Source organism: Saccostrea echinata, unplaced genomic scaffold (assembly GCF_033153115.1).
Source record: "Saccostrea echinata isolate AGI-Se365-2 ecotype Australia unplaced genomic scaffold, CSIRO_AGI_Sech_v1 ptg000012l, whole genome shotgun sequence".
NCBI classification, from domain to species: domain Eukaryota; kingdom Metazoa; phylum Mollusca; class Bivalvia; order Ostreida; family Ostreidae; genus Saccostrea; species Saccostrea echinata.
In genome coordinates, this window is record NW_026889761.1 from 1,420,121 (window position 1) to 1,492,209 (window position 72,089).

Consider the following 72,089-nt stretch of genomic DNA (forward strand, 5'->3'; position numbering starts at 1 on the left):
GATCATCATATAAATGTTTAAGGGCTAATTTCCTAAAACATTTTGGAAAGCATCAACTATTGAATTTGTCCTTCTCGAGGTAGTGAAATCTCCCTTCTAAGTAATCCATTGGCCATCTTCAACTTCGGCCATTCACGTAGTAAACACTTAGATGCTGAGCTCCATCCTTTGGTTACTTCCTTTGACGGTCTTGTCCCCTTTTGTACAAAAGGATTTATTAGTCCAATATCGTGGTCCTTACTCTGCTCCGTTGTTAAGGTAGCACTGCTTATAGAAGAAAAGGTTCGAACCTGAAGTTTCTCTTCCTCAGCTTGTGCATAAATGCTGCTACAAACAGTCTCGTCTAACCTTATTGCTGTCACAATGGCATCAATGTGTCAGGGAAAGAACTTCCTGTAAATTTGGTTATGTCAAGGGGCATCCAACTGAGTCCATCTGCGTCACTATTTTACATACCGGGATGGAATCGGAAATCTGATAACATGGAAACCCACCTTAATCTTGTAGCATCTAGCTTTGGGACGGTGAATATATATTGCAATGGGTTATAGTCATTGTACACTTGAAAATGCGTAGCATAGTAAAGGTGATCTCGAAATCGCTGTGTCACTGAACATTTGAGTAGAAATTCTAATATTCCCGAGTGAAGTTGGTAGTTTAATTCAGCTGGTGTCAGTGTCCTAGACGCATAAGCAACTACAGCCAACTTGTCATTACCTTGCTTCTGATAAAGAATAGCTCCCAAACAAATTTGTGATGCATATATATGGTTTGTTGAAATCAGGATAAGCCATCACTGGTGGATGAAGTAGAACATCAATGAGATCCTCCAAGATACCCTGGTGTTCCACTGTCCATGTAATCCGCACTGATGAACCCTTCTGTCCTGAATTTTAGGACTTTGTTTTCTTCTGCTTCTTCCCCAATAAAGGTGCGTCATAGTCATCTTTCAGCAAATCATAGATGGGTTTCGCTCTACGGGAGAAATTTGGGATATAACTCCTGTGATATCCGAAAAAGCTCATCACTTTCCGTCATCATCATCACATGTAAAGGCCTAACATTCCTCCCTCAATAATTCCTGGATTTTCTTTTTCTGATCTGTTGTAACGGAACATTTTGAAAGATCACCAGGTCGATCCCACTTTTCACTGCTTGAGTACTCACTTTATTCACTACTATCTGAACACTATTAGATCCTGTAGTCTCAAAGTGAATTGAGGAACAAACCCTTTCAACATGTCCTAAGGGTGTACCTTTTGGGAGGACATAGTCTATTTGGATGGATTAGACAACAACAACTTAATGTGTCTAGTATGCTTTGGCCTCACATCAATGAGCATTTCCTGTGATGTAATTCTATAGGCAACCAATTCTTGAGATGGAATGTAGACAACCTTAGTGCCATGCTGAAGTTATCTGCTCTTGAATGGTACTTTGACGATTACCGATGACTGCCTCAACTCGTCTCCTGTGTCTTTCAGTTCTCGGTAGAGGGCGTTGACCTTAGCCCCATCAGCAGCTGGTAGAGTACATTTTAATAAGTCAATTGCATCACTACTATGTACAGTTTGTAACAGGTCTTGTATAATATTATACCCCAGAAAAGGTTCATTCATACCAGGTACATCGGTGATCAGAAAAGGCACCTGAATTGCACTACCTTGTTCTAACAATTTCAAACTGACAGTAAGAATATCTTCAATAGGTATATATGAGCCAGAGGCAGATACTTATGAAAATTTTTCTTGCTGTAAACATTTTTGACATTCAGCAAAAAATTTTGAGTTCATATATTTGACAGCATTACAATTATTTTACGTGCAACCCAATGTGCTTTTTGACAATTTACACCACAATATGTGGCCACATGACAACTTGTGCAAACTTCGATACTTTCACTGGACAAGTGACAATGACAAGATAAACAACTCTTGGGACAATTCATTTGCCGGGTCGCAAACTGTCTCTCTAAGACGACCCGCTGCGGTTGCTCGATGGCTGAGGCTTCTTGTTTGGGCACTGTTGTCGACGGCGACCAGATCCACCACATGTCCAACAGTGGTTGCCGGTGGACTAGTAGTCAGGTCATCCAGGTCTGCTCCTTACATTTATTGGTTGAATCCTCACATCACTTTGGGAATGTCCCACTAGTTCCTTCAGTTTGTTCAAGCCGTAAGGATTTAATTTCACTCGAAGGTCATTTTTCACAGCCTCTTTCACAGAGTTGATCTCCAACGAAGTAGAGTTAACTTGAGACACAGAGTGTTTAGACTGGAATTTGTTTTGCCATCCACTCTCTTGTATGAGAATTTGATTCAACTCATGCATGAGATTTGCATCTGATATAGTCACATTGTCCGAGTGTTTCCTCATCTCATGGGGTGGTGTTTTATCTCGTATTCCAGTGTAAACTGTTCTTCTGAAGTGACCGCCAACCAGTTCTTGACTGTATTTGAGTTCATTGCTATCTTCTTGAGAAGCAAACAGAATACGATTCCTGAGATCCATCACACGCAAAAGGGGATCATTAGGGTTTTCCTTTGGATTTTGGGTTGCACTGGCAAGCTCACTGTATAACTCTTAAGCATTTTTTTCTACATAGTTTCCTCTTAGGATACTCCTTTGAGTAGCCAAATTTATGTCAGGTCGTCCATAAAGGTAACTACGAAGACTTGAGGATGGAACAACAGCCTTGATCACCCCATCAATGATGTCAACCTCCGAATATCCCTTTTGTTTACCAGTTTCAATTTGTCGAATTAGGCTTGTGTAAGATATCCCCGCCTTACAAACAATCTGACCACTGATTTCAAAGTCCTTATGTAGCTTTACAGCTGTGGGATTTTCTTATTTGACTTCTGGTTTCTTTTCGTTTTCCTCTTCAGAAACCCCGGAAGACTGTTTTCTGTTTTCATACCTACAGTTTTTTTCAAGTTCTTTCTGGGCTGCCTCTGCGAAAGTATATTTTACTGAGAGCAATGTGGTTCCAGACTGTGCGCCTTTCATCTCCTTCATAAAGAATTTATCTGCTTGCATCGCCACCACTAGTCGACCCTTGGAAGTATCAAAAGACTCCCCATATTCCTCCAGAATTCCTTTCATTGCTTTCAATGGCGCCATCATCAACTTTGATCTCACCTCCAGCATTTCCTCTATCTACTCTGCCATGATAAGATCCCGGACGAGCCCCCAAAATGTTACCCTGACCTGACAGAATCTATAAAAAAAAACCAGGAGAGGTGAAAAGATGAGAGAGTTTATTTGGTGGGTTTCAGCAATAATAAAAGTCTAACCTAGGAATACCCCACATTCCGGTTTTATACAAAACCAGAGTTATATCTTTTTTGATCATAAATTCTATAATAGATGTTACAAAAAATGGGGGTGACTGAAACCCAATATAAACTTCGTCACACATTTACCAAACATTAAGGCACGAACACTAGCATAACAAAGGAGAGTAGAATTTTAATCTGCAATTTGTGGAATTAACTGTGCTCCCGGGCAGAGTCAAAACGAAGAAACTGCCCACAAAATTTTGATTTTGATTTGGTTTCTAAACCCTTCTACGCATTGACAATTATAGATTTCAAACAATTCTGTATTGTTCAGTTTTCTTTCATTAGCAACTCTATATAACCAAATAGTGCACACTGGCATGTCTTATAGCTTGAATCTTTACAGATAATTGAGGAGAATGTATCACAGTGGTCCATGTTTATTGTTCAAATAGCAATAAATTAAAAAATCAAGCATTGTTTATAGGTCATTCAGAAACGACAAGATAGTGACGTCGATTTTTACAGGACATGGATAGAGTATAAAGACGGATTTGGGAATGCCACTAAAAACTATTGGATAGGTACATATATAATATATATATATATATATATATATATATATATAGAGAGAGAGAGAGAGAGAGAGAGAGAGAGAGAGAGAGAGAGATAACGAACAGTATTCAAGCTCAAAAATATATATTTAGGGAATGACGCAATCCACATCTTAACAAAGGATAAAAACCAAGAACTCCGAGTTGATCTCCAGAGACATAATGGAGAACAGGCCTATGCTGTTTATACCACATTTTACATCGGAGATGAAAACAATAAATATACACTTACAGTATCTGGATACAACGGAACAGCGGGTGAGTATTGTGATCCGCCAATGTAGTGTGATCAAGGTTTGCATATTGACAGTATATGAAGGATCAATGCATTGAGTGTAGAACGATGTACGTATTAAAGTACAGATAGACAGGGGGTATTATACCTTTCATTTTTTCAAATTTATATTCAAGTTCCTCAAAACATACTAGTTTTTTAATAGCTAACTTAAATCCTTCTCAAGCCATGGGGATCTTAGGCTCATAAACCCAATTTCTGTAGTGGTAGTAGGATGAGAGTCATTTATTTCTCTTGGATGAGACACCATCACAAGCTAACTCCCAGTGCAAGCCTTTACCCGTTTTTTGGTGATCTAAAACAATTTAATGAATGAAGGTTACTTATGCAAGCACACAGCACACTACAAACAGCTAGATGTGAACCAGCAACCGTTTGATTACTTGCCAAACGGCACTGGCCACTGAACCTTGGCACAGATCTCTTTCTTATCGTTACCATTTATTTTTCAATAAATTTAAAGAGGACCGACCCTCTGGGAAGAGAGATAACTTCCCAACTAAAAAAAATCCTTAATGTCCGATAGTTTATCTTACCAGAGTGTATGTAATGTAATGTAGTGTAAATGGTCAGTTCAAATAAACCATACATGTGATGCAAACGGCAACTTCTATTTTCTTTTGCCAATATTTTTTTATGTCATTAATAACATTTGACCTAAAATGTTTGCATCCAGTTTTCCTATTTTGCAAATTGATACAATTATATTCTTTATGAACAATTTTAAAAGTGCAGTAATGATTCATGTATGATTTTTTGTATACTGGTATATATTTTTAAACTAGAAAAAAGTCTATAAAGAATCTTCAAACGTGTTGTTGGTGCAAGTTATATTTCAATAGAATTCCAAGATATTTCCTTCAAATTTAAGTTCTGACATTCATTGTGATTTGGAATATACAGTTTTCATTATTATTGGAACAGTTACAAAGATTCAGTTTTTGTTTTTGTGACTTGGAATATTCCATTACATTGTGAAGAATGTTGGATTCATTACTTTAAATATGTTTTTGTTGTGTTTTCTTAACCCAATAACTTACCTGTAGCCGTCCAATAAGTTATTAAATATACTGTCCATTATTTTTGATAATGGACAGATTTTTTAACTTATTGGACGGTTACAGGTAACTAATTGGACTGACTTGGGCCGTTCAAGAAATAGAAGGTATTGAAAGAACAAAAAAATGAGGTCATACTAATGATTTACCAGTGAATACCCTATAATATCTGACAGAGTGACTTATCATAATTCGTTATTTTCACTTTTATATTTATGATGAAAGCTCTGTGATCACAGGGTCATGGGATCAAACCCCGACCGCGACTGAACTAAGTGGATAAAGCTAGGTAGCAAGTCTTCCTCTGCCACGAGCTCCCGAGGAACCGTGTCACGGCAGGCGTTAGCACGATAAAGATCCCTGTCTACTTAATGACTCTTAGTGCCGACTAAAGTGTAAGCCTATAAGACAGATAGTCGTTTTCAAAGAGTTTTATTTAACTGAGAGTGATAGGTTGTACAGATGATCGTATAGTGGCTCCTAGCGTCTCTTAGAACGTCGCTCCGAAGAGCCCCGTTCCGATGAGTGCGGCCCAGATGAGAGCGCTTGGTTAAGTTTGAATCTTATTTTTATAATGTACAATGCATAATACTCATTTACGTATGAAATAAACAAGTTAGATTTAAGTAAACAAGTTATGCAATAAATTGTGACAAAATCCTGGAGTTTTATAAAATAAATTGTAATTGAAACATGAACTTTAATAACCTTCAGTTCAACGTCCTAGTATTGTGCAAAAGTTAGTATAATGTTAAGATAACTTTTAGCAATGTTCCGTTACTGTTCCTGTATCGACTTTCAAAGATAGATAAACACCCTGGTAGCTAAAATTGTCCTTCATACGATTACCAGGCTTGTTTACTCTTACGGAAAAGTCTTACACTTTCATATCCCAATTGGATTATAGGGGGTCAATGCACTCTAACTAGTACATTTTAATTAGTTTATCTTTATTTTCTTGATTAGAATAATTGTCTCAAACCCTATAGGTTTACAAAAGTCTAAATTTGAAGCCATTAACTAGTGTTCGGTGACGTCTCTTCGAGACTGTAAAATTTGCGAATGGGACATAAAACAAGATTAAATTAATCAATCAATCATTATATATATGATATGTAATTTTATATTTAATACATTAAAACAGCAGTAACTTCAATAGTGCTTTATTTGTTATTATTTTTTACATTAAGCATCAAGCTGTAATGTTATCAATACTCTATTCTAGGTGACAGTTTGATTGATTGGCACAATGGTATGAAATTCTCCACCAAAGATCAGGATAACGATATGAGTAGCGTTAACTGTGCCACAAAATATCATGGAGCCTGGTGGTACAACGCCTGTTACCAATCAAACCTAAACGGACAGTATGCTACGTCTGCTGTGATTGGTGAAAAATACCCGGTATGGGTATACTTTAAAAATAGTCATGAAGCACTACAAAAGACTGTGATAATGATTAGACAGAAAAACTAGAGCCATTTTTGACATGCTTATAATGAATTTTATTTCTAAGCAGAAATATTCTTACATTTTCTGTGTGACTTACCTCTTGTACTAACTTATTTACTTTTTTCTAAGTAAGGAAACTTATACTCGTTACATATACGAGGGGTTATCAAAAAGTTCGTGGACTAGCGTCATAAAATTAAAACCGCTTTAGGTACATCAATGAAATTTTACACATTTAGTTAGCATCATCTTTTCTATCTTTAGAGTAAACCATATATCATAATTTTTATTTTTTAATAAATTGTTAGTGTTTTTGTAAGCAAAGGTATGTCCAGGAGGCGCAACCTCTAATAAGACGTTTTTTTCTACCTGAGTGTAACTAAGAAAAACTCTTTAGATATGTGTATCTGTCATCAAAAAATCTCGTTAATTCAGGCTTGTGGTATGAAACATCTGTTCAGTAAAATTTGCAATTTTTACCCCATTCTGTAATTTCTATGAAATTTTATCGTAAATTTTATATGGAGTGTCCAAACAATTATGGGCTTGAAAATAATGTCAAAAGGGGTGAGGGGTTTCTTTTTCAAACACTCTATAGAGTTTCGCTCCTGGAAAAACTGGTATTGACCTAAGGAATGTTTAAACTGGCTACAGAAAAATAAAATGCATCCAGAGTACTTGTTTTTTAATGCCCAAAAAGATTCAGAGAAATGAAATATGCACAGTTAGTGTCGATTTGTAGTCAGGGTGTCAAAAGTCAGTCACGTCGAAAATTGACGTTGATCATGTGTGGTAGAAATTGAACTCCAACAAGCTAAGTATTCTGGCATAATCAAGTGAGGATCTTTCCCCATATAAAGATCCATTAACAATATTATATGCATTGAAAACAGCTGCTCATGACATTGTAAATTCATATAAATAAGACGGGTTTAAGTCCTTACTTAACTCCAGGTAATCTCATCAAGATAAGTGTATGAGGTAGAGAGAGCGGACATTAAGAAACAATGACGTTAAGCGGACGTCATGACACTAAACGGCGACAGCGCCGGGTGATCACATAAAGTCTTTTTAATTTTAGAATAATTTTGCAAATTATCAACGTATCAAGCTAAAATTTTCAACATTTCTTAAACTTTTGTTGTTTTGTGTTCCACATAAATTTTGTAAGCAAAGACTACATATTATTAATTTTATCGCGTCAGTCCACGAACTTTTTGATAACCCCTCGTATATGCCATGATGAATTAAAGTTTAGACCATGTGAGCTGTCAATGACAAAAATAAAATGTAAAGATTAAACTTTTTAATGTGCCACTGATAAAATAATACGGTACAGAGTATACTGTGTAATTTGTAAGGTGATGCTGCAATGTAGTACACAATAATCTGTGTAATATTTCACTGATAAAAAGTTGCACAATATTATGTGTAATGTTTTGTAACAAGTCGAGCGGACCCTTGTCACAAAATAAAAACTCCTTTGTCAGGCATAACAGGTTTTTATTTAGGATAGCAACAATCAAGAACAATAACAACGAATGAGATGCTGACCATTCAGACAATAGGTGACCCGAAAAAGGGGGGGGGGGGTGAACTTGTCTTGCGACTACATTACACAGTTAATTTATTGTTGTAACTAGTATCTGCAAACAACTCCTTGTTCTCGAACTCAAAGTAAAACAACTTTGCGTAATTAATTGCGTAATATTAATTGTAAATTTAATAATTCAACAAGCGACGATCCGGACAGTCCCTAACTATTTGGGAAATCCAAATAAACTATCTTTGTACTAAACTATTAGGTATGGCTTATATTAAACTCTAATGCCACTTAACCTATGAAGAAATTATGCGTAAACTATTCAGAATATGTGTATACTCTCAAAATGAATTTATTTTCAGCTCAAGCTAATCCGAACAAATACTACCAAATCCGGACAAGCCATTCCGGACAAGAATAACCTAAGTGAACTTAACTACTGAACTACTCTGCACATCCGAGCAAACAATCCGGACAACTATTAAAATGTATAAAAGTGACATAAACTATCAAATAAACTTCTGAACTTGGAAAGGACTGACTCATAGAAATGTTCCGGTCATAAGTCCTAATTAATAACTCGAACTGTAAACAAATAAACTACTGGTCTACATGACTGGAATAATCTCTATACTCTTAAAACTGTCCTGTCCGGACGCGCAAGTCCTTATAAAAATTAGCATCATCCACTACAAGATTTATCATCTTGAATACCTTGGACTTTCTCTAGTTCTAACCAAACAACCCGAAGGGATGAAGAGTCGAGAGTGAGTGTCGAGATGCTGAAGCTGGGTCCTATATATAACCTTCTATGACCAATCAGCGTTTGTCCTTTTTGTCCGGAAAATTTATAACCAATCCAAACCCTGTACGGATCTATGGAAATTCCGAACAATTCCCGATATCCAGACAAGCTGAATTACAACTCTTAATAATCATTTAATGAACAATACAAGACCTTGTCCGGATTACTTTAATTATATGGACACTAAATAATGTAATTAGTTTAATAATGAAAATATCCAGGACTATGTAGTTTTACTATAAAAATCAAGATTCGAATCTAGGCGCCTTCTAAAGTAGTGCGCGCAGCGATATATGTAAATACGGAAGTATGACTTCACAACATATTGCGCCGATGAGATCGATAAAATAAGACAATAGTTCACCATCATAAGGTAAAAAATAGACAAAAATAGTGGTCAGCATCATATTACAATAATTAAAGATAAAAATAATGTACAACATGGTTGAAATAATGAAAAATCATGCAGCAGAATCACAAGTGACAATATGAGTTGTGAAGCGGTCAGTCAGACGAGGGAAACGCATGGTAAAGTACACAAGAAGTTCGCGAGCGCTAAAATGACGATTTCACATAGATGAAGGTAAAAGAATGCGCTGGTACTGAACATACATCAACAACTGGTAATTATAAACAGCTGCAGTTTAATTAAAACGATTGTTTTACCGTATTACGAAGAAATTTAGAAAATAAAATTTGTAAACAAATGATCGAAAATGGGGGAAGTTGTCAAAACACGAACGGTAATACTGCAGGTATTGTAAAACAAATCTGAGTTAAAATAAGGCATAATAAATGCTGTTTAAGCTTAATAAATCACTTTAGAATCATGTACTATGATTATAGTAAATTCCCATCCAGAATAAATTAATTGTAAACAATATAAAGAGTTAGCATATGAAGGTCTCACATATTACAGTTTCACTAATAAAAAGTAGCACAATGTTGTTGTGTAATGTTTCACGGATAAAAAGTAGTACAAATTAGATTGTTAAAATCATCAGAAAAAAAGGCAGTATAAATATTTTTGTAGTATAAAGACATAAAGGGGCACTTAACGCCTACATGTGCATCATATGCAGAAAAGGCGACATAACAAAAAAAAAAAACAAAAAAAAACTGATTTGTTTTCTATGATATAATGACGAACTCAGTCAATGACGGCCTCAGTTGTTTTCTATAACATGATGAGGGAGTGAGTCCTTTTTATAATATGATGATGGACTGAGTCATTTCTATATCATGATGATGGACTGAGTCATTTCTATCACATGATGACAGACTGAGTCATTTTTATGAGTCTTTTTCTATGACTTGATGACGGACTGAGTCCTTTCTGTGACATGATGATAGAGTGAGTCATGTCTATGACATGATTACGAACTGAGTCATTTCTATGAGATGATGACGGACTCATTCGCTTCTTTGACATGATGATGGACTGAGTCTTTATCAATGACATGATGATGGACTGAGTCTCTTTCAATGACATGATGATGGACTGAGTCTTTTCATTGACATGATGATGGACTGAGTCTTTTTCAATGATATGATGATGAACTAAGTCTTTTTCAATGACATGATGACGGACTGAGTAGTTTTCTACGATATATTGATGACTCGGGTGTTTTTTTATGACATGGTGATGTAAAGAGGAGATAGATAGTTAATGAGTTTACTTTTATAATAAATGAACAACTTTTCTTGCTCCGAAAACTGCCTCATTTTATATTTTTTTTTTAATGGCAAGGTGGAAAAATATCGGAGCTCGAATGAAGTCTCGTTCATCAGGACGATGACATGAATTTTAGACCATTTGTATAATGTTGGAAAAACCTTTGTCGATCTATAATTTTCTTTGTATCACATCACAAAGCTTTTTACTAGAAATAAGCGTGTATGAAGTATATTTAACCGATTATGTATTTCTGTCTGATAAGTTGTTGGAGAGATTTGTAATGTTACTTTTTAAAAGTTTTTTTTTTTAAGATGCATGATTCTTTCTATTTATTTGAAATAAAACAAATCATTATCCTAACCTCAGGCTATTTTAATTTATCACGGAAAAAACCATTTGCAGACCAGCTAGTGAATTATTTTTCCGCTGTTCTTCAATGTGGGCGAAATGATTCAACGCCATATTCATTAAAATTGCTTTTGTTATGAATTCACTTTGGAAATGGAAGATTTTAATTTGAAACCGATGTCAAGTGAAGTGCATGATTACGGCTTATCTATAATCCTCTACAGGTATTCAAGCAGTAATCCCCATTATTTATTTTCAGCTCTGAATATAAAACAAAGACACTTAGGGAAAAAAGTTCCTTTTCTTCGTAAGAGGAAGATATATATAGAGTCAAACCTGTTTTGAGAGGCCACCTTAGGGAAGTTTTGAAGTTGGTGACTTTAGACAGGTGGCCTTTTATTTCAAATAGCCAGTCAAACAATAAATGAAAAAAAATTTAACGTTATACTTGATTAATTAAAATTCAGAGAATAAAATTAATGAATTTCACTTACAGTTAGTATGCGTACTAATTCATGTATATTTATCATTTAATGATGTTATACTGGAATTGAAAAAAAAAAACAAACTCTTTCTATTGTAAGATATATATAATTTAGGTGGCTCACAAGGTATTTATGAGATATTTCTTCTCTTAGACCCCGCCCCCTCCTTGCACACACACATAATAGGATGTTTAAAAAAATAAAAGACGAATATTTCAGCCAGAATTTGTCACTCTCTCTCTTCAATCAATGATCAGCAAATAGTGTGTGGTTAATCCCCCCGAACTCAACAGTTCTGTTTAATCGGCAGTTTACTTATTTAGTGATGCTATTAAACTTTATTTTTAGCTTAACTTTTATAAAGCTATCAGAATTTTAAAAAGACACATAAATGACGTTGACCAAGGATGTGTATTACGTAGTTTGAAATCATTGCGCAGGTGTCATATGCAGTAGAGCGTATCTAATTCCTATCCATCGTCTCCTAAGGGTAAAATTAACGAGATAATCAAGCCAAACAGTGTATATTGTATATAAAAGAGTAGCAATAAGGGTTTCTACATAGAAAAAAAAATTAATAGGTTTGAAAATATCGGTAGTCAGGGGTAACGTATGATGTAAAACGGATTTCGACAACCTTGATCTTCTCAGAAAATATATCATTGGGTCGTATTCTAGCTAAGGGTTTTCATAGCAATTATTATGCCTTTGTTTTTTATTAAATTTGACTATGGAATGTTCCTTACATAAGGCTCCTGGCGAATGACTCGTCGACAGGGGATGCTTACTCCTCCTATGCACCAGATCCTACCTCTGAAATTTCTAGGGGTCCGTGTTTTTTGCTCTGTTTACATTTTTTTTTGTAGATTTACGAGATCGATCACGGCTCATCACCTTTTTCATTGTGATGGTAATTTGAATTGACCTTGATTTGTAAAATAAGGAAAAAATTGAACGGTTATTTATTTATTTTTTTTATTTGAAGGTCATTCTTATTTTTTTTTTACAGTCGTTAAACTATGTACATGTATTACTTTAAAAAGTATATATGTACTGTTTTTTTTTTTTTTTGTTTTTTTTTTCAAGAAAATTGAATGTAAAGCCTGAATAAAGAGACTTTTTTTTACATTCTATACTGTTTAACACTTAAGTACGGTTTTGATTACCTTCTTGCGGTGTAAGTTGACTTATTCGATTGATCGATGTAGTTTTACATCGATTTCAATATTATTTCATTTAAATGAGATTTCACTGCATGCATGCCGACAAAGGGCTTCAAATTAAGAATTTTTTCCGGCAGTCAGGGCAGTTGAGCATTTGGTGATCTTTTTCGTGCCAACACCTATCGTAATAAGGTGTCTCGATTTTATTGATTTCATTTAAAAGAACAATGGCTTTCATTTCAAAATGCCGAGTACATGTACTTGGTGAAGGAACAGTTGCTGTGTATTTTTTTTTTTATCGATAAGGTTTGTTGAGGCCAGAGATTGAAGCCACGTCCTTTCAATCACAGGGCAAGCACTCTACGTTGACTCAAGTTCATATACAATGTATCGAAATCAGAATTTTCTATAGAAGTGCATAAATTTTCTATTTGTAATGACTTCAATTTGCAGTTAGAAAGCTTTGTTCTGGAAATGGACCACATGTGAAGAGTGCATATACTTACTTTGATGAGAATTTCTGGAGTTCAGTAAAGACTTAAACCCGTCTTGTTTATATGACTTTACTATGCCATGAACAACTGATATCAATGCATAATATTGTAAATGGATCTATACATAGTGAAAGATCCTCACTTGATTATAAAATCATAATTTGCTTTTCGGAGTTCAATATAGCTATCAAACATGATCAACGTCACTTTTCGACGTGACACACTTTGAACACCCTGACTACAAATCGACGTCATTCATCTCTCTAATCTTTTTCGGTATTTAAAAACAAGTACTCTGGAGAATTTTATTTCTCTGTAGCCCGATTAAACATTCCCTAGGTCTATGCCGATTTTTCCAGGGGTGAAACTTTATAGAATGTTGGAAAAGGAAACCCCACCCCTTAATTGTTTAGACATTTCATATAAGATTCGAAAGCAAGTTTAATTAAGTTGCCTAGATGGCCGAGCGGTCTAGCGCGCTGTTCCTGTACGGCTAGGAGACTGATTCCGTAGGTCGAGAGTTCAACCCAGGGTTGGGGTGGAGGTGGGTATCCTGATAAAAGTTCATATTGTTAATATATATATATATATATATATATATATATATATATATATATATATATATATATATATATATATATATATATATATATATATATATATATTGTTTTTGTGTTTTGCTTTTTTTTTAAGGAAAACTTTTCTTTGTTTGAAATATCATCAATTCAAACCCCATTCTATTCTTAATTGAACATTTTCCACAAAGGCCATTAAAATCGAAAAAGATTTCTTTTTTTCAAATAGATGTCATTTTAAGCAAACATTCAATTATTATTTTGTTACCTTTGAAAATGGGAGCTTTGTCCTAGAAATGGACATCATGTGAAGTGTGTATTTCTGGTTTATCTGTAATCCTTATCTGTAATCCTTAAGAGTGTATTAATGCACTACTTGAAAATAAAATTTGGTCTTTATATATCTCCTCCCCTATGAATTTACAAAGTTGTAAGCTTAAGTCACTGGGGACATTAAATATATACTAACCGTTATTTTCTTTATGTTATGATTCGTGTAAAAATCAAAATGAAACCATACAGTTACAATCTAGGTAGGTAACACACACACAAACATAAAAAAAAATACTCACTTCAAGGGTCTGGGTCCGTAGATCCCAGTTTTAGGTCTGCAACATTTTATAAAATAATCATTTGTGTATTAGCGTATATGCATGATTTAAGAAAAAATCATGAGCGTTTTAAAATTCAATCAGAAAAGAAATCTTCGCTTTTTTGGACAATGAAAATCATATTTCACACCAATCAAAATTTCTGAAAAAATACTGAAAAGCTCTAGCTTTAAATGGTAGTCACTATAGGCAGGTTGCTGTTATTTTATTTTGATTCAGCAATCGATAAATCACAGATTTGAGGCTGTAATCTTTTTTCAAATAAGATAACCTACTTTAAAAAAAAGAAGCTGAAGTCTACTTGATATGTGTATAGAAAATAAGCTGAAAACTTTATTTCTATGCATGATACTGAAACAGTACGGTCAACAAAGAGCTGAAATCTACTTTACGTGTTATAGATAATGAGCTGTAAACTTTAATTCTAAGCATGACACTGAAACAGTACGGTCTATCTAGAGCTTAGTCTATTTTGCATGTTTATCCTACTCACTATATCTTTGGTTAAAATTAAATAAACATATAAATATTTTTTGTTACACATTTATTGTCGAAACTGAAGATTAGAATGACTATATATTTTCTATGATTTCTACAGAGTCTGAAACATCTGTTTCATATTTGTATGTTTTACTAGAAGAAGACGCTAATGGTTAAAAAAAAAAAAAAAAAAAAAAAAAAATAGGATAAACGTGATGACTTCAACTTTTCTACCGTTATGTAGTAATTTGCCATTATTATCTTCAAATGGAGTTTATATCTCCCAGCGCAGGTATGTTAAGGCAGTATCCAGGTCATATTTCGGCGAATTTAGACTTTTTTCGTAAAATGTAACATTGATAAATCGGAAAAACCATAGATAAAACATTTACTATTATTATCCATTGTATAGACGTCATTGAGTCTTCAGCTAAAAGAAGCACTTCACTACAACGTCATCACGTGAGGTCTATAAATAGAAAAATTGCCTCAATGAAAAAGTGAAAAGTTCAACACTACCCAAGAGATAATTCATTTCTTTTAGTGAAAATAATTATGCAAAAACATCACTGGGCCATGAAAAGTGCTGCTAGAATCCTACTCTCCTGACACAGAAAAAAATATTCCAACGTTTCGCATGAAACCTTATCAATATTTTTATATTTTATACATACGATCAAGGAATTTTTATCAATTCATGTTAACCACACGATTCTAGCAGCACTTTCCAAGTACTATAGAATACAAGCTTTCGATACAATCAAAAATTATATTTCAAAGTATGCGGCGTAGTGTTGAACTTGTGCATCTTTGTTGTTATAGAACGACAGAGGAACGGCTGATCGGGATTTCAAAGCACTGACTGTGTTCATTATAAGAAAACATGGTAAGAATATATCAGCGTACCTGATTCTTAATCTTTAATTCCTTATGAATCACACATAACATTCGCGGTATATGCCTTAAAACTCCCATTTCATATATTTGCTTACATGAATTCTCGTCACCTTCAATTTCACTCGGCAAATATTTGATCAATAGTTATGACGTCATGGGTTTGGTATTTAACCCCCGTGCTAAATAATTAGCTATTTATACCACCCAAAAACGACAAGATTTAGTTTATATTATGTTTTGAATGATTCCATTCTTTTCTTAGACCTGAAATTTAACTTTAAAGATAGATATTAAGAAATCATTATTTCTAAAGTTCACGTCATACAGCTTACTATGACGTCATATTGTAAAGGCAAGTAGGATATCTCTGGGTGAAGCCTTAACATACCCGCGAGTTGATTCATTTTCTAAACCGAGGCAAGCTATTGACTAAAAAGCTGATAAAACAAGAATATCAACAATCTTGTTGAAACTCAACATTTCGTAAAATCTTGTCAAAATCTTACAATAACCTTGTCAGCAAATACAATCTATTGTTAAATCGAATATTGACTGACGTTTTTCGTGCAAATTGTTAGGCTATTATTTTTACAGTAAATTGTCTACGGATTTTTCGTTTTCCCGATCATGACAAGGAGCACACAGCGGGTGTAATCGGTCTACAGGGGATGCTTACTTCTCCATGGCACCTGTTCCCAACTGTGATGTTTTAGAGGTCCGTGTTTGCTCTGCTCCAAATTTGTTTTGTTTTGATGGACTTCTGAGCTTGATAACTGTTTGCTATCTTCATATCCCCTCCTCCCAAAAAAGTGCAAAATGAATTTTTTATAGATGCAAAAAAAACTTTATTACTTTGAATGAGAGATTATCGTTTTCAATTTATCGATATAATTAATGAGAGAGAAAAAAATTGATCTTTATCTTGAAAAATCAGTGGAAGCATCACGTGAGAACCATCAATCATAAATAGAAAGATCCGTGCAAACGATAAAAGTATACATAAACCAGAGAAGTTGATTATTCTCTTTAATCCTGCTGACAATAAATTTGATCGCAATTTCATTTACAAAAAAAGTATTGATATGGGATCAGTAATACGTCTTATGTCGACCAATCTGTACTTCACTGGACAAGTCCTCGCTCTGTTAATGTTACAGACATGCTACGCTCAGTGTTTAAACCCAAAATCTTTGATCATTAGCAATTATGAAAATTCCTCGTTACCTGGATTTAACCTTTTGACCAATACTGACGTGGGGATGTGTATGATGATTTGTTACAAGTTTACATTATGCCGGTCAGTATATTGGATACGAGAAAAAAGGAAATGCCGGCTAAACACAAGATTTGCTGTTAAGAATGAGAGTCGTCTGATGATCGAGGAAAGTATCATTCACATTGACCGGGAAAATTTTCCAAAGGTAATTAAGACTTTCGAGGATTAATAAAACAAATTGATATTTGAGAAGAAAAAAAAAATGAATTTCGTTGTATTTAAAGTAAATCATGACTTTGGTTTGATTTATTTTCAGCATCTTGTGGGCGATTGTTTGAACAATACTTGTACCGAGGATGAAATCTGTATTCGTGGTAAATGCGTACCTGTTTTAAAAGGTAACATTATTCCAAAGTTTATTCTGTTTTTTGACACATTTTGTCAGGTGATAACTCTTATTTATTGCTCATCGTAAATGAGTTTGATTAACTTGTAATAAGTATCAATTAACATCAGTAACAATCTAAAGTACAACAATAACTTGTGAAACAGGAGATGAGCTTTTAATGAAGTGTATATTAAATAAAAAATACAGGTTTAATACCTCTTCAAAATGATTTGTTTCGACACTTTTACCAAAGAAAAAATGTCATTTCCTTCCAAATAATTTTTTATATTTATAATCAAAATGATTTTGGGAAGATCCAAATGAACTTTCTCTAAAAACAAATAGGGTCAAAAAATTGGAGCAAAAGTATTATTAATAAATAACGCAGTACAGTTAAGGTGACGAATGGAAATATCGGCGAATTTTTTTTTTTTTTAAATAGAAAAATACATTCTTTACAAGGATGGGCGATTCTATTAGGACTTTACCATCATCAGACACATGTAATGTGGTTGAAAACTACATGTTGGGGACGATTAGATTTCTTACCTAGACTTGTGACGTAATGTGGCAGTCAAGTGATTTTAGCAAATATACCTGCAGTATTGAGGTCATCTATAAATTTCAATATTTCAAGGGCATAACCACGTTAAAAATCTAAGTTTAATTTAGAATTATTTTCAACACTCTTTGTAGTTTGTGAAAAGTGCTGCAAACCTATATAGATTCTACTGTGTTGAATATTTTGCTGGTCAAGTGCATTAAATGTAGATATAATTAATTCATTTGCAAGATTTCATCAGGTTCGCAGCACTTTTCAGATATCTTCATACCTCTTGAGTTTATGTGTAAAAGCTTGTTATAATTCATTGAGGGTATGCCCTTGCAATATATCGATTTATTATGACCCTTCTATTACCCTTCAATGAATCTGCATACAAATATACGGCAGTATCGCTTGTCTAGGAAATGTATGGGAAGTATATGAATAAAATCATAAAATATACATCGCATCCAAGTTAATGGCCTCTTAAATATCTACAAATATATTTTATTAACTTACAAAATACATTTTCATTGTTTTTCATTGTATAAATTATAACTTGATCCGCCTCTCACTGCATACAAACTGCGTCAAATTATGCGATATGACGTCACATTGTCAAGTGCATTGCGATCAGTGAATTTTTTATATATTGCTCTGTGGGATTTAACCAACGACAAACATACATGCAATAGTAAGTATTGATGTAGTTTAAAGCTATCCAATATTTAAAATAGCAAACCATTTCATTTTGTGGTAATTTGAAGAACATATATATTTGTATGATGTCATTAGTAAGCATTTCCCGTAAAAATTAGGCCCCGCCTCCTTATTGAGCCTTAACTGTGCTGCGAAGGTAGGATACCATTCTAAGAAAAAAATATGAAATACTGGCTTATACTTATTTTTGAACAGATAATTAGTGCCTTGAAAATGGTGCCAAAAAAAAAAATGGATCATAAACATTAGAAAAGAAATTGATAAATGAAATATATGGAGAAAACGAACAGTATTCAAGCTCAAAAGTCCATTTAGACAATACAAATCAGGGGAAGAGCAATCATGGACCTGTAAAACATCAGAGGTGGGATCAGGTGCCATGGAGGAGTGAGCATACCCTGCCGACCGGTCTCACCCGCCGTGTGCTCCTTGTCATCATAAAAAAATAACGGAAAAACCCGTCTACAATTCAGTTTATAAATAATGGCCTAACAATCAGTATGAAAAATGTCAGTCAGTATTTGGCGTAATGATAGATTGTATTTGCTGACAAGGATTGTATCGAACATAGAACTTACGAAATGATGACTTTAAACGAGACAGTTGATATTCTTAATTCATCAACTTGGTTTAGATTTTTTTTAAATTCATATATTCCGATTACTTTTATAAAGACAAATGTATTTTGAAACTTTAAAAAAGTAGAAAAAGGTTTTAAAAAAATAATAACAGAAATGTACATTATATCAGAGACTACTTCATGTAGTCGTGAGGTTCAATCCGACATCTGAATAACTAACAAATGAACATCTAGCAATGTCAACATCAGACCAAATAGCAAACGGAATCTACAGGTATCAATATCAGTTAAAAGTTCGAATTGAGACCAAGTTACAAATGGGCTAAATCAATTTATGTAAGCCCAAGTAGCAACTGCAGCTTATGCATACTGGTTACAAAGAGCAGTTGCTAATAAATCGTCTGACAAAATATGATAAACAAGATACCACGTTCAGCAGAATAAATAATTATTTATATATTATCATATGAAGAATTTCTTTTTTACGTTAATTAGAAAAAATATACAAGGATTGTTCGGAGATTTTGAAAAGAGATTTCAGCAGGAGAGGACAAGATGGAGTGTATATTATTTACGCTGACACTCGGAAAGAGGTTTTCTGTGACATGACGACAGACGAAGGAGGGTGGACGGTGAGTAGTGTTTTAATTTTCAATTAATTTCCCAGTTCCATTTCAAATATTCATTTATTAGGAAGTCATTTTCACTGTAGAAATTCTGAGTCAATTGTAGATTTCACTATCATGAAAGCAAAATCATTACTTTGAATGAACTATTTTTTTTATTGATGATAGTAGGCATTAAGTATCAAGGGGGAGCCATTTAGTTTATTGCAAGTACGTTACGTCACAGAAAAAAAAAACAATGAAAGTATAGCCATAATGTTACAATCACTTAAATATATTGTCGATAAAATGTTAAAAAACCCTAAAACACACAAACTTGTTTTCTGGCCATATTTCATGAAATGGTTGAAGAGGGCAGATATGAAATTCTAAAAATATCCAAATGATATAGAGTAGACCTTTTATTAGTATAATTTTTTTCTGTCACAAGTAGCTTTATAATATTTTAATCAATGGTTTTTTCAGGTCATTCAAAAACGAGAAGATGGCGAAGTTGACTTTTACAGGACATGGAATGAGTATAAACAGGGATTTGGGAATGCGTCTAAAAACTACTGGATAGGTATGTTTCTGTATTTTCTGCTTTATTAAACTGATAACTTTGAATTTTTATTTAAATACGAGCAAAACATCAAGAAGTTTATGGGCCACATCGCTCACCTGAGCACATGGCTGGAGAAAAGAGCAGAAATCAGTTAATCACCTAATCACTTAATTCTACATTACTTGAGGATATTTCTATAATAATGTGACTAATCATGACTTTGCTAATCTCGAGAAAAGATTTCTAAAGAAATTTCCTATATATTCCTATGCAAAACTTCACCCCCTCTTGTGGCCCCACCCTACTATCGGGGTTATGATATGAACAAATTTAAATTTAGAGTTTGTAATGAAGCTTTCACATAAGTATCATTTTTTTCTTTCCAAGTGTTTCTTGAGAAGATTTTTTAAAGATGGCACCAAATTTTCATGAAATTCTTAATAATCTCCCCTTGAAAGAGGAACGTCCTGTAAACAAGTTGAAATCCCCTTCACCGAAAGATGTGGCAAGTTTGGTTGAAATTGGTCCAGTGGTTCTTGAGAAGAAGTCGAAAATGTGAAAAGTTTATTGACGACAGACGGACGCCGGACATTTGATAAGAAATGCTCACTTGAGCCTTTGGCTCAGATGAGCTAAAAATACAGGCAAACTAATTAAAAAAATGTTCAAATCTTGATAAACATATTGCTTTACGATTGGTATGAAATATTTCAGCAAAAATTCAAAGACACTTGTATTTGCAAAAAAGTCATTATAACGACCGTATTATTCACTACACTGAAAACCCTGTAACATAAACTTATTTTTCGCTGGCCTGTCTTTGTGTAAAAATTTATCGCAGCTCTTCATGAATCAGCTGGGAGACGACAAATGCAGTTGATAATGGAGTAATGCCACAGAATATCTGAAGCAAACAATAAATAAGCTGAGGTCATTCAGTTTGTAATATGATTTAATTATTAGTTTCCGGTTGCGATTTACGTCTATCTTCAGTAAAATATACTGAATATCACTATTGTGTCTTTTATTTCGAGTTTACTGGGAATAAATGATTACATTTAGCCTTTTAGTTCAGAAACAAGGCCAGAAACAAATACAATTCGTCATCATTAACAGTACTATTTTTTGTTTTTCTTCATATCAGAATCATAATAGTATTAGGAAAAGAATTTTAATTCAAAGAAATGTGTAGAGATAAGGAACAGTATTCGAGCTCAACAGTCCATTAAACATTACAAAATAGGAGAAGAGCATGGGGGTGCCAACACGGACCTCCAAAAACATCAGAGGTGGGATTAGGTGCCATGGAGGAGGGAGCATCCCTTGCCGACCGGTCACACCCGCCGTGTGTTCCTTGTCATGATCGGGAAATAACGGAAAAGTCCGTCGACAATTCAACAAAAATATTATCGTTATTTATTCTTTTCAGTAATTTACATTTCAAATGTTCTGAAGCTTTTTACATTCCTATATATGTAATATGTTACCAAAAAAAAAAAAAAAAAAAAAAAAAAAAAAAAATGAATAAATAAAACTAAATAAATAGATTAAATCAAATAAAGTGGTAAAAAATTCCGAGAAAGCTGTCGTTTCCTTTTCCTTTTAAAATAACTTTTTTTAAAAAAAAAAAAAATATCTGTATCTTTTTGTGTTAGATTTTATTGTTTTTTCTTTATTTTCCCTATTTATTTGAGTTTAGCAAAACTTTATCTGAATTAAAAAATGCATAGAATCAAAAATTAAAATAAAGCTGCTCAAAATACCTGTACTATTAAATTAGCAATGCTTTTAGGGGATGTTGAACAAACAAGGATAACTATGATTGACTTTTTCAACAAAATTAACACATAACTGTCTGTCTATCCTTTTCAAAGGAAATATTATTCTAATTTTATGTTCTTTATGTATCTTATTCATTGTGCTCACGGTGGGTGTTACCGGGAATGCTTAATCCTAGGCACCTGATCCTATCTGTCCTGTTTCCAGGGTCCATGTATTTGTCCTATTCACGATTCGTTTTGTTTATTGGAATTTATCAAATTGATCACAGTTCTTTGTCTTCATCTTATGAATTCATACTAATTGTGAACTCGATTATACAAAAACCATTTTAATAGATTCTATTATGTTATGCGAATAAGTATGTGGTTATGTCATTAAGTTATGTGAAGATAACGAGCAGTTCAAAACAAAGGTCTAACAATTAGTATGAAACACATCAGCCAAAATACGACCCAATGATAGGTTACATTTGCTAACAAAGTCATTATATTGACCATAGAATTAATTTACGAAATGCTGACTTTATATGAGGTTGTTGAAGTCCCTGTATCATCAGCTTATCTGTCAGTAGTTGTCTCGGTTTAAAACTGACCGTACTCAGAGTATGCTCTTGAGTATCGAATAAATTGCGAGATGTAAACACCAGAGTAAGTAAGTAAAAGCGGGATATTTCTACATAAATGAGGAAAGTTGACGATGGAAAAGCTGAAGTCATCTCATTTGTCATCCAATTATGATCTTACTTAGCCCTTGTCATCTGTAGTCAATAAACATCCAAATAAGAAACAGATGTGGAAGTAACCATTGTTAGTTGATAATAAGTCGTCAATATCTCTAAATATCGAATGGAAGGCCACAGCAAGTGTTTTCTTCTTCTCATGTAGATGGTTTTGAATAAATTCTACTTCATGGGAATATTCAAACACTTCAGCTAATAAAGGAGCACAATTAGTGCAAAATGGAATTCCAACAATTTCTTGGATAATTCTAGTCTCCGAAGATTACATATATGTTGTCAATTAGGAACTCCAGCATTTATGTAATACCCACATCAGAGTATTTGTGTGTAGAAATAGAGTGATTTTAATAAAAAGTAATTTTGTTGATGACTAATCACCAGATTTGAAAATTTTCGACCATTTTTATTGAAGATGCAGTTGTCTATGATATCAAAAAGCCTAGTTTTTAATTTAGCGTGAGGAATAGTTGTATAAAGTGTCGAAGAGTCGTGCGTTTGGATGTTACTGACTTTTATAAAAATGGCAGTATTAAGAGCCATTCTCTGTAATGACTTGAACTTTTATATAGGAGCTGTGGCACGCATAGTCTCAGAATTTCTCCAAACTTTCTATGATAAAAGTCTTTGATACCGTTAACTCAAATCAGGCAAAAATTGGTTGCTACGTGTCATGGTTACCATAGCAACATGTCCTAAAGTTTGAAAAATGGCATTTTTCAACATCTTCAGAGTCCCACAGTTAACGATTGCAGCAAAGCAAACAAGTGGCAATGACTGTTTCTGAAAGTTGAAGGCCTGATGTCGTCTTAAATGCATGATAAACATGTTTGGTAAATCGTCTATAACATACATTACTATGGAAACAAAGTATTCAAAAGTAATAATTTTGTTCATTTAATTTTATAAAGTCATACACTTAAGAATAAAAACAATTATAGGTTGAAATGCAAGCAAATAATAGAGAAGAGATCCTTGTAACATATACCAAGGACAAAATATGATATTTCTTATAGGTTGGCAATGGTTGCCACGGTTTTAATACCACGAAGGGATTTTAAATTTACTCTCTTAGTGATTTAATCTTATCCTATCTTTTTAAAAAGCATATTTCTATATAACTGATGATCAATTTTTAAAGGCCTTTGTGTGACCCTAATTTTCACATTTCAAAAAATTCACTTTCAATTCTTTAAATAGTGCGTTGCTATGGAAATAAGGCAAAAAACATGCATAAAAATCTGAAAAATACTCTGTTTCCTTGGATACGTACCGTTGTATGTAGATTCCCAAAACTTTAATGATTGATATATGTGAACAACTAACCTGATTTTCAATTTTGACTATCACCCAATCTCTAACTGGATGCAAAAAGCTGACACATAGGGTCTAATATTGACAAAAAATTAACAAAATCGAACATTTTCTCTTCTTGGTAACCATAGCAACAGTGTTGTATTTTTCAACAACCTTTATCAATATATGATATTCAACTTTAGTTCTACGAGATAAATACTATTCAAGGTGATTCAAATGATATTTTTCTTGATTAAAAGGTTGGTAAATTCCTAAAGCAGCAAAAAATATCACATTAAACAACTAGTACGTTGTTTCCATGGTTACACTGCAAAGTAACAATTAATCTCAATTTTTCTTATGTTGTCGGTGTTGCAAGGTCCTAAGGATGCATATGTGCCAGTCATGAATTTTATTGTTTTCCCTCACGGTAGTAGCATTAACCCAATCATAGCAACAGATTTTGCATGGTGACACTGTGTTACCATGGCAACCATGAAAGTTATTTTTAGAATAATATTGCCAATACCTAATTACATGAGGTCAAATATTTTTCATTGTTTTTCTTACGTTTTTGATTGAGTTTGATCATGTAATATCTATTATTTGTGGCTATAGAGCGTTTTTCAGCATTTTTCAGCATCTAAAATGTATTCCAAATGTACCCATGGTTACCACTTACTTAGAGATAAATTCTAAATAGTTTCTTTATAACATAAGTGGCAATAAGGTGTCATGTTTTTGGGAGAATGGTTTGTTTGTTTTTCGTAGTCTTTATTAAGGTTTAATAAAGATTTAAAGTGGCTGAAAATCTCAATTTTTTCAACTTTTCTGGCTGTTACCATGGCAACCAAGGCACATAGCAACGGAATTTTATTTGATATATGTTTCTGGTGTCAAGTTGTAATAATGGGCAAAGTTTCATCAAAATCGGTGACCATGCGTGGCAAAGAAGTTTAAGTGGTTACCGATCGCGAGAATCGCTATTAAATTTTGTAAAGGTTTTTAAAGGTTTTTGAGAATCCACATCTGATTTACACCACTTCGAGAATATGCTTTACAGCAGTTATTATTTTTGCAAAGAGTAAAGATAGGGGCTTGGTAAATCTTTTGCTAAACGCTTCAATGTTTTTCTTTTTGTAAGAATTATTATTTATTGATAAAACGTCGTCGATATATCTAAGTTGTCGAATTAAAGGCCACAGCAAAGATTTTTTCTTTCATGCAAAAGTTTGTAAATAAATGCTGCTTCATACAAATAAAAAAAAAACACATCTGCGATTAAAACGCATGACAATTCGAACACATTGTTGGAAGTCCTGTTTTCTGAAAACTACATAGAGATTCTCAGTAAAGAACTCAAGCATATTTTAGATATCAACCTGGGAGTATTTGTTTGTAGAATCAGAATATTTAATTTTTTTTATTTAAAAAAAGTCCGTAGATGACTAATGACAAGGAACACAAAGTTTTTATTCAAAAACTATTCCTTCTTAAGTTTTTGTCTGATTTCAATAAAATTTAGTACACAGACAGATTACAACAAAAATACGAATTCAATTAAATCCTTTACAATTGCTTATCTTTCTATAGCAATAGGGTTAGGGCTAACACTAATCCTTAAAATTCACATGTAAAGTGAGAATTTTTACATCTTTAACAAAGGGAATGACGCAATCCACACCTTAACAAAGGATCAGAACCAAGAACTCCGAATTGATCTCCAGAGACATAATGGAGAACAGGCCTATGCTGCGTATACCACATTTTACATCGGAGATGAAAACAATAAATACAATTTAACAATATCTGGATATTCGGGAACAGCAGGTGAGTAAAAGGTTCAAGATATTATGTTATGATAAATCTCTCACATAGCAATCATTTACATGAAATATATGGAGATAACGAACAGTATTCAAGCCCAAAAGTCCATTAAATAGTATTAATTACAGATACATGTAGTTTAGGTTATATATGATTCTCTGATAAAAAGTTGAAAACAGCGAAAGGTGATCGATCCCAAAAAAAAAAAAAAAATCTTCAAACAAATAAAATCTGTAAAGGGTCATAAACCACGTTCCCTCGGAGATTCCAGATGTGGGATCAGGTGACTGGGAGGAGTAAGGATCCCCTGTCGACCGTGAGCCTTATGTATAAATCAGGTATACGAAATATGTCGTAGTAAAATTCAGTATGAAAACAAAACCTTTACAATTTGTATGAAACATTTCGCAAGTTTTATGGTCGATACAATGACCTTGTCAGCAAATACAACCTATCATTAAGTCAAATGCTGACTGACGTTTTTCATACTAATTGTTAGACCATTACTTACACACTGAATTGTCGACGTATTTTTTCGTTTTTCCCAATCATGACAAGGTACACACGGCGGATGTTATTGGTCGGCAGGGATGCTAACTCCTCCATGGCACGCATCTGATCCCACCTCTGATGTTTTTGGAGGTCCGTGTTTGCTCTGGTCTCGATTTGTATTGTTTAAATGGACTTTGAGCATGGATACTGCTTGTTATCTCCATATTTCATTCAGCAAGATATTACCAAATTATAGGTTATATTTGCATACAACCATAGTATCTACGAAATGCTTTGAAGAGGTATGCTGAAATTCTTGTAACATCAGTTTATCTGTCAGTAGTCTGCCTCATTTTAAAAATTGATCGTTCTCAAAGCATGCTCTTGAGTATCAAATAAATTGGGAGATATAAACACCATATGTAGGTGATAACGGAATATTATTACATGAAGAAATTACTACATAAAGTAAAAGCCATCTCGTTTGTCATTTGATTTAGCTGTTAGTTAGCTGTTAGTTAGCCCTTATCTGTTTTAGTCAGTAAAACATTTAAATATGAAACAGATATGGCAGATTCTGTGGTGCCTTTTTTTAATTTCACAAGTCTTCAAAGGGACATTGGTATTCTTTACAAAGAGACAGGGGTTATTCTCTACACAGAGACAGGGGGTATTCTCTACACAGAGACAGAGGGTATTCTCTACACAGAGACAGTGGTTATTCTCTACACAGAGACAGTGAGTATTCTCTACACAGAGACAGGGGGTATTCTGTACACAGAGACAGTGGGTATTCCCTACACAGAAACAGAGGGTATTCTCTACACAGGCAGTGGGTATTCTCTACACAGAGAAAGTGGGTGTTCCCTACACAGAGAAAGTGGGTATTCTGTACACAGAGACAGTAGGTATTCCCTACACAGAGACAGTGGGTATTCTCTACACAGAGACAGTAGGTATTCTCTACACAGCAGTGGGTATAATCTACACAGAAACAGTGGGTATGCTCTACACAGAGACACTGGGTATTCTGTACACAGAGACAGTGGGTATTCGCTACACAGAAACAGTGGTTATTCTCTACACAGAGACAGTAGGTATTCCCTACACAGAGACAGTAGGTATTTTCTGCTCAGAGACAGTAGGTATTCTTCATACAGAGACAGTGGGTATTCTGTACACAGACACAGTGGGTATTCTGTACACAGACACAGTGGGTATTCTCTACACAGAGACAGTGGGTATTCTCTACACAGAGACAGTGGGTATAATTTACACAGAGACAGTGGGTATAATCTACACAGAGAAAGTGGGTGTTCCCTACACAGAGAAAGTGGGTATTCTGTACACAGAGACAGTGGTTATTCTCTACACAGAGACAGTAGGTATTCCCTACACAGAGACAGTGGGTATTCTCTTCACAGAGACAGTGGGTAATCTATACACAGAGACAGTGGGTATTCTCTTCACAGAGACAGTGGGTAATCTATACACAGAGACAGTGGGTATTCGCTACACAGAAACAGTGGGTATGCTCTACACAGAGACACTGGGTAATCTCTACATAAAGAGAGTGGCTATTCTCACGTTACATTTATTTTTGTAGGCACTGTTCCTTATCACACACAGGAGAAATTTTATTTTCAGTAAATTAAACGTGATGCAAGGCTCCAAGCACGAAGTTACGTTGAATTATTTCATTTTTTCCATTAACGTGTTTAAAAGTTTGAAACAACTTATGACAATATCACTGTTCCTCGCATAGACTCAACGTTTTCTGGAATTACCTAAGTCGATAGATAAGTAACATTAAAAATAAGAAAATTCCTTTTTTTTTTTTTTTTTTTTTTTTTTTTTTTAAGCCACATCATACTATCCCAAGCATATATATCTGAATTACATTAATTTTACATTCAGAAAACATTTTTGCAGATCTGTGTTTTTTTTTTCAAAGTAGCCACACAAAATGTACATCATCATCATCATCACAATTCGTATGTTCTCTTTTTCATTACGATGGTGTACTCAGCTATATAAAAACTACCCGAAATATTATATTGCATTCAAAACATACCATTACATTCTTAGCTCGGGTTTGATTTTAATTTGTAGGCTATGAACATAAATAAGAGACACTTTGCACAAAGGCATGTCTAAACTACATACTGACACACTTGTTCCGAAATCACATGACCTTGTTGGTCACGTGACGGGCAATTATATTTTTTGAAGTGTTGCACATAAGTCGCTTCGGCATAAGTGTTAAACACATTTTTTTTTAAAACTTTAGTACATAAATAAATTAATTGTATCCTAGTGTACCCGAAAAGTGCTTGGAACGAGCCATAGTTTCATTAGTATATGAAATATTTCATGAGAATTTCAACTACCTCACACATTTGAGGGTATTTTTTACTCTTCATTGTTATTTATATCAAAGCTAATCCTAAGCAAGATTCAGTTTAAGAACATTCTCCTCCTATGAATTTTCATAAAACATTTAAAGTCAATCTTTATTAATGACTTGTCATAATTACACATAAATTCTACCTTTAACCACGGTTTTGTAAACAGGGTCATTTCAAAGTTGTACTAAATTCACTTAATTTCAATTCAGAGAAATTTTAAATATTCAAAAGTTATTACATACCCTCAGACTTTAAACTGCAGTCAAGTCACTTGAATTGTACAACAACGTTCTAACACATTACATGTGGTTTGAAGTAAGACGTGAAATTTATGAATTCTACCCGCAATTACAGATCAAGTTTGCAGTGAATTGAGGTTATATTCAATTATGACGTCATATCTTGTTAGTTCAGAGAAGTGATGGAAACCTTAACATACCAGCGTGAAATTTTGCAATTTACAAGACCAACACAACATTTACTACAGCGGTAGTTACTGGGTTTAATTATTATTGGTTTCAAGCTTTGGGCTTAAATGTTATTAATACTCTATTCTAGGTGACAGTTTGATTGAATGGCACAATGGTATGAGATTTTCCACCAAAGATCAAGATAATGACATGAGTAACGTTAATTGTGCTATAGACTTTCACGGTGCCTGGTGGTATAGCGCCTGTTACGAATCAAACCTAAACGGAGGATATGCTACGTCTGCTCTGATTGGTGACAAATACCCGGTATGGGTTCACTTTAAAAAAACTTTCGAAGCTCTACAAAAAACTTTGATGATGATTAGACAGAAAAACTAGAGTTAACTAGAGTTAATGTATAATTAGTTCTGACATGCCTTTAATGAATTTAAAATGCAGTTCTTAACGCAAATATTCCTAGCTTCTCTGTGTAACTTAGTTATCCCATAACCTAAGCCATCCTTTTTTAAGAAATGAAATTTACACTCTATTCTTTTTAATATGGAATACTTTATCTTTGCATGCTATGATAAAACAGTGTAGTATATATTAGACTATGTAACGTGTCATTTGTTAAAGAATGTAGTGCACATGATTATATCACTGTTAAGAGGATGTAGAAGAGATTAGACCGTGAATTATGTCCCTGATAAATCAAAGTATATGTAGAACAGATTGACTGTGAAATAAATCTCTGATAAAACAATGATACCCTCTGATGTGTCACTGAATACAAATGATACTCTCTGATGTGTCACTGATAAAACAATGTAGGACAGATTAGACTATGTAATATGTCACTGATAAAGCAATGTAGTAAAGATTATACTGTGTAATGTGTCAATGAAAAAAAAACTATGAAGTACACATTAGACTAAGTTACAAACAAATCGGGAGCAGAGCAAACATTAGATCAGGTAACAAATAAATCGGGAGCAGAGCACACACGGACCTCCAAAAACATCATAGGTGGGATCAGGTACCATAAAAGTATTTTTGTGCTGCTGTTCTTTTTTCTTTTAAAAAAGAATTGAAATTGTTAACAATATAAAGCTCAAAAACTACATACAAAGAATATTTTTTACATTCCAATATTTTTTTCGAAATTGTGTTTGTTTTTTGCTTATCTTCTTACTGTATGTTGACTCAATGATATAATACAAAAATTCGACGGTAAGTGGGAAACTAACGCCCACATGTGTAACATACGCAGGAAGGACATAACCAATGTTAATGTTTTATGTAAAAGAAGTATAAATAAATTCCAATCAATCAATTAGTTTATGACATCATTACGGATCGTGTAGGTAATTGGGATCGTAGTTTTCTTTTTAATAAATTTAAAGTTTTTTGCTCTGAAAACCGTCTTGTTTATAATTAAAAAAAATGTTAAAGTGGGAAAAATATCAGTAAACTTCATCGAAGTCTTGTTCATCGTAACGATTAAATAATTTCAGATACCTGGTTTTCTGTTGCGGAACCTGTATAAATCTTTAATAGCCTGTATTTTTTTGTCGCAACACACAGCTTTGTGAAAAGAATAAGCCTCATGTGAAGTATATTTAATCTATAATGTATCGATTTTGCATATCTGTTGAAGAGACCTGATTTGATACTAATATCTATATATTATTTTGATTTTTTTTTTTTTTTTTTTTAAATAAATCATTTTTTCTTTGTTAGGAAACAATCATTATTTCTAATCTCGTCTAGTTCAATTTGAGTTTATTAGTAGAAAAGCTTAGTTGTCAATGTAGGCAAAATGTTTCTCGATCCAACATATTCATTTAAACTTCTTTTGTTTTAAAATAACTTTGAAATAGGAGGTTTCTACTTGAAACGGACGTCAAGTGCAGTGTATTTCTGCATTATCTGTTTTGTTCTACAATGTAGTTATGTATTAATCAAAATTAGCATTAATCCCCGTTAATAGTTTCCCCCAGTGAATCTAAAAAAAAAAAAAAAAAAAAAAAAAAAAAAAAAAAAAAAAACTGTCAGTAGAAATATTCTTTGTGCTTTAAAGGTGCTAGTTCAAATTTAGTTTCAAATCCTGATTGCCATTTTGAATTACCATAACAAATATTTGTGATAGTCAACTATAATAAATACTTTGACACTGATTTACTATGAAATTTTATTTTTTCACTTTTTTTTTCTTTTGAGATTTAAACGTAATATTTCTTAAATTACATATCAATGATGCAAAAGTGGACCTAATATTTCCTATTAATATATAAAAAAATGCCTATAGAAATTAAAAAAAATAAATGATAGCAATCTGATGTTTATATTAAAAAAAAACCCCTCTAAATAAGTATAGCAAAATCTTTAATTTTCTATTGTTAAACTTTGATAATGTAGTAAACAAAAGAGAACTACAGTAAATTGTATTTTTCTAAAGTAATTCTATTTTAATTTATTTTATATTTAAGATAAGCTCTATGCAAAGTTCAATTAACTCAAATATGATGCCTTTAAACGAAAATTATGAAATTTCAATAAATCACCACGTAAAGGGTCTAATTTAATGAATCTCAACTTTAGGTCTGCATCATTTTATTAAAACAGAATCATCGGTTCACCGGAGTATATGCTTGAGATATAAACTAAACGTTGTAAGAGGATACTCAGTAAAGAGAATATACAGACATCGATTTGTACGGAATAAAAAAAGAGAGGCTTGAATTTAGAATGCTTCAAAAAATTACTTGATTGCTATATCTCTTATGATATACAACATGAATTGGATTTTTATGAAAACTATAGGTTTTGCCATCTGTTTGCGATTCTGTCCGTCTAGCTGTCTAGCTGTCTGTCTGTCTGTCCGTCTAGCTGGCCCTCTGTCTGTGAAACCGGAGGGGACTATAGGTTTCCTCTGAGTCTGTCTGTATATTTTTTTTTTTACGGAATTACAACATTTTTAATGGGAACAACATACCTGCCTTCTTGACCATGACCTCAGAATTTGACCCACTTTTGCCCCCCAAAAAAAAAGAAAAAAAAAAAAAAAAAAAAAAAAAAAAAAATGGGTTTAAATATTTTGGACCTTTTTACCTTCACCTTAGAGATTGATGCATTTAAAAAAAACTTTAACCTTGGGCATAACTTTTGAACAGTTAGTGCCGGGTTTTATATTTTGCATGTTTATTTCAAATGACAATGTCTTCCCTTGGATACCATTCATTTTGTCCCTTTGACCTTGGAGTTTGACACAATTTTAGAAACATTAACATTGACCATAACTTTTGAATGGTTGGTTCCTGGGTTTTCCTATTTCCCAGGTATATTTATTGACATCAGTCCTTTCTTTGGGTCACAACATTTTTGATCTCTTGACCTTGGATTTGACTTACATTTGAGAAACTTTAACCTTCGCCATTAGCTGCCATACAGGGCATCAGTGTTTCATAAACACATCTTGTTTTCCTTTTATTATAGAAAAAGAATTATTTTTCAGGGTTGTAAAGGAATAATAACAATGGAATTTTAGCCCTCCCTCCATTAAAATAATAAGATTTATTGTAACTGATTCATTAAAAAGGTAAAGATAATGAATTAGTACTATAAACATGAGTTCATAAAAATGCACTGTGTAAACTCTTCAAAAATGTACTAAGATTGAACACTGAATAAATTTTAAAAATCCATAAAAGTGATATACATTTAGTAGTTTACATCATGCTAACACTGAATACAAAAAACATGTTAACTTGCAGTCCTCTTAAAATAGATTTTTAATCAGGTTTTATTTTTGTAGAAGATACGAAGGGGTAAAATGAAAATATTGCAGTTAGTTTTATTATTTTTCCCATCCAATTCGAAAAATGGTATACATCTTAATTTGTTGGTGGTGCCGAAAACAGAAGTGGAATGTATTACGAAATGCATTTGTGGTTGTTTTTTTTAAAGACTAAACTGAAGCATATATATCCATTTAAGGCATTCCTCACAAATTTAATAATTTAGACGTATTTGTCCAAGAGAACTATCACTGTGACTCACCACGCTGCCATTTGTTAACACTGAGTCACGCGCTTGATAAATTCAAACGTTTACGTAATCGCCTATAAAACCGTATCGCCACCTGATGGTAAATAACATAAATACTTTCCTATAATCCATATCTCCAGGTAATAAATGCAGAGGATAAAACAAATAGAACTTGCGACATGTGCAAAAAAAAGTTTAATTTTTTAAAAGAAAAATATTTAAACGATAAAGAAATCGAGAAGGGATGATATTGTTACGCAGGAGTGCCCCAAAGCGAAGCCATGTTTTAACGTGAAGAAGAGTTCTTAAACATATTATTTCATATTTCCTTGGACAGCCAAAGTACAACAATACGTATTATAATAGTTGAATAACATTCTTTTGCCTTTAATCTATACAAATTCTAAAATTATTACACGTGTAACAGCAGGTACCATTGTGTTTCGTAAAAAACGCCTAATCTCATATTTACAATTTTCTTTCAGTAAAATATAAAAGTCATTGGGTTTAGCTTCCTTCGTTATGTCCTACCAAGCATAATATACAGCTATACATTCAATTAATTGTACGTGTATACATGAAAGTTCTGCAAGACAGCTAACGAATTTTGAAAATTGAATTTAAAAAAATTCCAGTACTACTTGTAATTTACGATACATATATTTCAATGAAATACACATTATATATTTTTTTTCTGAAATATTGTTGTTATTAAAAAGATTTGCAGCGGAAAGCTATTACAACGTTAGATAGATGGATGGATAAATGTTTTCCTCTGATCATCATCTTTAACTCTTTAAGAGGTTCGACTCCTGTCCAAGAAGTCCATACCATGTATTCTGGTCCTTCTTCACCTGCTGAGTCTCTATATTTCGAGTTTACATTTGAGTAACTAAAATAATTGTACCACCAAGCACCATGGGGCTCCGTTGCACAGCGTCGCCATTATAGCCAGCGTCATAGTCTTTAGCAGAAAATCTCTTTTTATTGTGATTGTTGCCCAAACTGTCACCTGTGATAGGAAATTATGATTTTTTTAAAAGGACAGATGGCAAGTATTAATCTTCATTTTTTGATCTGCGAAATTAGTTGCATTGCTTTTGGAAAATTTGAAATAACAAGATTTTACCAAAAGCAACAGCTTAAAAACTTACGACTTTTCTACTTTATACACAACCATTCCCCACGATAAATTAAAGTCCAGGCTTTTTGATATAATTGAAAGCTGCTTTTCAATAAAAATGGAACTCGTAAATATACTTACCTTGTCATTGGTCATTTGCAAAATCATTTTGTTAAAAACATTCTGATTGTACACACAAGTACTCTGAAGTTGACATTAAAAAGATGCTTGAGTTTCTGATTGACAATATCTATGTGATTTTTGGAGACCAGGTCTTCCAACAATCTATTGGAATTCCCATGGGTACCAATTGCACCCCGTTATTAACAGACCTTTTTTAGTATTCATATGAAGCAGAATTTGTCCAAAATCTTATACGTGAAAAGAAGAAAACACTTGCTGTGGCCTTCATCTCGACATTTAGATATATCGACGACGTATTGTCAATTATAATTAACAAAGGCTATTTCCATTCTTATGTCGATACGATATATCTCGGTGAGCTTGAGATAAAAGATACCACAGAGCCTGACACATCTGTTTCATATTTGGATATTTTACTTGAAAAAGACGTTAATGGTAATCTAACAAACAAGCTTTATGATAAACGTGATGACTTTAACTTTTCTATCGTCAACTTCCCTTACTATGCAGCAATATACCTTCATCAACTGCATACGGGATTTATATCTCTCAGTTGATTCGATACGCAAGAGCATGCTCTACGTATGTACAATTTCTAAAAAGAGGAAAATTATTGACAAACAAGTTGATGAAACAAGAATATCAGCTGTCTCGGTTAAAGTTATCATTTCGTAAGTTCTATGGTCGATACAATGACCTTGTCAGCAAATACAATTTATCATTGAGTCAAATGCTGACTGACGTTTTTCATACTAATTGTTGGGCCATTATTTACACACTGAATCGGCGGCGGATTTTTCCGTTATTTCCCGATCATGACAAGGAGCACACGGCGGGTGTGACTGGTTGGCAGGGGATGCTCACTCCTCCATGGCACCTGATCTCACCTCTGATGTTTTTGGGGTCCGTGTTTGCTCTGCTCCTATTTTGTATTGTTAAATGGACTTTTGAGCTTGAATACTAAATTCATACACTCATTCCTATATTCATAAAACTATTTTGTAATATTATTAATTCTTATAAATATGAGTTCTAAATTACGTTTTGTCTAAAGCTGGATATTTTAAAGAGAAATGCTATGTTTCAGTACCGGGTACTTGGCAAAGAAACAGTCACAAACTATGTTTTCGTGTTAGGTTTGACATGGAATCGTAAACGAGAATCGTACCCGGTACCTCCCGACTACAAAACAAGCAATCTTCTACTTGGCCGCTACAGTTTTTTCAATACTTGTTCCTAATATGGACCTGATATGTCAAATCCAAAGCAGAACTGACATTCACTCAGTGCATTTTAAAAGAAAAAAAATGTATTTATTTACCAGCTGTTCCGGAATATCCAGACACATTAAGTTTAAAGAAAGTGTCCTCACTTCCGAGGGAAAACGTGGAATATTGAGCAAAAGCCTTTTCTCCATTAAAACGCTGAAGTTCAATCCGAAGTTTCTGGTTCCCATTTTTAGTTAAGGTATGAATTGCATCGTTTCCTATTGACATAATGCAAATCAAACACTTAAATATAAAATAGAATATAAATTACAAAAACGTGTACTTAAAAATTCGAATTCATAAGTGTGAAATCAGCAGACATTTAATGCAATATGAAACATACCTATCCAGTAATTTTTAGTGGCATTCCCAAATCCGTGTTTATACTCTATCCATCTATCTATTTATCGACGTTACCAACCTGGCGTTTCTGAATGACCTGTAAACAATGCTAGATATTTTATTATATTGCTTCTTGTAAAAATAAACACCGACTAATATGTTACATTCTCCTTAATTATCTGTTAAGATTCAAGGTAGAATATATGCCAGTTTGTACTATTTTGTAATATAGAGGTGCTATGGGACAAAACTGAGTAATATAGAATTGTTTAAGGATTTTTCATTGTCATTATGTAAAATGCTTCAAAACCCAATTCCGAATCAAAAACTTGTGGGTTGTTCTTTTGCCTTTTCTCCTCCCGCGAGTACAGTAAAACTTCCAAATTGCAGACTAAAATTCAACTTCCTTTTTGTTATGTTAAGGTTTATAATAGCATTTACTAAACATTTTGTAAGTTTTGTGAAAACAGAAGCTAAGAAATCGAATGATCCTACGTATGGTAATGCAGTTATTGGTGGAAATTCCAGAAATCAAGATCGTAACCAGAAGAGAGCTGTTGCGTCTACTGATTTTACAATTGAAGTACAAGACTTTAACATACGAGAACAGAAATGTGAATTTTGTGAAAGTAGTACCCATGCACTGAATGACTGCAAGAAGTTTTTAACCAAAGGACTTCAGGACAGATACAACTTCCTGCAAAATAATGGACAGTGTTATGGATGTCTTAGGAAAGGCCACATAACTAAAAACTGCAAAGCAAGACTTAAGTGTTCCATATGCAGCTATCATGAAAAGTGGTGGTATTTCGACTGCGATTCCTTATGTAGGTGCTAATGTTTAAGGACAGTTTTCACGTCCCACTTAGCAAGAGATTTAATGGCATCATGATAAAATTTCGTTTAAATTGTTTTCATGATAAGCTCTAACATCTGTAACAGTCTTAGATTTTCTACATTTGAAGTTGAAATAGCTAATAAAAGTATTCGGTATTAGTTCAGAATTTAACAGTTCTCACCGTTCATCCTCCTCCATCTGTCGTCATAATGACATCATGATAATATTTTTGTTTAAATTGTTTTCATGATAAGCTCTTACATCGGAAACACTCTTAGATTTTCTACATTTGACGTTGAAGTAGCTAAAAAGAGAAAAAGAATTAATATTCTGTTATCATTCAAAAATGAAAACTACTCACTGTCCACCCTCCTCCATTTGTGGACATGTCACAAAAAACCTCTCTCCAGGGTGACTGGATAAATAACATACACCCCATTTTGTCCTTTCTTGCTTGGGTCTCTTTTCACAATATCTGAACAGTCTTTATATACTTTTTCTATTCAGTGTGGAAAAAATTCAATAATAAATATTTATGCCTTAATATTAAGATGGCTTAAAAAGATTACATTTTTGAAGTATTGTTGTGATTTATAAATATACATGTACATCAACTAGTGTTTAAATCTGATTGAATAAACGAAATACATTGGATGGCTGGTCATGTCAAAAGTGACAGGGTAATTGTAATTGATGCTTAATGAAATATGGAGATAACGAAATGTAATTAAGCTAAAAAGTCACTTGGAACAATAAAAATCTGAAGCGGAGCAAACACGGACCTCTTAAAAACACCAAAGGTGGAATCAGGTGCCATGGAGGAGTAAACATCCCCTGTCAACAGGTCACACCCGCCGTGTGCTCTTGTCATGATCGGGCAAACGGAAAAATCTGTAGACAATTCAGTGTGTAAATAATGGCCTAACAATTACAGTAGTATTAAAAGAAATCCAGTCAGTATTTGACTTAATGATAGGTTGTATTGCTGACAACGGCATTGTATCGACCATAAAACTTGCGAAATGATGGCTTCAAACGAGACTGTTGATATCCTTGTTTCATTAACCTGTTTGTCAGTTGCTTGCTTCGTTTAAGAAATTGTTCGTATGTAGTGCATGCTCTTGCGTATCGAATCAGCTGGGAGACCTTTACTCAAAATGCAGATGAAAAGGGAATATTGCTACATAAATAAGAGAAGTGGACGACTGAAACATTAAAGTTATCACATTAATCATAAAGTTTTGTCGTTAGGTTACAATTAACATCTTTTTCTAGTAGAATATCCAAATATGAATCAGATGTTTCGGATTCTGTGGTATCTTTTTTCAAGGTTATTGGGATATTTCAAGTTTACTTGGATATATTAAGTTGTAATATGAATGGAATAAAATATATGGAGATAACGAAAATAATTCAAGATCAAAAGTCTATTCAAACAATTGAATCAGTAGCAGAGCAAACACGACCTTCTTAAACATCAGAAATAACTATTGTTAATTGATAATACGTCTATCGAAATTCTCAGTTGAAAGCCATAATGTTTTTCTCTTCTCATGTATATTAAGCTTTTGAATAAATTCTGCTTGATATAAATATAAAAATAGATCTGCTAATAAGGAGGCGCAATTGGTACCCATGGAAATTCCGACAGATTGTTTGCAGACTTGATCACTAAATACTACATAGATGTTGTCAATAAAAAACTCAAGAATCTTTTGATATCAATTTTGGAGTGCTTGTATATACATTTAGAATGATTTTTAACCAAATAATTTTGCAAATGACCAAGGGCAAGGTAAATAAATTTACGAGTTCCAGTTTTATTAGAACAGCAGCTGTCAATGATACTAAAAAACCTGGACTTCAATTTATCGTGGAGAATGGTTGTATAAGGTATTGAAAAAATCTTCCGTTTTGATTTTATTGATTTTCTGTAAAAAAAAATTGAGATTTAAAATTTTCTTAAAGTCCCTTGGAATTTTTGAGTATCAACATCTGATTTACACCATTTCTCATTGTTGAACTGTACAACTGAAGTTTCTCCTTCACTGCTGCTAACATTGAAGTGAGGGGAAAAGAAAGAGGCTAGGTAAAACAATTACTGGAAATGTATATGTCTTTTTTGTAAGGAGTTTTGTGTAGGAATCCAGTATAGGTATGGTAATTCAAATTCATTTTGATTATTTGGAGTATTAAAAATATTTCAAACTGACAAATGATGTTGAATAATTTACTTTTTAGAAAGGGAACTATGGGTTTAAGTTAGATTACCATTTGCAGAATTAAATCGAGTTCCTCTAAAATACAACTCAATTAATGAGCCTTACAAATAAAGATAATGTTGTAACACGCTTAAATTTAATGTTTGGAAGCAAAAGTCGATTTCTAATTGGAAGAAATATAAGGTGTGGACTTCAACTTGAAAAATGGTGGAATTGAAGACTGGACCTTTTTGTGATTAAGAACATTACTTATATTAACCGTATCAATTCTCTTGGGGGAGGGCATATGGGAGTTTAAGAAACGAGCAGGTTGTTTTAGCAACATATTCTTCCGTAAAACGTGGCGGTTTAAAGCCTACGATTTGCAATATCAATAATCGCAGATCACAGCCTCCTTCAAACTTCATCTTGAGAAACAGAGTCAAACCATTATTTCCAGAATATAAATTGATATTTGTGTATCTTGAAGCTCTTCTAAAATTTGCAAGAGAATTTTTTTTAGGAAACTATCTATAAAAGTATATTAATAGGCTTAATTCGTAAAACACGATAATCCCATTCAGATTTGCTATGATTTGATGAATAAAGCATTTTTCAAGGGTTTTTCGATTTTATTATTTCATCTACTGTAATAAACAAGCTTGTTCAGATAATCAGTGAAATCATACATACAAAACATTGATTTAAAAACACTCCTCTCCTCATTCTCAAATAAACAAACAACAGAAATAGAACGTTTACAATCTTTATCAAGCATTATAAAATAAAATTTTGATATATATATATATTTTTCTAGATAAAGAAAGTAGAATTTAAGGTTACTAAATTTAAAAGACATTCCCTACAGTAAATTTAAGACGTTATATCTTACCTTCTAAAACATGAACACATTTACCAGCAATACAGATTTCATCCTCAGTGCAGGAATGATTGAGACAATTGCCCGCCAAGTGCTAAAATTAAATGACCTCAGAGTTGCAATTAATAAAATATGTGATTCAATTCATTCTTATTTAAATGAATGTTTCAAGATTTCTTTCTTACCGTTGAGAAATCTTCCCGTTCGACATGAAAAATGTGGTCTTGTGACTTGTCACTCTTTATGCCAAATCTTGTCTTTAGCCGGCATGTCTTTTCTTCTCGTATCCAATCCACTTGGCGACATAATATAAACTTGTAACAAATCATCATGCACATTGCAATGTCAAAATTTCTCAAAAGTTTAAAACCTGGAACTGAGGAATTTTCATAATTGCTAACGATCAAAGTTTTGGAGTCGAATGGTCGAAGCACTGAGAGTAGCATGTCTGTAACAGAGCTAGAACTTGTCCAAAACGGTAGAGACTGATCATAGTAAGTCTTGCAAACATTTTTTAAAGCGATACGTTGGTCAAATTAAACGGTGGGTTCTACAGGAACAATCAACAGCCTCTATTGTCTTCATTTCTGTAACATATATAGCAGTCGTTAAGGTCTGTCTATTTATGATTGATGACGCCTCATGTGATAGTTTCCTTGTCAGTATTGTTCAATAGTTAAAATATTGTCGATTTAACTTTTATCAATGATTTGGGTAAATTTGAAAAAAAAGCATAATTAAATAAAGGTGGTAAATATCGAAAAAATGGAAGGATGAAGCATTTCATCTTTTTTATTAATGATTAATTGACCTATGGCGTACTTTGCATGTGTATCAGACAAGTAAAGCTATACAGGGAGATGTGTAAGGATTCCAAACCCTAAGTACTGAGAAGGCTCATTTTGCAAGCAATCATGAAGCGATGAATTAGTTTGGTCCAGCCTGTAACTCTTATAAAAATCAAGTAAAATATCTTTATTGTACTCAAAACAATGTTCCATGCATTTATTTTTGATGCTCCTTTGAAGGTTTTATATGGTTTATGTAAAAAGGCTAAAGAAAGTTTAAACTCTGGTTCTTGAACATCAGAATGCAGGCTTGATCATTGATGTTGCCAAACATTAGCATTTTAAGCCGCCACAGAATAATTCTCAAGAAATTTTTTCCTTAAACTAAATTTCGCCAATAATGGAATTGATGTTATAAACATTAGCAATATTTTTTCTGTACAAAAAAAGTCTATATTTCAAGTTGAAGTTCACAGCTTGCTTTTAGTACATATATTTCTCAACTATTGCTTCCTAGCTTTTTAATTATTAAAACTCGACAGTGCCGAGATATCGAAACATCTAATACAAAATCCTCCCACGTGTTCATCATCTTCCCCCTACAATTACCATCCCGCTGGACGCTCCACCACCGGTGGCGTGAATATAGTTAACAATGAGGGCCTTTAATCACTTATCTCATGAAGATGAAATTTTAGTGAACCCTGGTCTTTCAACTGGCAACAAAATTTTTAAAAACTATTAAGAATTCTGTCAAAGATTATGTCAGGCGACGGGTCGAATATGAAAAAGAAGTCTTTTACACTTTGTTAGAATGGATTAAAAAATATATGGTGGATTTTGAAATCTCGTTTTAATCGGTTGAGGGACAATATAAAACACCTATGCTTCTTTTTTTAGTACACAACTTAATTCACAACTAGAAGAATATTGCATAAGAATCTAAGCATGGCCTTTCTATATTGCAGCAATGTCACTGTCGATAACGCGTTTTACGGAAGCTCAAGTAATCCGCATGTTCCTTAAACTGAAATTTGCCAACAGAGAAATTGACACAGTAAATATTAGTAATATTTAGTAATATTCTTAATTACAAAAGGGTCAATTTTGTATTCCACCATATTTAAAGACGAAGTCCACACTTTGTATTTCTTACAGATATCGACTAATGCCTCCAATGTTTTTAATTACCAAAAAAATCTACAATGCCTAGATATGGAACATCTGGAACATAATTCTCCTAAGTGTTTATCTTCTTCTCCACCCTACAACTTTAGTCCTACTGGACGCGTCATTAATGATTACGTAAATATAGTTAATAATGAGGACCTTTAATCACTTATTTCAAAAAAGACCAAAATTCAGGAAACCCCGATCTTTTAAAAGGCGTCATAATTTCAAATGAATTCTTTGGAAGATAACGCCATGTAATTGGCCAAATAGAGGAAAAGGAAAAACTTGACATTTTCTCTAAATGGATTAAACTTATCAGATGGATGTTGAAATCTCGCATTAAGCGGCTGAAGGGGACAATAAAAACCATCTATCCTTCTGTCTTCGATAACTCAGAAGTGAAAAAAATAGATAGATTTACACGATCAATACGTACTGGTTCCTGCTGACAAAGCATCTAAAAATATTGTCTTTTTAAGACCCACTATTTTAATTGTATTTTAGAGGAACTTGGACTCAAGTCCATACCTTGTATTTCTTACAAATGTATCCATATATCCAAGCTTGTATTCTAGAGTCAAGAATCAAATTGGGACTTTACTTTACATTTCCAAATAAAACATTTAATAAATTCAAAGGTGACAGAGCAAAAATGTTACAGAAAGTAAACTATAAATCAATAGTGTTCATTAATGGGCAAATGAAATTCTTGTATTTCACACAATGAAGCTTTCCTCAATATATTTGCAATTATTGGTCTTAGTTGACTAAAGTATCTCAAAACGTGTGCATAAAAATCATTTTCCTAGTTAACACTCATAAATAACTAATTTAATTGATCTATCGTTAATTTTTCAACATAACATAAATACATAGTAGCGTTAAACGTGCGACGTTTGTCTTACAATGTCAATGCAATTTTTGAAACATCATTATCTATGGTAAAAGTAAGTAATTAATGGGTAATAAAAATTTCATTTTCAATTACCTGTAAGTGTGAAAAAAAATTGGCCTATCTCCATTCATTCATGCATTAAATCCAGCGAAAGTCTAAAAGATAATTGATTGTGGAAGCCAAACAATGGGCCCTAATTAGAGTAAGTTAACGGTTGAACATAAAAAGCGGCAAAACGGAACATAATTTGGAAGTTCATTTTGAGATTTATAAATTTATTCATTATATTCCTAATCATTATCAAAGACGATCTTACCGTGGCGCTAATATATTTTTTTTTATTGTGGCGGAACTATGACGCTGATGTTTTAACTGTTAGGCTAAGGAATTCAGCTGGGGGGGGGGGGGGGCACGTTAAAAGACCCTTGGAGAACCCTGATCTTTTAAATATCAACTTCAGAGTACTTATGTGTAATGAATCAGAGTATTTTAACAAAGTTTATGCAGATGATGAATGAGGTAGGGAAAATTGCAAAATTGAACGATAATTTGTCTATTGATGATCGATAAATTATCATCCATGTATCATAAATTGAAGGGCAAAATGCTTTTCTTCTTATCTAGCAGTTTATTGAAAGAGTTCAGTTTCATATTTGAAAATAAGTGAAAATTTACTCTTTGAACACTTTCCTCTTTCCTTTCATGTTTACTGTCTGATTTTTACTTCCCTCCCATCGTACAGCATGTTGACATAGCAATGATAAAATATACATAAACAGGGAAACAGCTGCATTTGCACTTGACCATTGTAATAATGATTAAATAGTCCGCTGTGTGTTGCTTACAAGTATACAATGTCCATTTTATACTTGTTCAAAATTTAAATTTTGTGCAGATGATTAGAATGAATGCAGAACTTATGAATCATGAAAAAAAATTGCCTTTCAATTTCTACTTTTTCTTGTCATTTCTAAGACTTTTAGAAGTACTTCCTGTTCTAATAGTAATGATAATTAATCCCAGAGGGACATAGCTTTTATTCATTTTACTTCATTCTGTACAAAACAGACAAAAGTCATATTATATTTCGGACTATTTCATCATTGTTTTCAATGAAAGTGCATTCAATGTAAGGTTGATAAGTTGGTTATCAATATGCTAGATTTAAAATACAATTTAAATACTTCTTTGACAAAAGCTTTTCTTGATTAATTGGATTTATAACAGGATCATTTTTACAAACAAATATGTAATAAAATTATCATTGTCTATGAAAATGAATTCTTCCACTCAAACATTAATCAAGATTTCCGGTACACCTAAATATTCTCTGTAAAGGATTAACTTCAACGCAACTAGTACTTTCGATTCGAAGACCCTGCAAAATGAAGAAAAATGATGAGCTGGAATTTGGTAAGCCAAAAAAATCAAACTATTTCTTTCCTGACCTAAATCAGATACGAAGATAGAAAGATAAAATAATCTTTATTTAAAGTCGGGTTTTGTACAAAAAAAAAAAAAAAAAAAAAAAAAAAAAAAAAAAAAAAAAACCAATAGCTCTTCAGAGCCATTTTCCAACTTCATAATAATATTATGTAATATTATCACAACAACATAAAATATGGAAGTTATAGTACTATTTCAATATCACATTATTAAAATATAACTTCATCATAAAATACATCTAAAATGACAAAACATGTATTTGTCACAGGTTCAACTTCATGTTATATTAGTGTATTTCTGAAAGAATTCCAGAGTATCACATTTCCAAGACTTTCATCCAATATGTTGTTGATTTTACTTTTAGTAAAGGGCATTTCTCTATGTTTAAGGTAGTGCAATTGGCATGTTTTCTTTGAAGATAGATAATCGAAACTGACATACAGTGTAGCTGTACAGATTTCCCTTCTAAATTAACGTCAACCTTTAGTACGGCCCTGGCTCTGAGAAAAGCCAGCATCCAAATTTAATGCTAGATTCAAAGAACATGAGCAAACCGACAAATGGTGATAATGTATAAATACATTTATATTCCAAACAACAGCATGATGGGCAGCCAAAGGGTGAACAGGAGAGGAAGGGCGGTCAAAACTGGAAGAGGGTGACCGAAGTGTATCGTCCAACACCTGGACTTCACCAAACTACCATCAACCTATGGTATATGGCCCATAGTCAGCAAAATTTTACTAAAGAGTTTATCAAGGTAAGCTCTCAACAACCTGTGTTAAATATTGAGAAACTCTGTGATCTGTGATGTTGTCGCCGGTGCTTGTAAGAAGTCGGTGGTCCTCCGTGTTGTTAACAGAGCTTGTAGAATTTCGCACTCACTGTTTTCGTAAACAAGATGTCCTAGTTTTCTTAATAATAATAATAATAATAAAATTTTATATAGCGCCTTATCTTATGTGAACTCTAAAGCGCTTTACATAGATATAACAATCTACATAATAAAAGGAAGACTAAAACAATCTTATATCACCTATAAAATAGTAAGACATTCTGAAAAAACAATCACGTTGATATTAAAACAAGCCATACGTATATACACTTTCCACTTCAAGTAAAGGCTTTTTTAAAAAGATGAGTCTTAAGTTAAAAGTTTTTGTATAAATTGTTTTGAAAATTAAAATTTTTTAGTAAATTCTAATTGTTATGGAGGCATATGTAATTAGATGGTTCATTTTTATAAGGTACCTAAACTACGTGTAGATTTTGGGGTTTTTTTTTTTTGAAATATGACTTAAAAACCATGACAATGGCCCCAGTTTGATTATCAAATATTAATAGTATTTGACAATTTTTTTTGTCTTAAAATAATAGATATTTTTGAGGATAATGTTTAGACAATTTTGCAAAATTGAACTTTGTCTTTGACCATTACTGACAAGGTATAGAGAATGATCAGTTTTTACAATGAATTGATTGAATTATAATGGGGTACAACAAATATACGCCACAAAGAAGAACGTGATTGATCTTTGATGTTGAGTATTATTAATGACCCAGCTCTCCCTCTCCTGTCCCTTTGACTTTCTGGACCGGTTCGAGTGGGTTAGAGATTTCTTGTTTATGTTGTCTCAGCACCATGACAACCAGAGGGTGTTCTGTTTTTATCAGTGCATTTACCTGTGGGTTAATGTACGGGCGCTCTATTTTATAAAAAGAATTGGAGCCGAGGCCAAGAAGGGGCCAAAGCCCATGGCTTTTAAGAAACTTGAGAGCTACGAGTATACTGACCCGCTTAAAATCCAATGTTTTGAATGCTTGTTATCATTGTTTGTCAATATAAAATAAAGTCATATTTTAATTAGATACACTGTAAATATACATTTAACGTAAAGTAGTATTTGATTTATATAGAGAGAGAGTAAGGCGAAAATAGTGTAATGAAGTTATTTAAAATGCCATCTACAATCCTTCAACAGCTTCAATAGGGTAGTGAGATGTGTGTTTGTCCACGAAAGTGAAGATACCGGGTTCGACCCCCAGGAGTACTACACTTTTTCTTAATAGGAAAATATATCCAAGTTCTTGCTGTAGTGTTTTATTCTAGAGAATTATTGTAACTGATAAGTGATATTTCAGAATGTATCTTGAGTACCCTTAAGAAAAATGTTATGATTAATTAAAAATACTTCTCAAGAATTTGTGTTATTATGCCTAGAGATTATTAGATCCTACATTGAGAGAATGACAAATGGTTCTAAGGCTGTTAAAACAAAAACATAAATAAATAAATAAATAAATAAATAATACTATATTGTTTCTCAGGCACCGCCGCATCTGGTCAAACACTGCCTCATTGATCAATTGTATTGACATATTGAAAAGTGAAATAACTCAATTTCGTTTCTGTTTTTTCCAAGTTAAAAAAGTCGCTCACGTGGCGCAGTGGTTAGAGCGTCTGCTCTAGAGTCGCGAAGTAAGGAGTTGATCCTTACGTCGCGGGTTCGAATCCCACTGTGGGACGTGGAGAGCGGTCCTTCGGATGAGACCGTATAAACCGAGGTCCCGTGTCGCAGTAGGTGCTAGCACGAAAAAGATCCCTCACTGCTCAATGGCCGTAAGTGCCGAGTATAGGACAAAATTTGCAGCTTTCCACCGACAAGTGGTGGCATCTCCATATGAGTGAAAAATTCTCGAGAGTGACGTTAAACAACATACAAATAAAGCAAGTTAAAAAAAAAAGATAATTGAGTTATGCCCCTTTTCACACATGTTTCTTTCTTGTTAAAATGGTATTACAGCATTCTCCATGGGCCGTTTAACGTAGTTGCCCCGCCACAGTTAAATTCCTTAGCGCCACAGTTAAAAACACAGCGCCATAGTTCCGACACAGTGAAATATTTGTTCCACAGTAAGATCGTCATCAATCAGGAAACAAAACAACCTTCAAATTATGTTTCAAACGCTTTACCGTTAATTTACTCTAATTATAGGGTTCACTGCTTTGTCTTCCACTATCAATTATCTTCTAGAACTCGTTGGACTTTACTCATGAATGAAAATACAAGCTATTTATTTACACATCCCAGTAATCCCGATGATTTTTTTAAAATACCAATTCACTACCTTGCTTCTCTATGGATAACCACGACTCAAAAATTGCATTGGCACTGTGAGACAAACATTGTACGTGTATCGTAATCATGCATGTATTGATATAATGTTAAAAAAATTAACGATAGATCCATCAAAATGGTATTTTATGTCTCAACTACAAAAGTTATTTCTTTAATTCACATATTCTAAGATATCTTTGCTCTGCTCCAAAATTTGTATTGTTAATGGACTTCTGAGCTTGAATACCTTTCGTTATCTCCATAAATTTAAACTTAGTAAATTGAGACCATTAATAGAAGTATATGGATAAACTATAGCATAATTGTGTGACTCACCAGAATTTCCTCTGCCCTTTAAAAGACACTGTAGGTATATAATTTGCCCTGTGTAAGCAAAAATATTTGTAAAAAAAATCAGAGTTAAACACTTTAAACTTGTTATTCCTTGTATTTTTATTTCAGGTTCTAAAAAAACTAATAGTTTTTCTACTGATTTTTGCGGTTTTTTCTGTTAATGACAAGGAGCACACGGCGGGTGTGTACGGTCGGCAGGGGATACTCACTCCCCCATAGCACCTTTTCCCACCTCTGCTGTTTTGGAGGTCACTGTTTGCTCTGCTCTCGATTTGTATTGTTTGAACGGACTTTGAGTTTGAATACCGTTCGTTATCTCTATATTTCATTCAGATAAGAACGTATGGAGGTGGAGGGGAAGAGGAAAGCTTTTAGTCCATATATTTATTAGAAACATTCTATTTTTTGTTTTACACTATGCTTACTCAATATCCATCAACTTTTGTTATTATTATATTTATATTTGCCGAAAATTAAAACAACTTGGATATCAAACTAGCGCTTCAGAAGAGTCGTGTGTTTTACAATTTATTTAGTGGTTTCTTCACGAATTCGGTCGCGAAAAGTCTACAAATATTAGCAAATCGCGGAAGTCTAGCTCACAGTTAAATTGGATATGATGGAGAACCCTAAACTTTATGGATTAACTTTTTTTTATAAAAATGATTTAAAGTTGAGTACATATTATAATTAATATAAGAATACAAAAAAATTAAGAATCAGTTGATTTCATCAATTTGTTGACTGAGATGAAAAAAAGAGATGACACCTGCTCTAAAAATGTTAAATTTTCTTGGCCTTATGGTTTTAGGTTTTGTAGATGATGGCACCAGTCAGGGGATTCGGTGTACAACCAACGATACAGGTATGAACTTATTCAGAGGAAGACCTTTTAGTATATCAATTCTCAGTTACTGATATCATTTTATCTTTTTTACACTGATTTTTCATCAATCTATCATTCATTTTGAATGGTGTAAAAATCACTTCGCCTGTTTTTTCCCTCATACTAACTCCCAGCCACCTGGAATGATGGGCATTAGACCAATGGGTATTCAACAAGGGATAGGAATGCAACCTAGTATGGGGATGCAACAACCCATGGGAATGCAGCAGCCCATGATGTTCGGAATTCAACCTGGGATGGGACCCATGATGTCACAGCCCCGCCCACCTGCACAAACCAATCAGGATCCATTTGGAGCATTATGAGAATTGTGATCTTGTATCGATCATTCAGGTATTAAGAAAGAGAAGTGAGGCTAGTCAGTTTCTATTGTCCTGCAAATTGACTATAAGAAAAATTGGGGGGGGGGGGGTATGGAGATTCAATACTAGCTATCAACTTTCCACAGATAAATAAATTATGCTGAGAAATTTCCAATAGTACAGTATTTCCTTTTTTCAAAAGCAGTTGAATAAAATGTTACCAATTATGGATCTGATTTTGATTTAAAAAAAAAAATGTATGTACTATTTCAACTCTACTCCTTTGTGGATTAAAAATAGATAATCATCTGTTATTTCCATGTAGGAAAAATTGAATATGATTAAGATCTTGACATTGTTACATGATAGTTTGCTAAGTCTTGTGAAGTCTTGTGAACTTCCAGTTATCATCACGTATTACTTTCTAATTATATCTAGGCCTTCACACAAGTTCTTTTTTTTTCTTTTTCAGGAATAGACATAGTGTGTAAGTGTTTGTGAACCAGATAAGGACAGGGAAGAAGTATGTACATCATCGTCATATCAACATGAACTTCTTTATTCCTACTCAAATCTATATCTGATCTATGCACATAAAGAAAATGCCTCTCAAATATGGCTTTATCCAAAATCAGTATATGAAAGGTCAAAGACAGCTATAGCATGACCGCTGATTCACCAGTAATACAATAATAGAATACTACATAAAAACTCTTAGAACGATTGTGAGGAGGCCATAATAACTGTCTTGTAAATCTCATATCCTATGTCTGAGAGTGGTAGTTAGAGCTGATAGTACATCCAAGTCATGTCACGGTGTAAAAGTCGTGTCAGCGAGTAAAGATCAAGTGCATATAGTTGATGTGTAGTCCAGAATTCAGTATCAAACACAGTGGAAGTGTAAGTCAGGATTGAGAGAAAAGGGGGTATATTGTGCTTGCATTCTGTTTGCATGGTAATTGTAACCATGGTTATTTTTATGTCATGACCTTATACTTTTCTACTTCATGTTTAGGTTGTTCGTTTCTAATTTGACTACAGATCTAGATGATTGATTGATTGATTGTATATTGTTTAACGTCCCATTCGAGAATTTTTCACTCATATAGAGACCTCACCATATACCGGTGAAGAGCTTCAAATTTTGACCTTTACTCGGCACTTAGGGTCATTGAGCAGTGAGGGATCTTTATCGTGCCAACGCCTGTCGTGACACGGGGCCTCGGTTTTTAAGGTCTCATCCGAAGGACCCGCAACTTTCACTTCAAAGTGCCGAGCGCATGGCGAAGGAACAGTTGCTACCCATTTTTATCGACTTAGGTCAGTCGCGGCCGAGATTCGAACTCACGACCTCCCGATCACGTAGGGAACGCTCTACCGACTGAGCTACCGTGAACGGTCAGATCTAGATTAAGCCAGTATGTTACGTTTTAACAACAATGTATTTAAAACAACTGTAACAACTGATAGATAGTAATTCATTTCTGCTTTGAAGTTTTTAATCTATAAGTGCTAATCAAACTCAGTGTTATAATTTTTTGTTGCAATGTATATCTTGTGTTATATTGGTAAATGTTAAATTTTAGTGTGCCCAAAATACATTTAAATAATATAAATATATACACATATTATTCAATGTTGTAAAATTATTTGGTGGAATGTTTTTATGTTAATACAATTTTAGGAGATATATATGTTGGTGAATTTTAAATTGGTGTCAAAATGTGTTGGTCACTCGCATAGAGGTCAAGGTCAGTTTTAAGTGACCAGACCGTTTTGCGATCCCTCAATTGTAGCTTGGACTCGTACAATACCTAAGGTAGCTCCTTAGTGGTTCTAGTTCTTTTATTATGCAGAACTTGAATTATCTGTGATTGTTCATTAATCTCACCACAGACACCTGTATCAAAGTATGTCAACAAAAACCCATTTCAATTTGCCATAAATCTTACCCTCGCTGGCTGATCCATCGTGGATTTTGTTAGAAATATCCATTATACTTTTTATGATTAATTCGGTTTTCCATGTTAAAATCCAAGATAAATTTGAAAACAGAAGGTAATGAGGACTTATCATCAATAAAAATATTGATAAAATATACCTTCTTTTTTTTGTATATCATATTAGAATATAAAGCTAATCCAAGTTAAAGCAAATAGAAAGTCGTGATGTATTCCAGTTTTTGGGGACGTATTTTGACCACGGTTTCTTGAAGAAGCAAACAAATGTAACATAAGTAGTTACAGTCAAATGAGCGAAAGTCCAAATTACCACGTATAAATTTCGCCTTAACTTCTGTCTGTACATTCTGACAAAAAAACTGATGCTGCCATAAAAAAATTGATATTTTATGATCAGATCTGTTTGAGAACTTTTGTACAGAACTATAGCAAGTTTTGTTCAGATCTGTGTGAGAACTTTTGTAGAGAATTGTAAGTTTCTATTGATCAGATGTAGTTGCTCTAGGCACAATAAACTCATTCTGCATCATTCTGCATCTGGGATTTTTGTTTATTCTCTTTTTTCTGGGGGGGGGGGGGGTTAAATGTGTTCATTGAAAGAATTTAAAAAAAAAAAAAAAATATTTATTTTACTTTTTTAGAGGAAATCAACTCCTGAATCATCATTTCTGTCCATTGCCCAGAGACAGTCTGTATCCCAGTAGAAGAAAGATTCACAATTTATATAAATTAAGCTTTGGGAACAAATGCCCAAGCCCAACTTTTACATCGGCAACAATTTTTAATCCATTCTTAGTATACTAATTTCGACTATTGATTTCTCCGATTTTCACCAATAGTGACCTGTCGATCAATACAGATGTGCACCACGGGTTTGTCTGGCCAACTAGGAATGCTTACTCCTATTAGACACCTAATCCCTTCTCTGATGTTTCCAAGTGTCTGCTTTTTGCCTTGTTTGTTATGTTCTCCTTTTAATAACTTGATCCATTAATCTTATGGGTTTAGAAGGGTTCAATGCGTCCACTCGTCATAAAACTTGGTCTAAATTTCCATTTGTTCTAGCTCTGTTATAAATCTATTAGACCTTTGTTATAAATAAATGAGAAATATGAAGATTACGAACAGCATTCAATCTCGAAAGTCTAATGAAACGAAATAAATGAGAGCATTCACAAGCCCTATGATCTCGTGAACACTAATAGATCTAGGTCTCTACTAATGGTATATCTCCACTTGTTCTACAACATATCAAGATGCCCACCAGTAGTCTGATATAACTAGATTTAAGTGTCCACTAGTACGAAGGTACAAAAGTACATTTAAACGGTAATGGAAAGGGATCGCATTTCTTTGAAATGTTAAAGATGACTACGAAATGAAATCAAAGGAAAAAATGTCATCAAAATCTATGAACAATTAACGGAGTTATCATCCTTTGAAATTGTCTTGTCCTATGGTATAAGGAGATTTACTAATCTTGTGATGTACCATAATCAAGGTGTCCACTAATCCACTGATTTAACTTGATCTAAGTGCCCCCTAATCCCATGATTTACAGAGATATATAGATGTCGATTCCTCCTAAAACTAAGCTGATTTTCCCCTTGATCTAATGTAACAGAAATGGTATCATATGAATACAAATGAAATAAGCTCTTAATGATCATTAACAAATGAATAATCCTTTCCTAAAATGTCAATGACAAGGTAAAACCAAAGAAAAGACAACATACTAAATATTTATGATTTTATTATAAAAAGCACAACGTTTAAAAACTTTACACAGTAGTGTGCGATTAATCAACAAATACTTTTTTGACCTCCTAGTACTTAACATGGGCTAGTACTCAAACATAAGAATATTTTATATGGGTTGATCCAAAAGTTACGTCACAGATACTATAAAATCTTTAATAATTAAAAGTTTTCATCAAACCTATAAAGATTAATGTCTCTATCTATTTTGACTTCCCCCTTAAATTTCATTCAGATGTATGCCATACTTTACAAAATATTAAAATATACACAAAGTTGGGTCTCGTCTGTCACCGCACCGCACGGCAAGAATGTACCGACGTCGTACTGAAGTTTTTCTTCAATACTTATTTTGAATCTAATGATGCATAAGATTGATGCAAAAGGAATAAATTTAGAAAAAAAAAAAATCTTTAGACAAAGTTTAAATGATTTTAATACTACAACTCAAAATAAGACAGCTTTCAGAAAGAAAAAAAAAAAAAAAAAAAAAAAAGAAAACAACAGTAAAGATTATTAAAAAGAAACATGTGAGAGGTTTAAAAAATCCGCGGATGGATTGAAAATGAGTGCCGAAAAGAAACGTCATAACGACGTCGGTACCATTCTTGCCTTGCGGCGATAGACAAAACCTGACGTGGTGTTTATCTTAATATTTTTTTAAAAGTATTCTATATAATCAAATGAAATTTTATGGCAAAAATCAGATTAGAATAGAGTATTTGTATGTCTCTTGTTAACACAATTGTTGATTATTAAAGATTTTATAGCAGTTGTGACATTACTTTTTGGATCAATCCTCTTAATTTCAATGTTTCACTTTGTCAGAGGAAAACACAGAGACCTACAGAGTACCTTAAGAATTTGGTTGAATAAGAAGAATAAAAATAACTATGGGTGGACAAGGGAAAAATTTCCTGTGATATTTTAGGCTGAAATTCGCAATTCAAAACAGCTATTCGTAACAGTTGAAAAAAGATATTTGAACATGGTTTTTCTGTGTTGTTCCGTCAAAATGGCCCAGTTGTTTAAAGTGAACTGTTCTAGCCTGTTTTAAAACGTAAACTTGTTTCTAAAGTATTTACCTGATATAAAACCTTGTGGTCAGCACGTGTTTTTCATTACTGTGTATTAATAGATTTTGCGAGTGTTCTTCAATGAAAGATATTTCTTTTCATTTAAGATTTATTACAAATCAACTTTAGAAACAAATTTCTTTTCTCCTCTAGTGTCTTCAGGGGTCTGTGTCTTTCCCAAAATGCCAATATTAATAAAAATATTTGGATGTTTGTAACTCAAATGAACACAGACCTATTACACATGGCAAAGTTTAAATTGCACTACATTATGTTTTATAACTGACACGTGCACATAACAGTAAATAATGAATATACGAAAATACACAGTATAATCTACAAAACATTGTTTTGATAACTGACACATTACAAAATTTATTTTTTACTACATTGATGTGGTATTTTAACAGTGACTGATTAGAACCTCATTTGTACTAAATTTGATGAATCATTATCTAGTCTGTAGGGTATGCGGGTATTAACAACAGTTGAAAACATGGATAATTTTTCTATGAAAGTCCTTTATGATTAAATATCCCACGTTTCCAACTGTCGTAAGTGTCTCTGGCATCCCAACAAACTTGACAGTGATTCCCCATATTTACATTTATATGTGAAACAAGAGGCCTAAGGGCCTTTACGGTCACCTGAGTATAATACAAGAATTTAGAGGATCCATAGAAGTATAAAATAAACTGATAGATGGAGCTTAATTACCCAAAGCAAGAGAAATAGGATGTTCAGGATCAACGAAATAATTAGTTTAGTACTCGGTATAATAATAATAATAATAATAATAATAATAATAATACTTTATTTAAAGAGGGTAACCCGATTACAAGTATATGACATAGGTGAAATGCATTTGAGAAAAGTATATATCATTAAAACATAGAAATAAGTTACAAATTAAGAAATGTTGCGTCCATTGATGATAAATTTTTCTACATTTTTACGAAAGGATTGTGCAGTTGGTGAAAAAACGTACATGTAGCGGTAATTTGTTCCATAAATGAACGCCTGAATATTGAAAAGAATTTTTAAACATATTTGTTCGATACCTTGGTAGACTAAGGTCATAATTGGATTCAGAACGTAGGATATAATTATTAGAGGAAATGAGTTCAAAGGAGTCTCTCAGATAATCAGGTGCCATACCATGAAGTGTTTTATAAAGCAATATGTATTTGTGAAAATCTATCAATTCATATATAGTCAACCAACCAAGTTTCACAAATAATGGTAGTGATGGAGCATCTGGTGCCACATCTAATATAATTCTGGCTGCTCTTTTTTGTATTTAAAAACTCTTTCTATGCCAGCACCTGGAGCATTGCCCCAAATAGTCAAACAATAATTCAAAAATCAGAATATATGCATTATAGAAAAGTTTTCGTGTGTGTAATGGGAGAAATTTTTTTGATTTTACGTAATGTAAATAGTTTATATGTCAAGGACTTGCAAACAGAATCAATATGACTATTATAGCGCAATGAATGATCAATATGTACTCCCAGGAGTTTTTCTGATTCAACATTTTTAAGAACTTTGTCTGATACACACAAATCTAATTTTGAAGATGTTAACTTAGATTTTCTATGTTGAGTTCCCATAAGAATCCCTGACCCTTTGAGCACATGTTTTAAAAAGTTTGGAAAAATCATCCTTGTTCATCATAACTATGCACTTTGTTTATCTGTTCAATACCCAGGAGCAGACAAGGTTATTTAGTTTAATTAATGCATTTTACTATATTATCAATGTATCCCACCCTTACACCAAGACATCCGACCCAGGGGCAATGGAACTCACAAGTCTGAAAGAATCCCAGTTACTCATCATAAACATATACCTAGTTTCTTTACTTCATAAGCAGGAGAAGACACGAGTATTTTCAAAGAAATTATGCATTTTCATCATTTAATCAATAGTCTCTCCTTTCACCAAACCCTTGACCCTGTGGCAATGAAATTCACAATTTTGGAAGAGGCATCTTTGCTATCATAACCATGCTTTTAGTTTTTTTTTTTACACAATACCCAGAAGCAGAGAAGAAGATTTTCAAAGAATTAATGCATTTTCACTATATAATCAATAGAGCCTTCTAAAACTAGGATTCCCAATTTTCAAAGAGGCACCCTTGATCATGACCATATACTTATTTCTTTACATACATGTAATACCCAGGAGCAGAGAGGAAGATTTTCAAAGAATTAATGTGTTTTCACTACATAATCAATAGTGTTTCGCCCTAATATCAGAACCCCTGACCCAGAGTCCATGAGTTTCACAATTTTGGAAGAGGCAATCTTGTTCATCATAACTATGTACTTAGTTAGTTTGTTTAATAGATAAGAACAGAGAAGAAGATTTTAAAGAAATAATGCACTTTCACTTTATAATCAATAGAGCCCCCACCCCACCCCCACCCCAGAACCGCTACACTGGGGCCACAAATTGCACAATTTCAGGAAAGGCACTCTTGCTCATCATAGCTATGTACTAAGTTAGTTTGTTAAATACAAAGGGGCAGAGAAGAAGATTTTGAAAGAAATAATGCATTCTCGCTATATGATCTACATAGTCCGACTCAGCATCAGAACCCCTGACCCTGGGGCCATGAATTTCATAATTTTAGTGAAGGATTCAGTGCTTATTACAATCACACCAATAGTTAGACTGTATAAGATCCAGGAGTAAAGAAAAAAAAAATTAAATATTGCACTAAATTTGGTGGTTTTAGCCCCACTTCTCAGGCCCCAGGGGGACAGGGACCATGAAATTCATATAAAAAATCTTTACTCATATATGCTATATGACAAAAATGGCTAAAATTGGTTCAGCAGTTCCAGAGAAGAAGCTGAAAATGTTCAAGTGTTAACACACTACGCACAACTCATGGCGCACAATGCACGACGAATGACGAAAACGGATAGCAATAGGTCACCTGAGTTACTCAGCTAACCTAATGAATAAGTAAAAATATTTTAACTAGAGTGTTCCAAGGTAATCATATGTCACCTGCTTTAGCATCATTAAAGACATGGATTAAACTAAAGGGTGGTCATTTTTTTTATGTTAATATTACACTAGCATTGTAGTTACAGCCAAAAAAAATCTACGCATAGTAAAACAGGAATAGATAGTATTTATCATAAAAGGTACAATCAAAATGAATTCAAGTTCAAATGAATAATCAAATTGAATTTATATAAAAAAGTAATCATCCATTCATACGAGTTTATTTCCCCAACTTTCACTAGCCTAAGTCGGTATACCGATCATGAACTAACGGAACAATCGGAACATCACACAGGCTTTTCCGTCAAGTCGAGATCAACAACTGCTTTTTATGTGAAGTCAAGAAAGTTATATTAGAATTTTTTATTTATACAAGTTTAAATTTACAGTTTCCGAGATTTGCGATCAAAGTCGGTATACCGATTCCGTTTTTTTTAACAACTAATTGTTTTCCCGTCAAGTCGAGAACATCACTCGGCCTTTTCCATCAGGTCGACAAAAACCGCCTTTACGTATTGGTTGACGACAGAGGCCGAGTGATTCCCGAACTGAATGGATTTAAATTTTTAGAATGTGTTGTTAAAGTCACTGAAATTTGAAAGATATTGTCAGTAAGTTATAAATATGATTATAAATTCTGTTTACTAAAGCCATCCTTCTCAAAATTCGTAATATTACAACGGTTCAGAGTATTCTTGAAAAGAAGCCAAAGGAGCCTGCAGGCGTTGCAAAAATGAATTGAAAATAAATGAAGCATTCCATGATAATTTCTATCCTTCCCGCCTACTGACGTCAGACACAATGTTATCTCCGACTCATCTAACGTTATACTACATTGTTTTAACAGTAACTCATAACGAAGTCTAATTTGCTATAGCACTAGTTTATAAATTAAAGATATATATCTCAGGCTTTTGCAACTTTTCATATCCACGAAAGCGTAGCTCTCGGATCATATTTTAAAATTCCAACAAATGGTTAAAAAGGTTCAAATGTAACGCACAGAATGTGTCTGTTCTTATAAGCACACCCCTTTTTTAATACACAGGGGATTAACGAGCCCTACGTTTAGTTTTGAGTACCATCTTTCACCTTTTATTTATCTCAAATATTTTCATTTAACATATCAGTAATGGATTTATTAATTTGAGATTTTAAAACATTTATCAGAGATCTACTAGGTATATATACGATATACATGTATAATGGAGGAAGATAGCTGATCGTTAGTTTGTATCATAGTTACGCGTGATTTCTTTTGTGAAGTGTGGGTTATCTGTACATAACTCAAACTTTTCTGTATTCACAGTCCATCGAGTCAGGACAAAAGAGCCTTATTTTTCTTTTAAAAGCCTCATTTCTAAAATCGAACAATTCTTCGGAATACATATTCCAAATTTGACCCAAAAAATCATAACAAATACATTTGACGATAAATATCAATTGAGAACTTGCATTTTAGACTTTGACTTTCCTTAAATAAAAAAAGTGCAAAAATTGCTTTTTTCTAAAAAATATTTTCATGACCCGTGAGACATTACCTTATTGTTATTATTTTCGCTGGTATCTCTCAAATTTTTCCAATTCTATTTATAACGAAGAAAGAAAACTTGATACATTAAATGAAAAAAAAAAAAACTTAAATAATTGAGTTTTAAATAGATTTCATCTAATCTATCCTAAATTCATTCGTCATTTATTTCCTCTATTGCAGAGATTTTTTAACATGACAAATATAACATAAATAAATTATGAATCAATCAAAGTGTGAGGAGAAAAAAGAATACATATTATAAGTAATGAAAAAAAGAAAAGAAAAAAATCAAAGAACAAAAATACGCAAAACTGCGAATGCAGAAAATAATGCACCTATCATACACTATTTTGTGGTAAAGGGGGTGGATGTGCGTTTGCATTGCCTGTTGTAGAGTGCACAGGAGGAGACGATGTGTATGGAATTCAGTTTTTTAAATTCGATTTCTTTTTTTGCAGTCATGACTGTTTGTGTTGGTCTTCCAAGAAGAATGTTGAATAATTCGTCTTCTGGAAGACCGCTTAATTCAGCTTCAAGGTGAACGTTAAACGATTCAGATAGAGAGTTCAACCATATGTTTTGTTGATTCGAAAGGGCTGGGCAGGATAATGTAGCATGGGAAAAAACGTCAGTAACAGGGTGACCACATAACACGCATGCAAACGGATTTTGAGCGGGTTTTGATACAATGAGTTTACAGATGAATTTAAAGTTTTGAATTTCACGGAAAGAATCTGCAATTTTCCACATGTTGATAGGCTTTGATATACAAAATACCGCATTAAATCTGAAAAAGTCTGGGTCAAACTCAGTTCTATCGGTACGTTGAAGAGTGTGGTTTTTGTAAACTGTTGAACGCACTATAGATTTCCATGATAATTTTGATGGGAACGATCCAGAAGAAAGCCAGATATTCAAGTAATGGGAAAGTTGGTACGTCTGGAGAAGAAATAATGCATCCGGGATGAATTCCATTTGCTCCTCACTTAGTTGATAGAGGAAGGAGAATAAACGCGAAGTAAAGATCTTTTTTGAAAGACAGTTGGTATCTAGTCTACAAAGTCTGCCAAAGAAAAGAAGTTTCCTGGTATCAATTTCTGCAGTGATTGGAAGGAGACCCATGAGTTGTTCATAAATGATTGCGCCCATGACAAAAGGGCCTTATGGCAATTTTGTTAAAACAGAGAAATAACGTCATAAAGATATGACGTTGCAGACGGTGAGCGTCGACGCAGATTTTTTTTTTATCCACGTGTTTTACGTTTTGACACGTCTAGCTCACGTCTTGTTCTCAACATTGAAATAATTATTTATTTTCATTGATATCTTTAATTCAGGTCTTGATCTTCTAGTCCACTGATATAAATTAAAATATTTAGAATTTTATTCGAGACCCGTTTCTTTACTACATGTTATTGTTATACGTCTCTGATCTGGGCTATGCATTTCCTATGTATAATGTTACATGTATAGAAGCTTCAGACAAGGTGATTTTCTGGATAATTGAATATGGATGAACGAATGCGATTTTGATATATAGACAAATTGAAGTTATTTGTTAAACACGGGTATATTATCAAAATATTGCAGAGGAAATCGTTTTCCTGTATAAGATCCGCCCCACCATTCTCAACACGATCATGTAAACATTGAAGCATTGGTACATCGTGCATAAATTTTTGTTGTAAAATGCTTTAATTGCCAAAAATTTGAAACTGATCACACTTCTTCCAACAGAAAAGAAAAGTATTCTTGTAAGTTTTCCCAAATCTAGCAAAAGTACGAACGAATGACAGACGTAATATTATTTTTAAGAACTATAAATAAAAACAAGAGAGGTAACTCTGACAAGCAAGATACTAGAGAGGTACCAGAGAGGGACTTTCTTTTTTTTTAACACCATTCAAAATCAACATACTCATACAAATTTGCTCCCGTAGTATAAAAAGATATTTTTAAAAATCTTACTTATCATCAGTTAAAAAACGTTTTAATTGTAAGTATTATATTTATATTTTCTTTAAAAGTATTTTTGAAAGCTGATGGAACTAGCTGCTGTCAAAGTGAAAGAGAAAAAAATATAGAATAAGAAATAGATGCTACATGTACATTGAACCAGACTTTCATTTTTTTTTTCTTAAATCTGTTACATGTGCATCTATTTATTCTAACATGAAATTATTTTTTGAAATAACTTGAATTTTAATTATTTTTTTTCAGTAATAATGATCATAAATTTAAATAAAATAAAATGAAATTTAAAAAAAATTGTTTTGTCTTATTTTTGTTGTTGCCACTTCCGATGTAAGTACTTGAAAACAAACAGAAACTACCGAATGAAATAAAATTGTTCTAATTGTTCTAGCTTAAAAAAAGTTTACATGTATGTATACATGTACCTGATGTGTGAGAGAGGGAGAGAGAAAGAGAGAGAGAGAGATGTTACATTAAATCAAGTTTATTAATACAATGTGAAATGTGAAACTTTAATGAAAAGGCGAATTTTCAAAAACACAACAATGTCGTATTATGAAAAGAAATCTCTATCTCTTTTTTTTTTCTTTTGCTGTCTATTTATTTTCAGTAACTCGAAAATATAACGTTTTGGTACTCGTGTTATGCATAAAAAAGTTCAAAAGTTTTAGCTTTATCTGCAGTTTTTAGTCACTTAAAAGTCAAATATATGTAATCCTTGTCATTCATAGAATCTCAGCATTGTATGTCATTACAGTTCTATTATCAATATAAAACTCGTTTTCTTATTGAAATAATAATCTCAGTTATCGGTTTAGTATGATATTGCTTAACTTGCCGTTGAATTATTTAAACGGGCTGATTTTGTTATTTGGATTTATTGAAATAAATCTTGTTAAGATAAAATTGTATTAAAACATGTATTGTACAAATTAAATTAAATGCTAAAAATATACTGCACAAAAGACTATGTTTGCAAGTTTTTATTTTTGTGGCATTGCTGGAGACCGGGGAAGAGGGCCAGGGTCATTTTATATTACCGGGACCTAACTACTTTACAGTGTATCTGTAAAGCTTTACAAGGATAAGCATATCCAAGTCTCTGGCATGGGGCCAGAATGGAATTTTTATATTGTAAAACTTCATATACAATAACATTTAAAAACAATAACATTAGAATTTCATACGATAAAGAAGCCGCGAGAAATGGGGGGGGGGGGGGGATTCTACACGCACCATCACTTAACAATATTTGCATGTACTTAAATGTGTGCCACATTGTAAAAATTTGTCATTTAAAAACTCAGCCAGTCAAGGAATATTATGAACCAGTCGCATTTAACTGACTGGATATATAAAACTTTCAATTAATTTTTACACCCACCCCCCAGCCGAAAAAATTCTATTAATTAATCTGCATGTCATTGATTCATAACGACAACATATATATATAATTATTTATGATTTATTTCTTAGAAAAATCTATTTGATATCAATTTTAAAAAATGACATATTGATGTCATTCAAAGTTCGGATAAAATTTGTTGAAATGACAATAAAATATCCGATATCTATTAATACCCAGTGTATACATGTTCTTCTAAAACCATTTAATTTTACAAAATCAAACAAAATCGTTATTCTAGGAGGCAATTTTTCTCATGATTAACTAGATTTGATAGCAGTTAAGTTTCCAGTTCCAGGTATGTGGAGCTCATGATCGCTGTTTGTTTTGAAAATGACTCTGCTCATATACATGTACGTAAGGAGAGAGTTCAAGGTGCAAAAATAAATTTAGGAATTATTTCAATATTATTTCAAACCTAACCACATGACGGATTTGGAGGTTAGGGGTTGGTGTTGGGAAGGCACCCCCCCCCCCCCTGCACACCTAAAATGTAGGAAGATTTTAAAAATACGACAACCCTCGTATGCTATCAAACTCATGTTAACTACAAGTAATGTATGTTTCTGTCATTTAACTTTTAACACCCCCCCCCCCCCCACACACACACACTACCAACCACTGGTCATCCTGGATCTGTTGTGTTCCTTTCATTTTAAATGCATGTGAATAATAATTCATCCATTTGTTTATAATTTATCAACCTGCTTTCTTAAAATTAATTATTCAAAAATTTTCCTTGCTGTGACTGAAAAAATGTGTATCATTTCAATAAAAAAAAAAGAAGTTTTGTAACCACATGCGGGCAGAAGTCCTTCTGATTTTTTGTTTAAAAATTTTTTATCGAATATTGCTTAACATGCAGTGTGTCAACTTAATGTCCTTAAATTGTTGTACAGCGTATATGGTAACTCACTACATTTCACAAATTTTCTGTCTAATTATATTTAGAAAACAAAAACAAAAAAAAAACCAACAAATTTTCACTACCCAGCAGCATCTATTTTATTGTTGTTACCAAGAATTTTTTTGAAATATTTTTTAACTTCACATTTTGAAAGAGATATCGTTTATACTGGATTCACCCCCCCCCCCCCAAAAAAAAAATAAAATAAATTGACATCTAGTCCTATCGAGAGCCATGCTTAAAATGAGATGATTTTCGAATGAATTCTACAGGTTTCTCAAATGATTATTACACGAGATAAATACTTTGGTTTTGAGAGAATAAATTGATATTGAACAGAAGCCGCTTGCTTCTCGGGTTTTCCTGACATTCCAACATAGTGAAATGTAAAACAAACAAACGAACAAAACACTCATAATTCTATACACCACTGCATGATGGATAATAGTTAAAACAACTATTTATTATCATATCATATTATACAATTATTAAAAGAGACAATGACTCAAAAATGTTTCTGGAAATGCTTAATAACATACATTTATTACCGCAGTAACATTACAATGCAAAGTGAAAGTCATGTTCACTCTGAAAACTTTTGACGTTGGTGCGAAAGTAACATGACATCATTGTTTACCTGTTAAAGTATCATTGATATAAATGAAGAAAAAACCTACTTAGAGTTGACGTAGGGCCATAAAAATTCAGATATGGCAACTTCTAACCTTGCTCTATTAATATCCATGAAAAACTTAAAATGTGTAAAAATTGCCATAAGGGCCCTTTTCCCATGGGCGCAATCAAATATCAGATCTGGTAAGTTTAGGAAGGTTCAAAAATTGTTTGCATATGCCGTGTTGCAGGGTTTTAAGGCGTCTTATATCTTGGTTCACCGTATGGTTCCACAGTTCGCAGCCATAAAGAACAGATGGCATGACTACAGTTCTGTAGAGATGAGACATCGTCCTTGGGTTTACAATTGATATATCCATATCAGTTAAAGCGTAGAATGATTTCCATCCCTTGGAGCAAGCATTAATGATTCGAGATCTTGAATTAGTATTACTGCTAATAGGTATTCCTAGATGTTCGTATACTTTTCCGTATTGTATTTTAGAGTCTCCCAAGTTAATGTCTTTTTCTGCAGGATGTCTTTGGCCTTTAGCGCGGAATTGCAGAATGCTTGACTTAGAAGCGTTGTATTCAAAGCGTCATAGACAGCATATCGATGCGCAATATTCATCATCGACTGCAGAGATGAGGGAGAGAGTGCAATGCATGCAATGTCATCTGCGAGCGCTGGAGAGTGATAATTGTTATCGAATATAACACTGTGGTTTGAGTTCGGAGGTTGTAGCTCATTTAACAAGTCGTTAATGAAAACAAGATAGAGAAAAGTAGAAAGAACCCCCCCCCCCCCTTGCTTGACACCTTGTTGTACGGGAAACCAACGAGACATAGTTTGATTAACAATTACAGCGCTTTCAGTGTTGTAATGACAGTCGTCGATGATTTTCCAGATTTGACCTGAAATGCCTAATTTATGTAATTTGAACATCAAGCCTTTTCTCCAAACAGTATCAAACGCTTTGCTTGTATCTAAAAAACTTATGTAAACATTACTTCCCATTTCAAGGTTGTGATACAGAGTTTCATGAAGATTAAATGAGGCTGTAAGACATCCTAATCCTTTCTGAAAACCTTGCTCTTGTATAGTTGGGAAAGGTTGAGACAGTTGCAAGGGAGATATTTTGACAGATATGATTTTTTCGAATATTATGAAGAGGCAAGTCAATAGAGCAACCGGGCGGTAGCTGTTACATGAGTGTTTAGGTTTGGAACCTCCTTTATATATGGGAGCGATTAAACCGCGTTTCCACTGTAAGGGGACACATCCGACACTTATTACAGCGTTGTACAGTTTGCTGAGACAATCAGCTATGGAGTTGCCAGAATGAAGAACATGTTCGTTGGTAATGTAGTCTACACCTGGGGCTTTTCTACGCTTGAGAGAAGATATGGTGACAATGACGTCATCATGCGAAATGAAGATAGAGTTATCGGAGTTGCCGCACTCTGCCTTAATGCGCATGTATTCTGAGATTACTAAATCTTTGAATTTATTGTCAAAATTTGTTCTCGCTGTTTCTATAGATATTTTCATAGAAATCGGCAAAGGCATTTGCTATGCCATCTGGCTCTGAATGGATTTCTCCGGAAGCTTCACGGATTTCAGGAAAATACCTGGAAGATCTTGGGCGTCTTTGCTTGACTAGTCTCCAAAATAGACGCAGGTCAAGATCTGCAGCTTCGTCTTTTTCACGGTATGTTGACTGGAGAAAGATGTATTCTTTATCGTGGGCATTTCTGAAAGCACGTTTAGCTCGCTTATATTCGCGGCATGAGTCGAACTGCATACCTCTGGGTCTCCCATCTTGGATCCAGCAGCGGCGCTTAGCTCGCTCTGTCGCATGAAATTCTTTGACAGTCTTCGTCCAACCAGGTTTAGTATGTGGGTTAAACTTGGATGTTGGAATACAGCGAGTTGAGACAAATGATAAAATGTCTATCACTGCCTGATTGAACTGTTCAATATCGTCAGCTGAGTGAATGTCGGTATTGGTTAGTCTTTGCAGTTCAACATCAGTGCACAGTTTGTATTCCGTCAAAGCTTCTGTGCTAGCTTTATGCCATGCTAGGAGTTTACTGGTAGAATCTTGCAAGAAAATTCGCTTGGTTTGAAAATGTAGGGTGCACACTACGGGTAGATGATCAGATGTTAAGGATATAGACCCTTCTTTAAGAACCTCGTAATGACATGCAGTGGCATAGTGATTAAAAAGAATGTAATCTAACATGGTTTGCATGGGTAAAAAAGTAAACAATTCGCCCTGAACAGGAAAATCGATTAGGGGAATTGAAAAATTACATTGATCTACACACACTACTGTAATTAAAAAGCACTGAGAATCTAACAAAACCCTGAGGAAGTACTGAGTTGTACTGAGAAAACCCTGAGTGGTACTGAGCCTGGTACTGAGTAAACTGAGGTAGTCCTGAGTAGCACTGAGGTTTTCACTGTGGACACTGAGGACATACTGAAAGGCACTGAGGTTTACTCTGTTGGTACTGAGGGGGTACTGAGGGATACTGAGGTGGCTCTGAGGGCACTGAGCTGATACTGAGTAGCCCTGAGGTTTAATACTGTGGCTACTGAGGTAATCATGAGTGACACTGAGACTATTTGTTTCAAAAATTACTATTTTCTTTTGAGTTTTATTGTAATATAATGGTCAAATTTATTTATTTTAAACTCTCCCCAAATCGAAATGTGTAGGTACAAGTATTTTGAAACCTAATGTGAACAATTAAACTGGAATTGTTTTTGCTTCTCATTCATTGAATTAAATAAATTATTTGCATTTGAATTTTAAAGGGATATTTAATTGAGTGTTCTATGCATATATTTTTTGAAATATGATATCAGATTTATTTGTCTTTGATATCAACCAATTAGTTAATTATTTGTGAAATTTCTTTCTTTTTTTTTTTAATTTGTTTAACCAATATTAAACATCATGATAAATAGTTTGTATTGTCCAATAATTCTCGATCCACACCTGAATGTTTAGAGTGAGTTACGATTCTTCTGTGCAAATACAGGAGTCCTTAATGTCAGGATAATGGTAATGTTTCAAACATATTCTATTGCACGGCACACATAAAAATTTTGATGAACATGTTGCAACCTTTCCTTGTAAAACATAATGTCAGTTAAAAGTTACAACGATTCTCAAACATCTTTTACTTGAAAGTTGTTCGTTTCTGATGATCAATATCATAAAAATAAATAATAAATAGATAAAATATTATTAAATGAATAAATAAATAATTAAAGCAAAAACTTTTTAGATGATCTTTAATTACTTAAAGCAGATATATATATATAGAAATAAAGCGGTGATGTGTCACAACTTAACTTAACAACTTATTAAAATAAATTTTACTGTATATTAAAATTATATGAAATAGATGTATTTTGACTGATATTAATCATTTATTGCATATTTTTAATGCTATAACTATTATCAATATTTAAGCTGTTGGTGCGACATCATAAAAAGAAATATTTCGAATTTCAAAATCACATCCCATATCTCATTGCATTGTCATGTTGTAAATTTACCGGGTCAATAAGTAAAAGTAGCTGTCACTTTATAAATTTTGTATTTACTGTCACTCGGTTAATTCAAAATTTTACAACATGCATGAAAACATTTGAAAAAAGTTTTTTTTACCTATTGCGAATTATGAAAATTATTTTGAAAGTGAACATGGGGGATAACTGAAAGTTTTGTTATATGCGCTTGTTATAAATTAAAATGAACACCGACAGCAGTAAATAATACCGGTAGGTTTTGTTTTATGCTCAGGTGATATTTTGTAAGAAAAATTTGCCGATTGTTTCAGCACACACGCAAATGAAAGTAGAAGAAAGTAGTTAGAATCGTTAAAGGAATTAAGATATTCAAAGTTTAAAGTTTGGGATCTATATGTAAAACACATGGCGCTAAAATTGTAATAACATGTAGTAAAATAATATCAAATCATGCAATCTTCGATGTTTGGAAAACAATTGATCTGTTAATCAGACTGATGGCAAGTATACTTAAATTATATAACCCTCGCTTGATTTACCAGGAACCTATCATTGCCATAGCTGCATATACATGTTTTCTTGGTGATAACGCAAAAATAAGACATTAAATACAGTAAATGAAAATAATTTAAAACTCCGTTTAAAATCCATTTTTTGTTTTATTTTGACTGGTTCTAATTATCCTACAGTATTTTTTCAACTGTAATTAGGTCTTACTGCCCATCTGTTATAATACTGTACAGTACATGTAATAGTCACGAATGATTCAGTAGACGTTCTAAGCTTTAGAATCTTGTGTCCTTTCATTTTGAAAAATAACTAATACCTTTGGATTAAAAAAAACTCAAGCCATATACTATGAACGTTATTAAAAAATATAGCTTTATCGGAAACAATTGTTTAGTGTATAATTGTGTACAATTAACAGTGTTCCTTTCAAAGATGATTTTTATTTAACACAACAGCGTATTCAAATACTATGAATATGAATATTGTACACAATCGGAAGCGCATTGAAGTTCTACGCAGACGCTGACAAACGGCAGCGCTGTGAAATACTACACAAACGGAAGCGCTGTGAATTACACAATGCGGTAGCGAGAAAAAAGACAATAGGTGTCACTGCTGTATATATACAGAAGAGCACTTGCCGGATATCACAAGCAGTCAGTTACGCAATGTTGTGACAGGTAGACTCAGGACAACCCCATCTTTTTAAATTTCCCCTCACACATTACAGAAAATCATTTAAAACACAAAAAATCTAAATTAAATTTGCGATACATTAATAATATTTTTTCTTGATAATCCAAGTTGAGAGTTTCAAGATAAAATCTATTTTTTTTTTTGGAACAACTGGTTTAGTTTTAGTTTTATCTCTACTAATTCCGATCAGTTATAAACAAATATCTAAAATACAGTGTACTTGATTAATAAGAAGTTTTCAGTAAGCGATACACATTATCCAACCTCTCAGGGTTCCCTTTCAGAATAAAGAAATCAACTGAAATAATCAGAAAGAAAGAAAAACTAAATATATTTGAAAATTCATTTTGATGAAAATGGAGAATATTTAATGTTTAACTTTGATTTCCATAAAGCAAGAAATAAGTACCAGTTTTCTTAGTCAGATAATATGTAAAATTCAATGTTTTCTGATCTGATCTGCAATAATTTCTATACAATATACTTTACACTTTTGTTAATATGACAGCTGCAATGTTTCCGTTTTCTTAACAGAGCTTTCTAAATATCCTGTTATTGCAATAGTCATAATAATAAACATGTCACCATAAAGAAAAAAGAAGAAAAAAAAAAAAGAACACGAGGCTTGTATTGCCTTTCATGTTAAATCAAGTATACAGTATAATTAAGTGTTTGGAATTAATGTGTTGTATTTATGAATTTCTCTTCAACATCGTTTACATGTACGATGTACTTAAAAAATACGGCAAAATTTTAGTAAATTTATTTTCTCTCCATTCAGGAAAGGTCGTGTTCTTTACGGTCGGATGTCTCCGTAAATTTCAGACATCGGGAACGAGCATCAAAATACTTTATTTTCAGCAATGGTTTTGTTTAGAATGTTAACAGGCGACAGTTAATGGCACATCAACTTTTTTTTCTAAGTGGTAACTGTCACAGATAGTAGTACTAATTCTTGAACTAGTATGTAATATCGGTATATGGACAGTTTAATGGAAATAGAAAACCGTGTAGTATAAGAATGACAAAACAATTAGAAAATACAAATTACATAGTAGTTTCATGCAGTCCTACATGTATAACCACCTGGGATTCACGAAACTTTTCACTAAAAGACTGGAAAGGAAATAAGCATGGCACCGTAAAAGTAATTTTTTTATGGCCAGGTTATGGACAAGCAAATATTGCTGCTTTTTAAAATAATATTTATTTATTTAGATCAAATGGTTCTCGAAAATAAATGAATAATAAGTGGTAATTTAAAATAAAAATGTCCCTGTACATCTGTATTTCAGTCATTAAGTAAACAAGCACCTAATTCCATGCTTGCGGACAACCACGTGTTAAACATGTTAAAGCCATGTATGCATGTGACCTTGACATGTTCTAATTTATGCCGATTAAATAAGTAAAGAAAATCATGTACATGTATGGAAAGCATAAATATATTGCTTTATTTTTGACGGTTCCCCATTATCTACACTGTAACTGGCCTTATTAACAGGTATCTAGAAACCACACTGTTATATTTGATTTCCGTATCACTTTCAATTTTTACATTGTACAGAGTAGTAGAAGGAAAAAATTCAAATTCTGTGACATCTCTACAAAGTAACAAATGAATTAATTGACCGTTAGAAGTAACGCGCATGCATTTACATGTAAGTTGTATATGCTGTTTATTATATCACATAAAACATAATAAAATGACTACCGGTATTATACAGTGAACTGGGGGGGGGGGGGGGGACACTGCATGATTGATGGGTCTGCGTACAGTGTATAACATGCGCGGCCTAATAAAAGTTTAATGCACAAACATTTTTCTTATTCACAGAAAATTTACGTTACACGTATCAATTCTAACATGTGTAACAGTCGAGGAGAAACAGTGACGAATTATCATGTACATTCACATGCACAGCCCGACTTTTTTTTACATATTCTTTTTTTTTTTTTTTTTTTTTTTTTTTTCACATTTATTTCCCAGACCTATAACATTAAAGATGATATATAGGGCAGCTACCAGGGATGGGGCCCTGACTAAGCTCCCTCTATAACAATATATAATAATAATCCCTACAGCACCACGCAGGATGCTAAATATCTAAATCTTAATACAATGTCTCACATAATGTATTCATATCATACATTCAATATGTATATTAATTAAATTGTATAACATATAAAAAAAAAACCCAAAAAACAGAGAATATTTATCCGGAATCAATTTTGGTTCTAAATTTCTTGTTCGTATTTGCAATCCGGTGCGATTCATGAATGTATTGCAATATATTGAATAAATGGGAAAACATACATGGAGCTTAACTTAAATCTGGATTGTGGAAAACAGGTAACAGTTTCTCAAATTCTGTTAATACAGTTAACGTTAAATTCATATCTCCCTTAATATTGCGTTTATCATTTTTTAACAATTGAAAAATTAATTTCATTTCTTTCGTGAATGCTTTTTGGAGCAATGAGGTAGTTATTTTTTTATTTTCATACTTGATACTGTTTCTTGTTTTCCATATTGACCACTTATATATATAAATCAAAGTGTTAACACATATTCGAACGTTTTTCGGTTCACTGGCAAATCCCAGTAGAACAGTACATGCATCAAAATTGATTGAATCCTTTACAGGTATTAGTAAAATTATTCTTTGTACCAATTCTAAAACTGGTTTGACGTGTTTACATTCAAAAAATAAATGCTTCTGGCTCTCAGTATTTGCTTTACAAAAAGGCATTTGCCATTTGATAAACCCATTATACGTAGTTTTTCCTCAGTGTATAAGATGTTATGCAAACATTTCCATTGGAATTCTTGAATTTTTTGTTTTAATTTAGCTTCGTAAATTGACCCCCAAATTCTTTCCCATGTAATGTCAATTTGTAGCAGATTCTCCCATTTTTCTTGAGATTTGGGAGTAACATTTTTGTTTAACACTCTTTGTAGGTCTTTGATTTTTATGTCATCAAAATTTATGAACTTATTTGTTTTCCTAACAATTAAGAAATTATCAAACAACACAAAATAGTTATTTATTTCTTTATCACCGGTATTTGCAGTATTTCTCCCTGCAAGAATATCAATATAATTTTTAGGTATGGCAGCTTTTATCTTGCTATATTCAAAAACCCAACTTCTTTTATCAAGAAGTTTTGTAAATACGTATGCATTGGTCTTGAAAGACTTACTATCTTTATCCCAAATATCATCAATAGTGTGTAAGCCACATTTAATGAAAGACTCTATATATAGACTTTTACCTCGAAATTGTATATATTTATTTCCAAAAATCTGGCACTTTAAAATTTCATCTTTGCTTTCTGGTTGAAAATTCGATCTGAATTCACTGTATGCGAATAATGCATTTTTATAAAATGTAGAAAGTTTATTTAGAGAAATGTTGGAGAGGTCAGAACAGGTGCATAAAAAATATTCCTGTTTTGGATGTAAGTCTTTACTTTGTAACCAGAGTTTACCAATAGCATTCCAGTTTTCAAGTTCAGAGTGCATAATTTTGTATATTGTTTTAATTAGCTTACTTTTAATAAATGTAAATAAGTTAACCATGTCCAATCCTCCCTCAGCTTTACTGAGGCAGCAAACATTCCTATCTACTTTGTTTACTTTCTGATCCCATATATAAGACCAGATAATGTCATTTATCTTTTTAATATAAATATTTGGTATGCCTCTCATTTCAATTTCATATCCAATAATAGGAATTACTAGGTTTTTTATTATTAATGTTTTTCCTTTAAATGTTAAATTTCTAGTTTTCCAAACATGAAGACAATTGGTAATTTTTTCTATTTTTTCCATCCAAATAGCTTTTATGTCAATATCATATCCATGGTTCACACCTAAAGTTTTAACATTTGTTGATGTCCACTGTAT

At 33.1% G+C, this 72,089-nt stretch overlaps 2 protein-coding genes across 2 annotated transcripts; both read left to right on the forward strand.

Annotated features, from left to right (window-relative positions):
• The first annotated feature begins 3,381 nt into the window (after positions 1 to 3,381).
• Positions 3,382 to 8,686, forward strand: LOC133185659 (ficolin-1-like). Its single transcript, XM_061320967.1, has 5 exons — positions 3,382 to 3,387; positions 3,769 to 3,865; positions 3,989 to 4,153; positions 6,474 to 6,652; positions 8,606 to 8,686. The coding sequence occupies exons 1-5, from the start codon at positions 3,382 to 3,384 to the stop codon at positions 8,684 to 8,686; spliced, it is 528 nt and encodes a 175-aa protein (XP_061176951.1).
• A 7,716-nt stretch (positions 8,687 to 16,402) lies between these two features.
• LOC133185660 (ficolin-1-like) lies at positions 16,403 to 29,747 on the forward strand (the record flags this gene model as incomplete). The annotated part of the gene is made up of 5 exons (XM_061320968.1): positions 16,403 to 16,436; positions 19,723 to 19,859; positions 20,319 to 20,415; positions 25,877 to 26,041; positions 29,497 to 29,747. Coding segments are annotated over 5 exons (684 nt in total), but the record flags the coding sequence as incomplete, so codon positions are not given.
• Positions 29,748 to 72,089: the final 42,342 nt, after the last annotated feature.

Excerpts from the sequence above, each read along its gene's own strand:
- LOC133185659 (XM_061320967.1), top strand. Across the intron at positions 3,866-3,988 it reads CACTAAAAACTATTGGATAG|GGAATGACGCAATCCACATC; the intron begins GTACATATATAA and ends ATATATATTTAG. Across the intron at positions 4,154-6,473 it reads TGGATACAACGGAACAGCGG|GTGACAGTTTGATTGATTGG; the intron begins GTGAGTATTGTG and ends ACTCTATTCTAG.